This window comes from Hyaena hyaena, unplaced genomic scaffold, assembly GCF_003009895.1.
Source record: "Hyaena hyaena isolate Hyena2069 unplaced genomic scaffold, ASM300989v1 scaffold_307, whole genome shotgun sequence".
In the NCBI taxonomy this organism is placed as follows: Eukaryota; Metazoa; Chordata; class Mammalia; order Carnivora; family Hyaenidae; genus Hyaena; species Hyaena hyaena.
In genome coordinates this window covers 1954838-2026926 of record NW_024080939.1, presented here as the reverse complement: position 1 = coordinate 2026926, position 72089 = coordinate 1954838, and the positions used below count along the sequence as shown (strand labels likewise).

Sequence of the window (72089 nt, the reverse complement as noted above, 5' to 3'; positions counted from 1 at the left end):
TACCATGAGAGAAACTCCAATGGTCTGACCTTGGACCTGCTAGAGCATATGGCCTTTCTGTGGATTTCCTCCCATACATACCTTTTCAGTTGAAGGCTATTCAAATATAGATTAGTAGAATTATTAAATTCTAAGCTTCCCAGAATAAGAGAGAAGACTTTGGAATGCTTCTCATTTCCCACAAGAGGTTAGGGCTAACGATTATAGAGTTTATTGGCTTTGACTGTGGCTTGACCTTCCTACGACAAAGCCTAAATAGCCAAAACCGGCATGGATGAGTGAGCCAAGGTACGTCTTGAGAGCATAAATTTGCAATTAGCAGTGTATTTAAAAGACCCCCATACACAAACATGGCCCCGCATACACACACAGATACACACACACGGTTACCCAGGCTCCTGTAAACAGTTGGTGAGGGTGAACATGGCCAAGTGGACACGCAAAGCAAACAGGAACTCCCGGAGCAGAAATCTCAGGCTGCCTGGGAAGATGATGTGAGGCTGCTTGCAGCTGAAATGGGATTTGGCTGTCATGCCAGCAGCCTGCAGAGTTGATAGGCCTGTTTAAACAGCTTTGCCTGCTCTGCGATCACTTGCCCAAGGGTCTGGGAATGATCTCCTTGACTTGGACTCTGACTGTTCCTTGCTACCTGACCCCACTCACCTTTGGCATCTTCCTCTGTTCTCTGAGAGCCAGTGAACTCTCTGCTTAGGTGGTATCCTCCTGCCCAAGCCCTCTGGCAGACGCCCCAGCTGGTTTCTTCCCTTCTGTTTTGACAATGTCTCCGACCAGAGCTCACGGGGTCCTGCCAACATGAGCCCCCAGACCACGCCACCAGGTCAGTCCTGCTCCTATCTGGTTAGTCTCAGGACTCTGACTCCTCCTTCCCTTCCAGATCCTTCTTTGGAGATCTCCTTCAGAACCCCAGGACCACCTGTGTCCTTGTCATGCTAACTGCATAGAGGTGTCTGCTCAGCAGCAAACAGTAGCTTTCTTTCCCCTATGATACCCAGTTTCTCAAATATTTCCCAATTCCATGTGATCTCATTAAAGCATATCTATCTGCTGTATCTAATCAGTTCGCCTGCACGGATATGATAATCGGAGACAACAGTTTAATGCCTTTCTGTCCTCCAAAGGAACAGATAGGGATTCAAAAGGACCCTTCATCAGATAATGCCTTAACCCCCCAAAAGGACTCAAGTATTAGGAGCCTGAGCTTCCATGGCAGGTGAGTTTCTCAACGTTCGTAAAGTTACCCTGAGTTGGTTGGCCAACGCCTCCGACCCTGCGCGAGGCTAGGTCTAAACCTAATATTTATGTAGGTCAGGGAATTTTTTTTAAATCCCTTCTCATTTCACAAATGCGAATTGCTCTTCTTTTTTGTGTTTAATGTATCAACGCCAGAAAAATGTCCATAACTCTCCGCTCTGCATAGCTTGTTACACAACTCTCAACACAAAATTTGATATGTGAAAATTGGTTCTTTTTAAATTTTTATTTGTATTTTTTTTGGCAGGCTTCTTGAAAGGCCTGTTTTCTGGCACTAAAAGTAGCCAGTCTTGGCGTGAACAGCCCCTGACAATTTCCAGCATATGGTAAGAGAAGACGCTTCTGCCTACCCATCAGGTAAGTGCTATCTTTCTGACTGGAGCAATGATAGATGCCGTGCTTGGAGAGCAATGACTGCCGGGAAAGGTGCCAAGCAGCCAACTGGCCGATACCACCGAGCAGGTCAGAATGTACCAGGCCTCTAAGTGAGGCAGACCTGCTCCTTTGCAACCCTACTGGGGCCATGCTCTGGAAAAATGTACACAGGGAAGTCCTGATTTGGGCTGCAGGGCTGCATATTATTATTTGTTTTGTGAATGTAACTGTAGAATTTAACACGAGAATGGTGGGATTTCAGGTGAAATATCCATGCAGAGAACATTGCTTCAGCAGTTTGGTGAGGACCCTGCAAGTTGTCCCTGTCATGTATGAAATGGACTTAGCCATCTCAAAGAAGGGGGTCCTAAAAATCAGAATTCCTGCCACCTAGCTTATCAAACACTTACTTTCAGCATTGGCTGTAGTGTCAGTCATGTAGTCAATTTGATCATTCTGGAAACTACTCTGTGGTTTCATAAAATATCTATATATAAATATATAGATATTTAATGTAAAAAAGTGCAATGATTTAAAAAATACGGAATACAGAAAGATCATTCCAAATACCCCTACCCAGTAATACTCATACATAATGCTTTGCAAAATAGTCTTATAGAAATCTATTCACATTCACAGTATTTTATGAATGAGCTCATGTCATGCATGCTCACTCGTAACCTGCATTTTCCATTCAATACTATGCCATGAATATTATTTTTTAAATGTGGCATCAGAGACCATTGCATAGGTACACACATATTTACTCAAGCAGTCCCCTAGGGAAGAAATTTACATTGTTTCCAATTCTCTACTCTAGCAATGCTGCTGGGAATGTCTCCTTGTGTTTATGCAATCGTCGCATTAGGAGAAATTTCTAGAAGCTGGACTATTGAGGCAATGGTAGTAACATTTTGACCTTTGGTATGCATTGCTAAACTTTCCAAAATAAATGACAATTTGCTTATTCAGCATATATAGTAAATATTGCATTTTATAAAATGCTGTAATATTTATGAATTAATTTTTATTTGCAGTCTGGCAAAAGATAGCAGATGGTTGGTTTTCAGGTAACTGGAAGAAAAGTGCATGATAAAGAATGGATTAGGGGCCCTTTGGGTGATATTGGTGAGGTCATTGATAAGAAACTGGCAGACTGGGTCACCTGGGTGACTCAGTCGGTTTAGTGTCGAACTTCAGCTCAGGTCATGATCTCACAGTCCGTGGGTTCGAGCCCAACGTCGGGCTCTGTGCTGACAGCTCAGAGCCTGGAGCCTGCTTCAGATTCTGTGTCTCTGTCTCTCTCTGCCCCTCCCCTGCTCTCTCTCTTTCTCAAAATAAAATAAAGATATAAAACAATTTTTTAAAGAAGCTGGCAGAAATCTCTGCTGAGAATTTTAGGAAGTAAAACTATAATGTCTTCAGGATCAGCAATCTCAACCAGAGCTAGTAGGAAATAACCCCACTGTTTTGTCTTGTTCCATGCCCTCCAACTATCCTTAAGACCAATCTCATATTTTTCTCTCTCCTCAGATTTCTCATTCTTGTCTTTCTCTCTTCCATTACTTCTGTGGATGAATTCCTCTTAAAACTTGACCAACACAAAATACAAGCCATCAGAAAAGGACATTTTTTTCCCAACACATTTACACATACAAACAGTGATGGAGCTGTGTGTATAACAGCTTTTTCTTCTTCTATTGCATTAGCTAGGACATCTATGGCAATGGTGAATCACATAAGTCACAATGCAAAGATGTTAATGAGGATAGTGTTAAAATTCCACCTAAGTGTAATAATGATTGCTCTAGGATTCTGGTGGGGACCTTAGTCTCATGATTCTCCCCAGAGGCAATGTTGTCAACCCCACCCAGACATTTGGCAAAAGATGTAAAGAAGACTGCTACTGGAATCTAGTTGGTACACCGTGATAGCTCTGCTAAACATGCCACAAACCCTCCACAGCAATCATATGGGCCCAAAATCTCAACAGTTCCAAGGTTGGGAAATCCTGCCTTTGTCCACGGTGTGGCTCAGTCTTTAAGGGAGTGGACTTGAAAGACTGCCTGCGTTTGAATCCTGGGTCTGCAACTTACATCTAGTGGGGTTTTACCAAGAGAAGTTAAGATATTGGTAAAGTCTGAATCTTGTTTATATGGTCCGTCATTGCTTTTGAAAATCCCACCACATGCTAATGACAGTGTAGTTAGAACATAGCATTTGTAAAAGAAATAATAATTAAGGTGAACCCATTTGTTGTCTATCTTTCTACATTTTGGGAAACACTTTTGGAAGGAATTTGAGATGGGTTTGTTCTACAGGCATAAAACAAAGTCATGTGGAAATAACTGGAGTCAGACATGAAATGGTCAAACTGAACTTGAATGAAGAACTTTTAGGTGCATATACTATTTTTCTCCTCTTGACTTCCAATGTAGAGAATTAATCCTGTGGTCACATTCTTCTTGTCATGCTTCTATCTATTAGCAACTCTGCCTGGATGGTACTTTGAAACGACAAAAATAAGACGCTCATTTTCTTATAAGCCAAGTTGGGTTGGTATCAGATAAGAGCAACTCTCCCAGCTCTGTGCATAGTATGCTCTCCCTATCCTTAAACTCACCTGGGAGGATTAGAATGATTTCTGAAAGAAGTGGGGGAGGGGTGGTGAGAAGAGTGCCATGGCATCTCTCACATTGCTTCATTTTCTCTCATTTTCCTCACATCCTTTGAGATGTGTTCTGGAAGAGTTCCCTTGGTTTTCTGCCCACTGAAAATTTCTCCTCAGCTATGTGCAGTCTGTTTATCCCATCCATTAAACTTCTCATTGATTAGACTTAATTTCTTTATTGTGACAATCATGTTTTTCTTTTTCTTTCTTTTTTTTTTTTTCAGTTCTATTGCGAAATAATCAGCATATGTCACTGTATCTGTTTAAGGTGTATAGGATGGTGGTTTGACTTACATATAAATTGTGAAATGATTACCACAACAGGTTCAGCTAACATCCATCTTCTTATTTGCATACAATAAAAAGAAAAGAAAGAATAAGAGAAAAAAGGTAAAACAATGTTTTTCTTGGGATGAGAGCTCATAGGATTTGCTGTCATTTGCTTTCCTGTATATCATACAACAGTGTTAGCTACAACCATCAGGTTATACATTATATCCCTAGTACTTATTTATCTTGTGACCTGGAAGTTTGTACCTTTTGACCACCTTCATCCAATTCCCTCTTCCCTCAGCTCTGTCTCTGGTAACCACAAGTTTGATTTATTCTCTGTAAATTAGTTTTTTATTTTATTCCAAATATAGGTTAGATTTTTCAGTATTTGTCTTCCCTGTCTGACTTATTTCACTTAGCATATTGCCTTCAAGGTCCTTTCACATTGCCACAAATTGTAGGATTTCCTCATTATTTTATGGCTGGATAATATTCCATTATATATAAATGCATATGTGTATTTATAAATATACATCTATATTTATCCATATGAATGGATATTTAGGATGTTTCCATTTCTTGGCTATTATAAATAATGCTAGTATAAACATGGGGAAGGAGATATCTTTCTGAGTTAGTGTCTTTGTTTCCTTTGGATATATTCCCAGAAATGGATTTCCTGTGTTATATGGTAGTCACATTTTTACTTTTTTTTGATGATCCTCCATATTGTTTTCCATAGTGGCTGTACTAATGTACAATCCCACCAGCCATGCATGGACAAAGGGTCCCTTTTTTTCATGTCCACAGCGCCATTTGTTATTTCTTATGTTTAAACCATGGCCATTCTAATAAGTGTGAAGTGATATCTCACTGTGGTTTTAGTTTGCATTTCCTTAATGACTACTGATCCTGTGCATCTTTTCATGTATCTGTTGCTCTTCGTATATCTTTTTTGCAGAAATGTCTATTCAGGTCTTATTATCACTTATTTATTTTTTATTTTATTGCTTGTGCTCTAGATGCCATAGCCAAATATTCATTGCCAACACCCACGTCAAGTTCCTATATTTTCCACCCCCTCCCCTAGGAGTTTCATTGTTTCAAATATTATATTTAAGTCTTTCATCCATTTTGAGTTAATTTTTGTGAATGATGTAACATATAGGTCCAATTTTATTTTTTTACATGTGAATATCTGATCTTCCCAGGACCACTTATTAAAGAGACTAATTTTTCCCCCATTGAGTATTCCTGGCTTTCTCATCAAATATGAGTTAACTGTATATGTTTGGATTTATTTATGGGCCTTTGATTCTGTTTTATTGGTCTATTTGTCCATTTGTATACTAGTATACTGTTTTGATGACTACAATGTTATAGTAAAGCTCAAAATAAGGAAGTGTGATGCTTCTGCTTTGTTTTTCTTTCTCAGGATTTATTTGGCTATTTTTTAAAAAAAATTTTTAGATTTATTTCTGAGAGAGAGAGACAACGTGAGTAGGAAAGGGTCAGAGAGAGAGGGAGACACAGAATCTGAAGCAGGCTCCAGGCTCTGAGCTAGCTATCAGCACAGAGCACGATGTGGGGCTCTAACCCAAGAACCATGAGATCATGACCTGAGCCGAAATCAGATGCTTAACCAACTGAGTCACCCAGGCACCCCTTATTTGGCTATTTAGGGTCTTTTATGGTTCCACATAAATTTTATGAGTGTTTTTTTCTACTTCATAAAAAATGCCATTGGATTCTTGATAAACATTGCATTGAATATATAAATTGCTTTTGATAGTATTGACATTGTAACAGTATTCTTTTAATCCATGAACATGGGATACCTTTTTACTAACATGTGTCTTTGTTTTCTTTCACCAATGTCGTACAGTTTTCAGAGTAGACAATTTTCAGCTCAACTTGTGTTTCTGGGTATATCTGCTGATAATGTTCTTTAGCAGGTGGAATCTGCTATTATGGCCTATTTGGGGGTTTTGAGTTCTGAGGACAGGGATGGATGTGTATGGCACTTATTAAGAACCATTAGAGAACTGCTGGCTTGGTTCCCTACTGAAATGGGGCTGTAGGATGGGCTCTGTGTTTACCTGGGTTTTCTGGTCAGGCCTACTAGGTGGCTGGAAACAGGTACTATATTCAGTAATAAATGGGGCTTTGAATTATCTTCCCTACATGGTGGGGCAGCAGAACCTGGCCCAGGGCCTATACAACTTGTTTCTTGGGGACACAAATCAATCCAGAGTGTACAATGAATTCCCTGGTAATGTGAGACCACCAGTTTTTCTCTGCAGATGGGGGATGCCATGGGGTGTGTTCATTGTTCAAGTACCAGTGTACATAGGGTTATTGAATGGGAAATGTAACTTATTGTGTGCTCCCTGGTTTGACAGGCTGAAAGCAGTATTCAGGGATGAGCAGGGCTATGAATTGGATTTTCTAATTGAGTGCAGCAGGAGAAGCAGCTCTAAAGCTGGTAAAAGCTCTTTGTTTGTCATCTTAACTCAAGACAACCTGCACTTTAAGTTCCCTGACTAAACTGGCCACTGGCTTTGTTCTTTCTGCAAATTATAGGCTTATGCCTGTTTGCATCCTGGCTCAAATTTCACTGAGTAGCACAGCTTCAAGGAGCTGTCACCAACCCTTCTGGTCAGATGGGACCAAAAGAAGACACTCTCCACAGTGGTTGAGGCTATGTTTCAGTTCTCTTGCCTAGGTGGAAGGGGAAGGGACTGCCTGGGGCTGTTTTCAATTTCCCAAATAGGCTCTCCTGTTGTGGGTGGCTGAAAGCTACCCATAGCCTTGACTATGAATCAATCCTCCAGCCTATCCATAACACAAGAATGCTCTACACTTGGTACTGGCTTTGCCCTGGAGGCTATCAACTCTGCCTGTCTGACTCTCAGCTGAAGCTCCACTGGGCCACATAGCCTTCAGGAATTTACACTAGTCCTTTCGGCTAGATGGGGCTGGAAGACATGCTCTGTGGTGGGTGAGTGATTCATCTCTTTGCCTAAATATGAGCAAACCCAGCTCCAGGGGGAAGAAAATTCATTTCAAGATTTCAAGCATGCAGATCTGCATTCCACCAAGTTCCCTGGTCAGAACAAATTGACTTGGTTCTTTCAATGAGCAAAACCTCTGATTAGGATTATTGCCTCGGCACTGCCGGTATGAAGTCAGTGTCAAGATTGATGTGCAGGTTGTTGTAGGCCCTTCCCCACGTTCAGATTCTCAGCGGTTGAGCCCAGCAGATTCCTCTGTAGTCTTCATGGTATGAGATCAGAGTAGGGGTTCCCACAAAGCAACCCACAATAGTTGGGGTAACTGGATGTACCCCCTGGGTTCTCTTTCCCCAGCAAAGAAACTGGAAGCTCAGGGAAGACCTTTCTTCATGGTGCTGCACTGCCCTGGGAGAGGGGTGATGTGGTCAACCTGTAGCTGCTCCTCTTACCCTTCTGATGCAGGCTGGCTTGGTCTCTGTGGTCTAAGAGGATGGTTCAGCCTCACCTCTGCATGCTAGGATTCACTCAGGGGCATCTTGTTCTTAAATAGTTGTTGTTCTTATGATGGGGAGTGAAGTCAGGAACAGCCTATGTCACCATCTTGATGACATTCATTCCTATTTTTCCATTTCCAGATATGTAATTATAAATAACTATATATAATATATATAACTAGCATTTTCTATAAATATTAAAAATGCAGGGATTAGGAGCAACTGACCCCTTGCACAGTTGGGAAGCCCTCTATAACTTTTGTCTCCCCAACTATTTAACAGTTGGCTGGAAAACTTAGCAATAGCATAGTCAATTAACACGTATTTTGCATATTATATAGTATATGTACTATATATTGTAGTCTTACCATAAAGTAACCTAGAGAAAATAAAATGTTATTTAAAAAGTCATAAGGAGGAGAAAATTTATTCCTGCATTTATTGAGAACAATCTGCATATAAATGGAACTGTAGTTCAAACCTTTGTTGTTCAAGGGTTCACTTTATATTTGCATATTATATATTATACGTATATACAATATGCAATAATTACTATTATATAGAATTACTATTATTATTAACATAGTAATTAAATGTAATAGATATTATATATAATTAAAGATTTTGAAATATATATATCATATTCTTATTTAAAGTATATGATATTCTAAAATATTATTTTTTAGTGTGGATCCACATAGGGGAGGTATGAATATGTACCTGTATTGTGTTGCATATACAGTAAAACCTTGGTTTGCGAGCATAACTTGTTCCAAAAACATACTTGCAATCCAAAGCATTCGTATATCAAAGTGAATTTCAAAATCCATTGGCTCAGTTGTGATCATGTGACATTCAGCATTATGTACTACTTGTATTGCAAGACATCACTCATTTATCAAGTTAAAATTTATTAGAAATGTTTGCTCATCTTGCAGAACACGTGCAGAACAAGTTACTTGCAATCCAAGGTTTTAGTGTACATCCTATACCCTTAGCTTCATCATCTCCTTCCTTGATTATGTCCACGACCTCCTATTTGATTCCCTGTTCTGTCTTTTGTCAATCTTTAATCTCCAAAGAATGGAGATTATTTTTTTTTACGTAAATTGGTTATTTTTTTAAACGTAAATTGGATCATATCACTGAACTACTTTGAATATGTCAGTGACTTCTTGCTGCACATGGGACAAAACCTTTGTTCTTTGTCTGATGAAAACGAGCGCTCTTACTGGTTTTGGCCCCACTTTGGACAGCCCAGCCACCGTGGCGTTTCCTCAGCTTTTTGGACTCCTGAGATCTGTTTTGCTTCAAGGACTTTAAATATTCTGTTCCCTCTCTCCCCCCTTCTCAGTCTGGCTACCTCCTATTTCCTCTTCATGTCTAAGGTGTGAATGTCTCTTCCTGTGAGGAAACTTTCTGGAATCTCTGTTTTACGTCATTCTCTCACTATTATATTATTTGCACTCTCTGTTTTTCCTGCTGACAATTTACAGTAAGTAGAAAACCTCTTATGTTGTGAGTGATTATGTTTACTGTCTATCTTATCCTTGCAGGAAGCTCCATTAAGGTGGGCTGAACTTTATCTTGAGCACCTAGCTTGAGTCTGATGCCTATAAATGCGTGAATAACAAATGGTCACATTGACAGTCCCATCCCAGAATATGGTTGTGAGATTCATCCCATCTCCCCAGAAACGCATTCCTGGAGGCTTTTTCTAACCAGATCTTACAGAATGGTGTTTTTCTATTGTGTAGAGTATGTCCACAGGCATTTTGCTACCAAACTCAACCAAATTAACAAGAAAGGGTTCACTCCTGCTCTCTGCTGTCTTTAGGTGAGGGATCATTTAGGAAACGCTGTGAGGACAGCACACCGCCCTGTAGCTTTTTTTTCTGGAGGAGGCAGCGTACGCAGGGAACCAGACCGCCAAGCTGTCTCCAGGTACTAACACTTACTGCCACCTTGGGGGCCTGTAGTCAGCAGGAGAAAGGAATCTGTTCTTGAAGTCCCCTGCCTGGCTTGGCCTTTCTGCAGATCTCATCAGCAGACCCACCAATTAGTGCTCATTTGGAGGGTGTTTGGGGTTTTTCATTTATTTCGTTTTCCTGATGTGGATACCAGGTTTGGAAAGAGTGGACTGAAAAAGCAGTGTGTTTCAGGAAAGGACACCTTGTGGGGGGGAGACAGCTGCTCTCCAGACACTACGGAGTGAGACTGCTCCACGGTAGTAATGAGGACTTAATGACGACTGGACCCGGCAGACCCTCTCCACAAAGGAAGGGCTGTGAGCAGGTGAGGCTGCAAACTGTCATTGGACCCAGATGTCCTGGTGCACGTTGACTACGAGGAGAATCACCCTGCCACAGACCTTCGTCACTTTATAGGGACTCCAGATTCCACATAGACTATGGCAAGAAGCAGCTGATACCTTATAAAGCTGGGATGGTTGCGAATTGTTAAACTACTTACCCTTTTTGGATATGATAGGATAGGCTGGTCTGAGTGAGTTTCCTGCACTGGGCTCCATCTGCCTTATGGGTGTTTTGGGAAAGTAGATGAGAACAATGAACATTTGTACTTTCTTTAATGCATCCCTGCTTCTTCCATCTGTAGTCTTTTGTAAAATAAGCCCTACTTTTTCATAGATAGTTTCTATGTTGCCTGAAATAACACCATGTGGATGTGGATTAAAAACCAAGGATATCCAAGAACACATAGTTTGGTGTCTGAAGATGTGGGTTCCAGTCCCAGCCATTTCAATTACTAGCTGGGTGACCTTGGGCTAATCACTAACCGATGTGATCCTCAGATTCTCTAAAAGTGGAACCAAGGCAACTATGCCTGTGTTGCTTATACCAGACAACTCTGTTTACTAGCAGCATCTATGCACTGGATGTGTCCCTTCCCCACAATTCATGTATTGAAATCCTAACTCCCAATGTGATGGTATTAGAAGGTGGGGTCTTTGGAGGTGCTTAGGTCATGAATGGCATTAGTGCCCTTATGAACAGGACCTCAGCGCTCTCTTGCACCCTCTGTCTTATAGACACATAGCAAAAGATGGTGGTCTATAAACCAGGAAGTTCTCACCAAATATTGAATCTGCTGGTACCTTGATCGTGGACTTCCCAGTCTCCAGAAGTGTGAGAAGTAAGTTTCTGATTGTTTTCAAGACATTCAGTCTATGGTATTTTGACTACAGCAACCCAGACAGATGAAGAAACAGGGAATTGTAGTGAAATTTCTCTATAAATCTAAGGAAACTATGGATACAAGGCTTGGTAGAAGGGTGGTCAGGTACTTTTCTACCAAAAGCTTTATTTACAAAGGCTCATAGCTGAATGAAGCCACCACGATCTTGATACCAAAACCAAAGCAGTACCAAAGAAAGAGAGAGAGAGAGAGAGAGAGAGAGAGAGAGAGAGAGATGGAGAGACAGAGAAGTACCAACCAATATGCTTCATGAATATAGATGCAAAAGTTCTTAATGACACTTTGGCAAATATGTATACCTTCTAAGGACATAATAACTGAGTTACACTGAAGTGTAAATAACTGATGGCAAATTATGATGCTCGGTGTCATGTACCCAGAAGAGAGGCCCAGAGATACAACAGGTAAGAAGGAAAGGCCGAGTAGTGGAAAATAGCCCTAGAAAAGAAAACATAGCTACAGAACATGGATGGGCAATTGGGTGGTTTTGCCTCTGAGGGGTCCTGATTCTAAGTTTTAACACTCATGTTGGACTTATTATCTCTATTTGAATCGCTGCATTATTTTTTAAATATGTTTTTTGTTGGTTGGTTGGTTTCCATTGACAAAAATGTTTGGGAATCTCTGCTGGGACTTCCCACTTTTCTTTTTTTCCTAGACTGAAATGGCACACAGCATAGTCCACTTCATTATTTTCTTAAAGCCTGGTCTTAGCTCTGTTTCTTTTGAGGTCAGTCTCACCATCCCTCTTTCTTAGAAGATGTCTAACCTCAGTGTAGGCAGCTGAAATAGTCTCCCTTCTGGTTGGCTGAAGACGCATCAGTGAAAACAGATACTTGGCACTACTTAGTATCACAGGGGAAAATGAAGCAAATCGGTCATAGGTGACCCAGGAGATGTAGAAATGTGTACGCCCATGTTCTGACCTCGAAGAGTCTGTGATCTAATAGGGAAGAAAAGCAAAATCACAGAAATGGGTGTCATTCACCAGGGCAGTGAGATTTTACAGTGTGAATTTCAGGGGAAGTAGCTTCCAAACTGCCCTCCAAGGTGGGTCTGATTTGGCGAAATGGGGATGGACCATTAAGCGTTTTCCAGGCAGACGGAATTGCATGAGTAGGAACTTCACGATCTGGCTTCCAAACAGGGATTCGCCTGCGTGTTTTCCCTCCCTTCACCAGGTCTTCTGAGCTCATCTGAGAAAATCTGCCTTCCTGCTGCTTCAAAGGGTCTTCTTCTCCAGGAGCGCCAGGACTTCAACCAAAGGGTAGCTCCTCTGGCCCGTGCTTATGAGAGTAAGGCTGTTCCCCCCGCTTTTCTTTTTTCACTAGTAAGGGGCAACCTAAGCACAGGTGTTTTCACTTCAGGGACTTCAATAGCCACCATACGCTCAGCACTTGGAAGGTAACAAATTTGCCATGTCACAATTGATAATCAACTCTAGTAAAAGAATGTCCAAATCAATTGAGCTTTCGCAAGGGCAAGGCGGCTGGACGCAGGCGGGTTCTAGCTAGAGCTGGCTGGGCTTGATAAATTTGCCCTTATTATGGCTATTGATGTTTAAATTTCTTCAGGGATGTTGTTACATGGGTGCCTGGTGGTGACAGAGGTACGGTGACCTCCTTCGATCCTTAATCTACACCTGTTAGTTGGCTCCCTGGTCGCTTTTGAGTATACTCAGGCTTAAAGGTTAACAAAAGAAAAACAGGCCAAGTTTACGCGATGGCGGCAGTGGATCAATGCAAGTAAATAACCTTCTCTGTCTTATTTCCCCAAGCATTATTGATCCAAGTTCTTTGTTCTTTGTCATGTTTCTGTCTTCTTCTCCCAGGGGACACTCAACGATCAGCTCGTATTGGACATGTTAACTGGCGCATTATGACAGCTACCATTTTGTCACTCAATGTGGTGAGATATATATATATATATATATATATATATATATATATATATAATTATTTTACTTCTGTGTTTTCTAAGCTGGGGACTGGTAAGTGAATCCCTGACATAATTTTCTTTGCTCCAATTTCTTTTCTTTTCCTTCTGTAACAAGCAGCTAAATTCTGTGAGCCTCTATCATAGGAATAGGTTTATTTATTTATTTTAAATACCAATCAAAATGCAGGATGATCTGACGGTTTGAAACTAAAGACACTAATCTGTGGAAGCTGGCGGCATATTCTAGGTGAGTCATGCATGCTGAAGTCTGGTCTGGACCCCCCAGGACTTGGGTTTCTTTAGAAACTGGGTCCCTTTCTTTCATTTCCCTGGTATTTTTTAAAGGCAATTTGTCATCTTCCCTTTGTTATCTCTGTGGAATGCTAAGGGACATTGCAGTGATTGCCATCCTGAACTTTTATCTTTTCTCCAGTAGGATTCTGCAGGTACCTCACTAAGATGTGTGCATCAAGAGGTGAATATTATTTTGAACATACGCAAATCCTTTGGTTTCTATTCATATGTATCTGACGGTTGTATAACAATCGCAAAGTAGAATTTTCCACTTAATTAAAAGAAAAAGTTCTACAGAGGCAGGAGATCTCTTTGCTAAAATCCATTATATCTTAAGACACACGTGTCTAGTTAAAAAGAAAAAAAATCTTTCACTTTCGGTTACAAAATAAATAAAGCTGGGTGAATAATAAAATCATGACAATGTTTTACCCTTTCTGTGGGTCTTCTCAGTTATGATGCAAGGCTTATTTCTGAGGAAATATTTGAAAGAACTTAAGATCTTTTCATGCTTGGCATCTTGGGAAGGAAGCTCACTAGTTTTAATCTAAAAATTAAATAACAGAAAAAAGAAATAATATTTGTAAGTGTTGCCCTTGAACGGAATGTATATTGTGTCAAATGAAACAAAACTAAAACTTGGGGTATGCAGTTGTCTCAATCAGTTAAGCATCTGACTTTGGATTTAGGCTCAGGTCGTGATCTCATGATTCATGAGATCAGACTCCAAAATGGGCTCTGTGCCAACAGTGTGGAGGCTGCTTGGGACTCTCTCTCTCCCTCTCTCTCTCTCTCTCTCTCTCTCTGATGTTCTCCCCCACCCATGCTCTCTCTCTCAAAATAAATAAATAAACTTTAAAAAATACAAGTTATTTTGCAAAGAAAAAAGTAGTCTGTTACTGGCTAGATGTTGCCAATATTTCCTCTATAGGCAGCTTAAAAAAAATTAAACTTATACGATTATCAAAAGTGTTTATGGTCAAATGGCATAAAATCTTGGTTCTTAAAGTTTTTGGCCAAACTTCATTCAGAGCTGTATGTAAATTGTGTGCTTCTCTCTTGCATTTGTCAATCATTAAAATGCCCCATGTATATAATTAATACCATTGTAAACTCCCTTGTCTCCCAGTTTCCAATTTAGTATTCTGTTTCATCCACTGGAGAGTCACCTTTCAAGTGATGTGTTAATACAATATGAAAGCTCATTTCTATCATTTCTCTACATGCAGAAATCACTGCAGGCATTGCTGGAGAATGTGGAATGGGTTATCATTAATGTTTAGAGCTTTTCATCCTTGGTGTGCTTTGCAAACACTAATTAGCAAATCCTCTTTTTTAAATTTTTTTATGTTTATTTATTTTTGAGAGAGAGAGAGAGAGGGACCAAGCAGGGGAGGGGCAGAGAGAGAGGGAGACACAGAATCAGAAGCAGGCTCTGCACTGTCAGCACAGAGTCCGACGTGGGGCTCGAACCCACGAACTGCAAGATAACAACCTAAGCTGAAGTTGGACACTTAACCGACTGAGCCACCAAGGCACCCCTAACAAATATTCTTATGACACTCACACCAAATGGAGTTATTAAGGGTCTGGTCAACAGATCAGAACTCTTGGCCTTTGGCCACTTCGTTAATCTACCTCACGATTTCAGAGACGGTTAACAGGACAAGTAATAAACCCTGGACCCTATGCTCTTGCTTATTTCTTTTTAATGTTTATTTATTTTTAGAGAGACAGAGTGTGAGCAGGGGAGGGGTAGAGAGACACACACACACACACACACACACACAGAATCTGAAGCAGGCTCCAGGCTCTGATCTGTCAGTACAGAGCCCAACGTGGGGCTCAAACCCACAAACCGCGAGATCATGACCAGAGCTGAAGTCAGATGCTCAACTGACTGAGCCACCCAGGTGCCCTTATGATTTTGCTTTGAAAAAAAAAAAAAAGTCTATTTATTTTTGAAAGGGGCAGGTAATGAGCAATGGGAGGGGCAGAGAACGAGAGAGAAAAAGGAATCTTAAGCAGGCTCTATATTGGCCTGCTTAAGGTGCAGAGCCCGATGTGGGGCTCGATCCCATAACCATGAGATGATGACCTGAGGTGTAGTCGGGAGTCAGATGCTTAATTAACTGAGCCATTCAGACTCCCGTGCTCTGGCTGTTTTGTGCGGTATACTGGAATGTTCTCTGAAATGGAAAATGTGTATTCCTCTTAGATGCTTTCATTTTACAGCATCTCCTTGTATCTTATTTTATCACTAAGCGTGCCCTCCTTCTGTTCCATGTAACCATGGCATGAATATTTGATTGCATATGTGATTCAGAAGATTATACCATATAGTCTAGAGATCATTTTGAGATTAGTCCTTATTTTTATTTTTAAGATGTTGTTGGTGTTGTTGTTTTTCCAACCTCTGGCCCTCCCACAAAGGTCAATACAGTTTGAAGAAAATGTGATCCAACTTTGAACAGAAATGAAATCAACTCTAAGTATTTCAACCTTCAGATTTCTGCCATAGAACCTCTCTTTTTCTAATCCCCAACCTGTTGTTGGAAGTGAAAAGAGACAAAGGACTATTTTTGAAGTTTTAAAGTATTCTGTTTTATAGGAAGAGTCTGTTTGGGAATTGTTTCTCCTCCAAAATAAGAATTTTGTCGGTTCACGCCATTCTCTGAAAGACCCAAAAAGTTTCCAAAAACAGCGTTGAAAGACATCTTTAGTGTAAAGAATGCAGACATATTGTCTACTTGCCATTTTACAATGTGCTGCACATTTACATTTTCCTACAAGGCTCCTACTTATTTGTTTTCAATCCCTTTCAAGATATACCTTTCTTATAGGAGTTTGGGTGTTAAAATAAACCTTGTAAAGTGTTTAGATATTCCCAGGGTTTACTCTAGTGAGAAACAGATTCATAGATGCTGGCTTGGTAGATCTTATCAGTGTCAGAAATTATAGACACTTATATAGCATAATGTCATTTATCCAGAGAAATCGGAATATGTTTAATATACAACATGTTTCATTTCCCCAGGATATCTCAGTGCATTTGTTATGTAGTTACATTTGCTGCAATAGAAGGTACATGCTAAATAAATCTTTCAGTGCATATAACACAGGTAGGCACCTCTGAGTTCTCTCTACCAATTTTCTAATGGAAGGCCAGACCAAGGAATCTCATAAAGGCGAGATGTTTTGCTTTAAGCAAGTTAGAGCACCTATAATTATTACAACTGTACTCCCACAGGAAGAAAGTCTACAAAAACGAGAGGGGTCATTGATTAGAAACACATAAGCATGGTACCATAATTCATCTGCATACAGTGCACATTAGATGATAACTATCATGACCATTCACACTGAGCATGTCCTTATTATCTGTGTACATCATTTAGTGCCCTTCTTTTCTGTACAGTAAAGGCCACCGTGAGCCTGCTTACTTACTTGTTTATATCAAGCAGTGTCTCTGAGATAATTGCGAACATCTTGACAACAGAGACTGTGTCTTGATCAGTTTTGTATTTCCCGTGCCTAGCAGTATCTGCACACAGAAAATGGTGCATAAAAGTGTGCGTGAAAACAGATTCTCGTAGCCCCCGGTATTAAATACTTATACTGCTTTATCACTGTTGACAGTTATTACTGATGGTATCTGGAACATCAGGACTCTACTAAGCCACCGGGCCACAAAAGAAAGGGCCTGGAATCGCATACCTGAGCATTTGTGGCAGCTCCAAGCTTAAGGGAAGCCTAAGCCAAATTTATGAGGTCACTGCTCAACATTGCCTCACTCCTTGGTTGGGAGGTGGGGGGAGGATTTCAGACTGAAAACCAGGGCTCAATTTTGCCCCATTTTATCTTGCATTTTGTTATGCAGCTGGGAAACGGATATGACTAAGTAAAACTGAAGGAATGTGGTTATCTCCTAAGATGCTATTTGTTTCTGGATGGTGGTCCTGCAGCTTCATTTAACTCTTGTTCCATAACTGTTGACTTTCACAGCAAACGTGACTAGTCAGAATAGGTGAGCTCACAAAATACCTATGGTTTAAAGAATAACAATGTTTTATTTCTCACTCTTATGCTACATGCCCGATTTAGGCCAGGATGGGAGGGTGAAAGGATTCTGTTTATTACAGTCATCAAGCGACCCTGGTTGCCACGGAGTCGCCATCTTGACTGTTGCTATTTCCATCCCAAAGCCAAAGACAGAACTCTGGACGATCTTTCATTGGCTCTTAGATGTTGTAGCACAGCTGTTTCCTCATCCTATTCCTTGGTCTGAACTAGACACAGGGCCCCCTCCAACCACAATGGGCAAGAACTATAATCCCACCATGTTCCTGGAAGGGAAATGACTAGGAATAGTTGACAAACAGTTTAAATGTCCACAGGACTTACTTTGTCAGACACACATCTGTCTTCTTCCCTGTATTCCCTGAGCTGTCTCTACCAAGGGACTAACCAGTCACTCATTCTGGGAGTAGCATGCTGTCTTCCTCCATCTTGGCAACACAACATCGAAACAGCCATACGCTGTGGCACCAGAAACTTCCTACCACGGTCAGACTTTAAATGCAGGGTGGGGAGTCTGGTATCCCTAAAAGCTGCAGAAGGGCAATGATGATGCCATTCAGAAATGTGTTTGGGGGTTAACCCCCCCCATGGAGTGAATTTTGGCCAATGACAAAGAGAAAAGTTTTCTCTTTCCTATCTCCCAAAAACGATCCCAAGATTTTCCCCTGAAGCATTACAAGCCTGCTGAGTCAACTGCTATATCTCACTGTGGCTCTTCTCGTAGCAGCTGGCATTGTAAAGTATCACTTTGAATCACCTCACATTTTCTCTTGCCTTAAGTTTCCTTTCCTCATCTTCATCATATTGGGTGTGCACCTCCCAAATAAAGGATTAACCTTAATCTGTGCTTTAGACTCTGTTTTCTCAGCTACTTGGGTTGAGACATCTAATAACATTTGCTGTATCGTAATGAAAGCCTGACCAATCAAAATGGATTCCAATAGGGAACTTGATCAGCTCACATTTATTTAGTCGTTGACCTCCAATGGGCCTCAAAATCACCGAACTAATATTTTTGGCCATTTTCATAGTTGACAACTCGAGCAGTGAGCTTATTTAATGATACCAGTAACTAATTCAATAACAATTAATTTTTTTTTTAATTGCCATGAAAAACATTGACATTTTGGAGTGGATAATTCTCTGTTGTGGGCACTGTCCTGTACAGTGTGAAATGTAGCAGCAACCCTGGCCTCTACCCACTAAATACCAGTAGCTCCTCCAGTTAAGATAACCAAAAATGTCTCTAGACATTGTCACATTTTTCCTGAGGGGCAAAAACAGTACTACTAGAGAATTGCACATATAAATATTTTGGTAGCTTAAACATTCCTAGGTAATTACTTTTTAAGCCATGATTTAAAGATATTGAATTGATCTTTCATGTTGTTACACTTAATATGAGAATACTATTCATGTAAATATGAACTAACACATTCTATAGTATATTTTCCCCAGTAAATTGAATAGTAGTAATATGAAAACAAGGAGCAATATCACTCTAAATTAGTGAAGATATGAACTGTAAGAGTAACATAGAGGGGTAGAGGGATGATAGATAGATAGATAGATAGATAGATAGATAGATAGATGATAGATGGATGGAAAAGAAAGAAAAGATGAAAGAAAGAAAGAAAAAAAGAAAGGAAGGAAGGAAGGAAGGAAGGAAGGAAAAAAGAAAGAAAGAAAGAAAGAAAGAAAGAAAGAAAGAAAAGAAAAGTTTATAATAGACTAAGAGTATTTTTAAACAGATGTTATATTGAAAATACTTTGAGTAGATGATATCTCTTAAGTGCATAGTCACTATATTTTTACGCACTTGAATACTGCTAAATTTTGGAAAATTAGTTGTTCTATTCAATTCTTTATACTGTAGCCCTGAGATCCTGTTGGGATAATATTTTCTTTTCCTGTTGGGAAACTGGTTTTTCCCTAGGCAATGAAGAACAGCATACCTTGTTCAAATTGTCATGAAATTCAAATGAAGAAGTCTAAATTAATGAGGTTTTACTCTGCTAGATCACATGCTGGAGACTGATATCAGATCATCTGCAGATTCTGAACCAATAATGATTACGCTTGTACCTTCATTAAAGTACAAGCTGAATTAAAAATTGGTCAACTTTATTAAGAATGCTCCTAACTCACTTCTTAATTAATTTAGAGATACAATCAAATAATGTAGTTCACTGCAGCTTCTAAAATGATAATGTAGAAACACCAGGCTACCTTTTCTTACTTTATTATAAATTCAAGCTTTCTTAAAGTAGAACATGATAATTGCTCAATATAAATTAGATCCAGTGGGAAAAAAACTCACGTTGCAATTTTTTGTTTAAATGTATTGCTAATTCCTTTATCCATAATGATCGTTTCTTTACTGTTAAATTTAATTACACTAATCAATTGCATAGTCTGTGTATTCTACCTAGAGCTCTTCGGTGGTCAGACTGATGGTGTGGATTTCATTAAATTGATTCACTTGTTTGAGTCACTTTTTCCATGTATATTGTCCCTCGCTAAAATAGGTTCAGATAAATCTGAAGACAAAGCATCAGATACATGTATCTGATATATATACATGTATATAAGACAGAAAAGAATGTGTGTATCATGTCTGAAAGGATGTTTCCTACATGATTAATAGTAGCTCTCTCTTTGAGTGGCGGGATTCAATAATTTTTTAAACTTCTTATTTATACTTTATCGTTTGAATTATTTATAATAGCTACCTACTATTTTCCATCCCAGTTTTTTAAATGTTCTTCAAAACATTGTTTCATGATTATCAGAACGTTATCAGTAAATAATTTTTCAAAAAGGCTATTATTTTTCTTTATTTTTATTTTTAATATATATTTTTGAGAGAGAGAGAGCACACGAGTGGGGGTGGGGGAGAGAATCTTAAACAGGCTTCAGGATCAGCATGGATCCCAGCATGGATCCCACAACCCTGAGGTCATGAGCTGAGTCAAAATCAAGAGTTGGACACTTAAATCAACTGAGCCACCCAGACTCCCCTAATATTTTCAACATACATTTAATGTTTTTCAAAATACCCCTTCAGACATAAAAGATGGTGCTCTGTATTTGAAAATAGTATGCATGAGTATAATCATAGAACATTAATTTCTTCTCATGCTTTTATTTAAATTATGCTGGTTGAACCAAAAAAAATAATCTAAGAATTAAAAAAACATAATGCTGCCATTTTCCAACATTTTTGTTTTATTTGGGCATTCTGGTCTTCATCTTTTCATTTTATTACTAGAGTATTTTTCCTTTTGATGAGATTAACTTGGAAAATATACAAATACAAATGCATCCTGTGAACAACAGCAATGATGTCACAAATTCTTTAAGGAAATTTTGTGATTATATATGTATATATATATATAATACTCTTAAAAATGAACGTTATATATATTAAATACATAGCATATAATTATAATGCAAAATACATGCTATATATAAAATAAAAATATATAAAATAAATATACATTATATATTACATAACATTATATATAATGTGTATTATAAAATATATATAAAATACTCATTTCTTTAAAAAGTTAATCTCGATAGTATATAGAACACACATATGGGGATGATAACACATTAAGTAAATCAGTCCTCAGTGGACACAATATTGAATTAAGCCATCATTTTTATGTTATTACTTAAATACATACAAATATAAAACTAAGTACAATATCTTTATCCTTGCAATTTCTTTACAACTAAAAATTCTAAATAATTCTAAGTGCATTAAATGAATGCAAAGCCATAACGCCAGTAAAATTCGATATCATTTTTAATATGGTAGATGATTTTATTTTGCTAAAATTAAAAAGGGAAGGTAAGTAGTAGAAACATGTAGTCTCAGATGCGGTTCTGCATTAAATTTGTGTCTGTATTTCCAACTTAATATTGTCATTACAGATTTCGTATGTCATATAATAATATGTGTACTGCATATAAAGCAATTGCTAGTCTAAGACTATACTTCTGGGATTATTGAAACTCAAACTTTATCAAAACTTTACACATAAGCAATGTGCCAACGTCCAATTGTAATGAATCATTTGCTATATCTGGGAGGCCCTCTTGTTCTCTTAATTATAATGTTGGTGTCACTGCATTACCGATACCTGCATTATGGGCCTCTGATTCAGTTGTTGCCTGAAGCACCGAGAAAAACTTCTCATTGCCTTCTTTGCATCACACTGACTGCTAATGAAATGGAGTGTGTTGTGTCCCATAAAACCATGATCCACTCAATAGATTGGTCTCCAACATAAATGTGGCATTCATCCTTAACACACTTTTGTTTAAACAATAAACTAAACAATTACATATAAACAAATAAATAATAAACGAGTAATAATCTCAGATGCAATTTGCTTTTATTTCAATTCAATGCATCAGAAACAAAAAAGGTGTAAATTACAGCACTGAATTTGAGTGACGGGACTTAGTTTACAGACAGTCCCGTATAGGCTCATGTTGTTTTGTTTATAGAAGCATTAAAAAATTAGAAAATCACCATAGAGGATTAGAGGTCCCCAGAGAATGAATCAGCAGAATGTGTCCCAGGTTACAGAATCTTAGTTTAGTGGGAGACATGAGTTTAAAACTCAACTTTCTGGTCATGGTTTCAGAATTTTTACTGAATGCCTCTTAAGTCCTAAGGAAGTGTTAGGTGCTGGTTGAGAGGAACAGACTTGCTCCAAGCTTTCCCGGAACTTGAAACTGACTGGGAATTGATGTACTGGAAGGAAAGTTAGACTCTTTCACTTACAGTGTGACTTGAACAAGCTATTACTTAAACTCTCCGAGCCTCAGCATAAGTGGCTATACTATCATCATCAGAGGATGATCCTTTAACATTTTTAAGCAGTGGCCAAAAGGAAAACATGACCAATCATGTTTCCTTATGCCAAATAAAATCAAATTCTAGATAACTACTGGTAAAGCCATTTACAAACTAGTTCAGTCTCCATCATAGTGCAGCCATTACACTCAGCAATATTAATAATTTGATAGTTTCTGTTCCCGTTGAGACTAGCCTGTCTGAACTCTGACTCCTGAATAATGGTTCTGATGACATCGGCATGCTTGTTATTGAAATCAGTCATGTCTGGAGTGTGACATGGCAATGGTCTATCGGCTGTCGGAGGCACTCCAGATAGACGGGGATGGTAACAGAGAAGCAAGCTCTTTAGCTGAAATTTCAAGGGAATTTCCAAGAGAGGTAGCACATGGTTTCCTAGCTTGGCGCTAGGAATTAATTAGAATTACCAAGCACCCTGCACCGGAAGAATATAGCATGGGTGCTGTAATGACCCTCCTGACTTTCATCTGAAAGACATCGCCTCTCACGGCCAAGGGTGAAATGCTTGCGTCATAACACAAGAGGAATTAGCAAGGCAGTAAATCACTGCAACACTTAACATAAGAGGGGGTTTGCTCTGTTTTGCTTTTGGTATAGAAAAGAAAGAGTTTGAAGACCTTGAACTGCTAATGCCCTGAGCTTACTTTTGCTTCAAAACAACTTCCCCTACCATTAGCAGATTTGTGCTTAGATAGTACTAACTAATTTTAATATTAGTTTAAGAAAAACATAATGACAAAGGTAAATCTGTTGAGGGGACAATCAAATTATATCTTCTGTGTGTGTGTGTGCGTGCGCGCATGTGTTTAACCAGATACTCCACATGATGACCATTCTTCCAGCACAATGATCAGCACATAGTAGGTTCACAATAAACATTTGATGAATGTGTGAAATAAACTCTTCTTCTGATATTCAAAATACTCGAAAGATGAATGTTAGGGCTACCTACGTCTAAAACTGCATGAAATCAGTTTTTGGATCAAGGCAGTGTTTATACAAATAATTTTAAATTAAATCTATTTTGAAAAATTTTAAAGGCCATTCCACCTTTTTTTTTCAAGTCTTATATATTTATTTTTGGGAGAGAGAGAAAGAGAGAATCCAAAGTGGTTTCTGTGCTGACAGCCCAGAGCTTCACGCGAGGCTTGAACTCACAAACTGTGAGATCATGACCTGAGCCGAAGTCGGAAGCCTGACCGACTGAGCCACCAAGGCACCCCTATCTATTTTGAATTATTATCAATATATATTACTTTTCTGAGTTTGAAAGTAAAACCAGGTTTCACCAGAAAAAAAAAATGAAACATATATAAGAGTCACAGCAGGCTTAGAAACTATCAGTTTCTATCAGCTGACCCACTGATAACACTGTAGGATTAACTCTTGTATGCATTTCCCAATTTTTTTGCATCTGTATAATTTAAATCACACATACCTATGCAGAAGTATTACAATGTTATCATGGATTGACGTAGGCTATTTCGTTGTTGGTTTCTGATGCTACTGAGATTGCAGTCTACTCTTACTGAGAAATATTTTCCACAATAAGTCCAGAAAGAGCCTCAAATATATTAAATTAAATTAAATGTTTAATATAAAAGCACATTAGCATGTTATATCTTTAAGAAAAGTCTACTAAGCCAATTTAGTCTTGGGTCAACACAATTCATCAAGAAAGGGCATACAGGAGTAAAAATGCTATAAAATGGCTTCTCCCCCCTTAGTATAAAATATTGCTCATTTACGTCCTTTTTATTCAATCTCATTCTTCTGGCTTTGCCGCATAAAGCGGAGATGCCTGGAAACCTTATTTAAAAATTTGGGAAAAAGGAATGCAGGAAAGTGTAAAGATATTAATGTGTTTCATTAATTGTGGAGAGTATAACCTCATTTACTCAACTGCCCTGGGGATATTGTTGCTGCTTTAAATGGAGAGCAACTGGTAAATTGGTAACCGTGGGTCTTAATGCTTAAAACAGAGCTTCTAGTTCAGAGACAGAAAGTCATGTTCCAAAGAAAGCAGCATCTCGGTTTTGCCCATTTAAAGCTGAACAAAACGCAGTGCAAGTGAAAAATGCAGGGAACGTGAAACAGCTGTGAAATCCCAAGGGAGGGAGAGAAAGAGTCTGAGTAAAAGTGGAATTTTCGATAACCGCATCAGCATTATCTTTCCCAGTGGTGATTGCCAAAACTGTATTTGTTTATAGTTACTTGACGATAAAGAACTAACTTTGAGCTGAGGGGAAAAAATATTCTTTATTTCCCTGAGAAATAAAAGTGTTCGCGATTCTCTTGCAAAGTCTGGAAATCGTGCCAGACGGGCCTGCCCGTGGGGTATTTCCTGCCTAAGTTTGCAGTCCTGAGGGCTGGTGATGTGCTCCAGAAAAACATCAAATATTAAATTGTGCTGTTAATTTGAGAAAAATGCAGGGGGTGGGGATGACAGACTCAAATGCAGTCTGCCTCATTAAATGTGAACCTGAATGGTGGAGTGTCTTTCTCGGGCTGTGTCTTCAGATCTGCCTTGCGGTTTGGGTGGAGGGGGGAATGTTGATGACCTATGGTTTGTGAGCCTGTAATTCGTTCCCTCATGAGTCATGAAATCTCCACCAGGTTCTGTTATTATTATTATTTTTTTAATAGAGCTCCGAATAAAAACAAAGTCGAACTCTTTCGTATGGTCTCCAAGACCCTCCATGCTCTGGCCTTGGCTCTGAAGACGTTCTTTGTCTTTCTCAGTATCTCTCTCATGAGCCAGTGATTCTGACTGGCTGGTTAACCTCTGGCTCTCACTGTACCATGCTATCGGGATGTGCAGATGGTTTAGAGCTTTGTGATTTCTGCACCTAACACAGATATTTGCACTCGGCAGGCATCAATGCCATGTTTACCAGGCCACCACAGGCAGATGTGAAATGCTCATTGTCAAACACATACACAGCCCCTGTGGATAAAAATGGCCTCCTGCCCCTTTTTGGAAATGTTTCATAGTACCTAATTTGCTTGCACACAGCATATGTATGATAAAAATTTGTCTTGCCTTGTGATTTTCAAAGGAGACAGTCTAGCAATATGGAAAAACACCCAGGATGTGCAGTCAGGCTTCAGATGAAAGAAAGTCAAGGACTTTTTGTGAGCTCCTACTAAAGGCCATGTACAGTGTTTGATAACAATGAGCAGGAAATGATTCCTTCCTTTAAGAAGCTTACAAGAGATGGGAAGATAGACACATCCGCTACAGTTGATTTTTATCACTTAGATTGTGCTAGGTGTTGTTGGAACCTTGAGGAAGCATGATGTGTTCTTACTGGTTCCACACAAACCTGGCAGTGAATTGAGACCTTGAAGAATAGGTAGATTTCGTAGGTGGAGTCAATGTCTGGGGTGTATCAGGAGGAAGAGATCAGGCGAAGATCTAGAAGGGCCAGAGGGCATTTGTGGCTAAGCACCAAGGGAATTGGGGGAAGGGGAACTATTGTGTAGAAACATATTCAAGGAGTAGAGAACGAGCTTTCAATTTTCTAGGAGTATTTTTTTGGGGATATCACAAGAATGAAACAGCTACTGTTGATGCCAAGGAGAAGAAGCTTAAAGAACTCACCGTTCTGTGATGCTGTCAGGTTCAGAAGTGGTAAGGTTGAGGCTGCTACAGAGCAAGAACCCAAGACCACAGAGGTCCGTGGGAGTGTTGGGTAGTCAGAATGTGCCTGGCATCCGCCCTCACATGGGAATGCAGACCAGGTGCCCTGTGATGATGGTACATGATTTAACACACGTCTATGGACAGTTGATTCATCTACAGGATGATTGGGTGCCATAGAAGGAGGAAGACAAAGTATACAAGAAATGTGCAAATTAATGAACTTACATTCTAGGCAGGGGAGATGTAAGACCTTCATACCTAACAGTTTGTTTCCTCAGCGCTGAGCTAATGAGCCTTTCCTGAGAACAGCTACTGGGCCAGGAAGTAGAAACTCAAAGGTCAATATAGCACTTGCCTTTAAGGATCTCTAGGCCCACCAGGGAAATGTGTGTATAGAAACAAATTGTGATTTAATAGGCCAGGGATTTTCAAGGACTTTGCACCCTTAAAAATTATTGAGGATCCTTAAAGACAATTTGTGTGCATGGATTATATCTGTCAATATTTCTTATATTAGGAATTTGGAGGAAAAAACGTTGAAAATATTTATTTACAGGGGATCCTGGATGGCTCAGTCAGTTAAGCATCTGACTCTTGATTTCGGCTCAGGTCATGATATCATGGTTCGTATGATCGACTCTCACAATGGGCTCTCGGCTAACAACACAGATGCCACTTGGGATTCTCACTCTCTCTCTCCACATTCCCTGCTTGTGCTCTCTCTTTCAAAAATAAAGAAATGAAAATAATAAATAAATAAATAAACATTTAACATATTCATTTACAAAACAATTTTAAATGATAATTATAAACCCATCACATGTTACAACAGAGTGGTGGTATCATTCCCATCTCATGCAGCATCTGGAAAACTCCACTGTACACTTGTGAAAAACCACAGTAAAAAAGGTAAACCACATTTTAGTATTTTTATGCAAATTGTATTGACCTCACAGATGTGCAAAAGGATGTGGGGAACTCTGACTGCTTCCTGGACCACAGTTTGAGAATCATTATAATAGGATAAGAGTTCTAATAGGAATTAAAAAATTGGCACCCCGCTGCGGGAACCCATATTATGGACCCATTTATACAGTTTGTAATACACAGATTAATAAGAAATGTTACAGGTTTCACCCCCGTTATCATGTAATTAATAGTCAGACAACCATATCAAGCCTACTTCAATACCTGCATTTTTTAGATGGGAAGTCTCTGAAGGTTATACATATATTGGTCACAGTTAAAAGAAAGTTAGTGGCTGATCTGAAATGCAAGCCAGGCCCCTCTTACCCCAAAGGCACAACAATGATTCTATCCAACAGTATAATTAAATACTAGCATCCAATTCTTAGTTAGTCCTTACAATTTGCAAGTCATTGGACTAAGTTTTTTCATCCACTATTTGTCCTGTTTAATTCTTACAACATTAGAAGGTAAATCCTATTATTATCTTCGTTTTATATATGTGTAATGCTGTGATAGAGGTCAGGTAACTGGTCCGAAGTAATACATTTTCAGAGTAGTAGACATACCATAAACATCCAGATCTTTCTGATGACAAAACCAAGTTCTTGAACTATAACTCTGCCTCCTCGAAGAGTGACTATCTTAATAAAATAATAATAAAAGAATCACTAAGGTGCATCAGGTGCAAAACCCTTTCTATATAAAACAAAACAAAACAAAACTATTTAGTTCTAAAACACACAAACACACACACACCAGAAAAACAGCACTTTCATATATTTATTCCTACTTTGTAGATGTGTCTTTGGTGCAGATTCAAAATGCTAGAGGATCAAAGGAGTAAGACGCCCGAATGGTACATAAGAACTGAAAGGGGAAAAAAAGGAAAAAAAAAAAAAAGACAGAAGCCAAGAGCCTGGAAAAGACCATATGTAGGCCAGGTATCAGGTACCGGTTGCATTGGAAATGGGACACACAGGACTCTGATTTCCCTACTGGAGAAAGCAGTTAGCTCATGGTTTGAAAAGAACTGTGACCCTCATATTTTAAAAATCAATACTCTTTGTGTCATTCAAAAGGAGACCAGTCCAATTTCTGCCCGCCCCATTCTCTCCTTTCTTCTGCACTCAATTTGACTACAAAGTGGATTTCTCCGCCCATAGCTCTAACCAAGGAGGATGCCTCAGGTTCTGCTCCCCGTGGCGAAATGTCACCATGGTCGGCTATCTGCAATGCAAATCACCAGGGTTTGGCATCCAAGATTGATGTCCCCGTAAGAATGTACTTAGATGCTGGGCTGGAGCTGAGTGGAAGTGACACAGCTCTCTTCCCAGCCTCGAGTGCTTGTCAGAGGTAACAAAGCAGGGCTGGGGGAGATATGAGCCATGTACCTTTTTGACACCATCCATTAACAGCGTGTGGTATCAATGCATCTAAATCTGGTTGGGGCCATCAAGTCTGGGCTGAGGGCAGATGGCATACCCGAGCTGGGGCGGAGGGCAAGGAGGCTTTCCACAAACTATTCTGGACGACCAGTGAGAAGACACAGAGCCCTGTGAGGCAGAGCACCTGTCCGGGCCAGACTCCCATGTACATTCCCAGCGTTTCCAAGCAGCTCCCAGTGGTGTCCGGTGGTCTTCAGGCAAGGACCAGAGATCTCTGGGAAGCCCATCCTGACTGCTGAGATCTGTCCATGTGCTCTCAGTGCAGGGTAGGCGGGGAGCTTGAAATCGGGCCAGGCCCTTTAGGTGCAAGAAATTCACAAGAGAGCCTGGAAATAATCTAGCAAAAAAAAAAAAATCCATCTGAAACCCGTCTCTTCCTTTGTATGGTAGTTGTTGCAATTTGGGGGAAAAAAAGCAATGATTTCATTCAATCCATCACCATCTGTGGAGCATTGGATTTGCTGGCAGTGATGTGGGAGGAGGAAAGTCTCTTGCCTGGGCCCTGGAGATCACAGTTGTGCAACTGTGTCTTAGTTCATTTTCTAGTGAATCTTTCCTTAGAGGAATGTTTGGAAGTACCCCAAGAGAAAGACAAAGGACACCAGTGTGAAATAAAGTATAAGCATGTATTTCCTTTGGTAATCATAAATTATAGGATCAATACAGAAAACAAAATATCAGTAGAAAGAAGACATAACATCTTTGGGAAGTGACCAAATATCTATTTATCTAAAAGTAATGGCTGTGCACATTTTGTGCATGGCTTTCTAAATACCCACACATATGCATGGAGTTTATACTATAGCATGGACACGTTATAATTGCAAAAACAGCAGGAAATAACAATTTTCTATCAGTGCTTTTATCAGGGCTGAGCATTTGATAGTACACATGATCAGGCTTACAGCTGCCCAGAGCTGTGCACTTAGATTTGCTTTGCTATTAAAACACACACACACACACACACATACACACAGACAATAAGTATTATTGTGCTTTCATCTTTAGGCATTTCTCTGGTTAAATATACAATTTTGGGGGGGTAATTTTTGACTCTTATTTTGTATGGATCTTTCTTATTTGTCCTCATGAATCCCAGACCCCTAAAGTAAAATTATTGTGTTTTCTTAGTCAACTTAAAGTTGGCAACATTTCTACCAACATTCCACCTTGGGTAACCTTGGGAACATGCAGCAGAGAAAGGATGATGTAAATAATAAGATCCTGGTGGGGCGCTTGGGTGGCTTAGTCGGTTAAACGTTGGTCTCTTGTCTTTGGCTCAGGTCGTGATCTCACTGTCCACATTACTGATGTGGAGACTGCTTCAGATTCTCTCTCTCTCTCTCTCTCTCTCTCTCTCTCTCTCTCTCCCCCCCCTCTCTCAAAATAAATAAACTTTAAAATAATAATAATAATGGTACATTGAGTTTCCACATCTATTAGTGCATGTACCATGTGCAAATGTGTTATCCCAAAACTCATTTATAAATTGGCTACTTGGAAGTGGAAAAGAGTTTTTTTCTATATTTTATATATATATAATATAGAAAAAATATATATATATATAAAAGTATCCCTCAAGAGAGTGAAACAAAGCATACGGAATGCTTGCAATAATGATATTTAACATTATTCAGCACTTTCTATTTGCCAAGCAGTATATACATCAGTTCTTATCTGAATGGGCCCATATATGTGTGTGTGTGTATATATATATACACACATATATATGTTTTATTTTATCATTATAAGTATAGTTAATCAATTTAATGATGTATTAGAGGTTATAAAATATTTTGAAATTTGCTGTTCTGCTTTCTCCATTCTTTTATTCCCCGACAACACTACAAATAAGAGGTAGTGAGATTATATGGGAAATAGTTTCATTTACCAAGAGAAGTAAAGAGGGGAATTTGAATGGGAAGTGATTCTGTGAAGATTCTAAAGAGGCCTCCCTGAAATAGTTTCAAGGATGTACCTAGGATCTAAGACCAAGTATAACCCAATCCTTCACTATGTCAAATTTTCCTTTACAATGTATGAAACTTTATTTCTTGATTGAAGAATTAACATATGTGTACTCCTAACCATGTGTGATAGTAGGCATTCAAAGACACATGGATTAAAGGCAGACTGTCTTCTTTTAATCAAGAAAAATATTCTCATCTAATAAGACGATATACAGTGGCACCTCATATAGAGTAAATTCTCATTAAATGTTTCAGATTTTTGTGTTTATCCTTAATTAACAGTGGCTCTTGTTCTCTTGACTTTATTTTTGTTTCTCAGTGTTCCACCGCACCTTCTTCTTTTCCTCCTTTCTTTGGTTTCATGGCCTCAAGTGCCTCCACCAGGCCTCCTCACTCTCAGAGAGCATGAGTGGGAAAGAGGGAGAGAGAGAGAGAGAGAGAGACCCTTAAACAAGCTCCATGCTCAGCATGGAACCCAACATGGGCTCAATCCCAAGAACTTGGGATCATGACCTGAGCCAAAATCAGAAATTAAGAGTCAGAGTTGGACACTCAACTGAGTCAACTGAGTGAGCCACCCAGGCACTGTCCCCACAACACTTTTTTTTTTGTCTTCCTCACTCTCTTCTCTGATGTGACTTTTTGGCTCAGTGGGAGAGCAGAGGAGAGAAGACAGGAGGATACTTCTTAATGGGAGCCTAAGACCATACTCTAGAATGCTCCAGAACTTCTAAATGACTTTTAAACTTTGTAGAAGCCTCTTCTCTGACTACAGGGTTAGTATTTTTTAAATTAATTTAAAACAATAATGATAAAAATATGCATACCTACTTAAAACATTTTATTTTGTCTTCAACCATGGGAACTATCCAATGAATGAAGGACATAACCACTATCTAAATACATTATCAATGATTTTTAGTTTCACATTCTTTAAAATGGTGCAATAACATACAGAGCTTGCCAAGCATAAGTGGAATCTTGTCTTTGTTTTTACTGTTACTTTCCATTAGTGTCATCACCCATACTTGATCCCCAAGAAATATTTGTTTAAGTTTATTTATTTTGAGAAAGAGAAATAACAAGGGGGGGGGGTGCAGAGAGAGAGAAGAGAGAGAATGCCAAGCAACATGAGGCTCGAACTCACAAAACGTTGAGATCATGATCTGAGCCGAAATCCAGAGTTGGCTACTTAGCTGACTGAGCCACTCAGGCGCTCCCAAGAAATATTTTTGATAATTATTATAAACTGCATGTTTGTGCCCAGCCCCATGCATATGTTGAACCCCTAATGGGATGGTATGTGGAGGTGAGATCTTTGGGAGATGAATAGGTTTAGATGACATCATGAAAGTCCAACTTTCATGATGAGATGAATGTCCTTATAAGAAGAGGAAAGGCACAGAAAAAATTAGCAAGAGGGCTCTCATCTGGAACTGAATTTATCTGTGCCTCGACCTTGGACTTCTCAGCCTCTGAAACTCCAAGGAATAGATACTTGTTGTTTAAGCCTCCTAATTTGTAGTGCTTTGGCCTGAGCAACCTGAGCTAACATAGACAGTGATTTTCCTCTATATTGTTTCCCCTCAAGCTATCAACTTTTTTTCATAGTAGCAACAACCCATACTCCTAGTTCATCCATTTGTACATTCATTAAAGTATGTGTTTGCAATGCTGATAAACCTGGAACACACAGATTTCGAGCAAACACACTTGACTTTTGGTCAGCATAGTATTCAAGATACTCTTCCAAATTTTGCTGTTAAGCAGAAGTATGCCGGCCCACTAAGAAGTCTCCTCTGCATAGAAACACAGGTGCCTAAGGGGAAGTGTCTGATTTCCTGCAACTCACCTGGGAGTTTATTTCATATTTTCCACTCCTCCTATGCCTTTGGAGGTGCCAGAGAAGGGAAGGTTCTGTTCTCAAAGGAGGACAATCAAGAAAAGGAATTACTAAATCTATCCTATGAGGTAACGATATTCTCCACCTATTGTCTGTAGAAGTAGGTGTGTTTCCAACAGGAGATGAAAAAGCCTACAAAGGATCCATAAGACAGGAGCATGGAGAGACCAAGAATGAAAGGTGGATGCTTCAACCTCCAATGGCTGTCCAGGTGGAAGATAACCCTTTGGGAAAGGGGGATAAGAAGAATCACTGATGGAAGGCGGTGTTGACAAGTAATCCTCACAAGGAATGGGTTGGGTGGAGCCAGCCCTTCCATGATGGACGTTAGAGAATTCCTGTAATGAAAGCTTTACCACAAAGTGAGTGTTGAACTCAAGTGGGTCTAGAAAATGCCCAACAACCAGAGGAGAATGAGGGAAGAGAAAAAAAAGACTGGGAAGCTGACTTCGTAAGGCCGCATAATGAATGATTGTGATGAGTTAGTTTGGGTATCCTGATTTTGGAGCCCATGTGGACCATTATTTTCCTTTAATACTCAATAATAATGTAATAATATTCAAATTGATTAGTACTTGTCAGTTAGGATTCTTTAAGTCAAGATGCTACTTAATTTTAGTACTTCTATGAAGGATATGCCGTTAGCATTCTTGTTATTAACTGATGGATCTGAGGCTTACAGAGTTTTAATAACCCAACACAGATAGCCTGAAATACCAACCAAGGTCCCTGACTCTAGACCTCTTGCTAGGAACCGCTGTTGTACTTGGTACTGTCCATACTAATATGCACCTTGAGGGTTCTGGGTTTTGTTCTTAACTCTTAATTTAGGGGGAATAGAGGTATCTAGAGGACAGAAAAATTGAGAGAAATGCCCCTGGTTATTCGTTGGTATATAGCCAAAAGTTATTCCCCTTCTGCCTGGCAGAGAGAATGGATTCTAAATTCCTCTCCATTCTCTCTGTGGTCTCTATTAGAAGTTCCGACAGTTACTAGATAAAGTTAAAGACTCATGTAGTGATCTTCACACTAATTGGACTGTAATGTATAGCCTCGGTCAAGCACATCTTTCCCAGCACTTCTCTCCGCAGACGGCAATCAAGCCATTTACAGAAGATGCATTGGCTGCCAAGACCTTAGAGCAACCTTAAGCCGCACTGGCCTTTTAGTGGAAAACACAATTAATTTTTATACTGAAGGGCAATTAAGAGCGGGGTTAAAATAAAACTCTCTTGGAACATAGAATGTCAAAGATTAGATAGGAGACGTTTTTCCCACCTATATTTCAGAAGCCCGCGAGCATACCAACTTCTGGTTATTCCAAGTCAAGTTGCCAAATGTCCATTTCATTTCAGTAAATGTGAATGGAAATAAATAGCTGTGTTAGCCGCGTTGCTATTCTGAAAGGAGATCACTTACATCAACTCTTTTACCAGCAGTAGCTCTGAAAAACACATGTGTGCCCGGACACCTGTTACATTCATACGTTTGTAGAAACAACTACACAGATTTTTTAAACACATGCACACATCCATGGATAACACACCATGTGTTACAAGTTGCTTTAGCTTATTTCAGCTCAGAGAGAACATCTTCCTAGGGGGAAAAATGTTTTTGTTTAAATAAAAGGACACACCAAAAGCAGAGGGAAGGCACTTCTTTTACACATCATTTAGAGAAGCAGAGATTAGCAACTGCATGATTAATTGGAAGAAAAGAAAATGTGGTAGTTGAGAAAACCTGGGGGCAGATTTTGGAAGATGTACATTAAATCTATACTGGGTCACTTATTTGCAGGTTGTCTAACTATTAGTCAGTCACTTGGCCTCCCTGACTCTACTGGTCTTGCAGATTTCCTTTTCAGTGAATTTTCTGCTCACACCTATTTTCCCAATTTTTGAAATAGATATATATTTTTCTTAACAACTTATAGAAGGTTTTAGAAGATGTATATTTTGGACCTAAATTTTTTTGTTGAATGCATACATGGTAAATACTTTTTCCTAGGCTGGCTGGCTGATTACATCAATATATGATTAGGATATGGGTAATATTGGTAGAAATGCACCTCGGTCCTATCCATTTGAGCTGGGTATTTCCTATGCTATAATGCAGAAATGTTACGAGGTTCACATGAAAGTGTTCCCTATAGCATCGTTTTTAATAAGAGCTAATTCTTGCCAAGGACTTATGATTTCCCAAGAACGCTTTTAAGCTTTTCATTTGTATTATGTAATTTAATCTTCAAAATGACTCTGTGTGTATGTACTATTGTTAGACCCATATAAGTAAACCAAGGCATAGCAGTAAAACCATTTCCCCCAAATAACAAAGAAAATAGAAGTAACCTAATACAGATTATAGCCCAGAAATTCTGGCTTCAGGGCCCACATTCACAGCCTCTATGCCAAACTGTTATCAGTATAGGACTGAATACATAGATTGCAGTTGATTATTAAATGAAATATCATTCTTTTAAACAGAAGATTTACATATATCAGCATAGGTAAATGTCAAAAGGATAATGCCAAAGTGAAGGAAAACTAGCTCCAAAAAGAAATATATAAAAGTAAAATGTCCAAAGAAGATACAAAACTATTATGTAGATATAGATATACACACATACCTGTTTTATTTATGTAGTCATATGCAAACATACACAAATATGGCTAGCATTAGCATGTCAACCACAACAGAGGGGTAATTTCTTTAGAAGGGGAAATTGAGGGTGTCTGGGTAGCTCAGTTGGTTAAGCATCTGACTTCAGCTCAGGTCATGACCTCATAGCTCGTGAGTTCGAGCCCCATGTCAGGCTTTGTGCAGACAGCTCAGAGCCTGGAGCCTGTTTCTGATTTTGTGTCTCCCTCTCTTTCTGCCCCTCCTCCTGCTCTCTCTCTCTTTCTCACTCATTCTCTCTCTCTTTATCAAAAATAAATAAATATTTTAAAAAGGGGAAAAATAAAGACAATAAGTGTATTTCTTTCCTTAAAAATAATAAATCTGAAGCAAATATGGCAGAATATTACATCTGTTAAATCTGGGAAGTGGGTACAAATATAGCCAATATATTGTTTTCTCTACTTTCGTGTTTAAAATGTTTCATAAATCAAAAATTTAAAGGACACAAAATGGGTGAGGGTCTTTTGTAAAAGCTAGCATGATATACAAATGGAATATATTTATGTAATGATCATTAAAGGTGAAACAGAAGGGCTTGATTTCCAAATGGCCGAGTAAAGATTTCTGAAAAGTCTCTTCCCTGTAAAAGCAATATGAATTGTAGAAATTAAAGGCTTGCAACAATTCAAGAGATTTTCATTCAAGAAAAATAGCTGAATTTTAATAAAACCAGTGAGCCTTATAGTACTTGAACTTCCCATTATCTCATCACTGTCCCCCCCAGAGACAAGGTAACTTCAAAAAGTAATTGTCTCACAACTGTGGTAGCTGTGAATCAAGTAATGTATCAGGCACTGGAGAAGCCAAAGCAGTTTGGAACTCCCTAAAAGCTCTAGAGAATTGTTTGAAAGTCTACTTTCAGTGCTTGACTCAAAACCCAGTCTCTGTGAACAGCGCTAACCCGCAGAGTTGCAGTAAAGATGGTTTAATACCGCAGTTGCCTGAGGGTATGATGCTAGTCAGAGGTAAAATCTTAAGGCCTCCCCAGGCTCTTCACAATCAGGAAGTGAAGGCTAAGGGAGACTGCCTCTCAGGCCATTGAAGACAGACCTAGCAGAGCCTCTCACCAAAAACTGGAAGACTCCCTAGTTCAAAGCATTGAAAGAGATCTCCGTCTAATCATTAGCTTTCCACTAAGCTAAATGAGCAGATATCAGTTACTACACATGATAACGAATACAAACTTTAAAGAAATGGTCAAGAACATCACTTAAAAAACAACAATAAGACAAACATCTGGGAACCTGGGTGGCTTAGTTGGTTAAAACGTTTGACTCTTAATTTTGGCTCAGGTCACCATCTCACAGCTTGTGGGCTCAGGCCCTTCGTCAGGCTCTGTGCTGACAGCTCAGAGCCGGGAGCCTGCTTCAGATTCTGTGTCTCCCTCTCTCACTGCCCCTCCCCCACTTTCTCTCTCTCCTGTCTAGTTCTCTCACTATGTCCACCACATTTGCAGTTCCTTAGAACAATGAGATCTTGCTCTTCAAACCACAATCAACTTCTTACAAACTCCTGTTCGTGTCAATTTTCTGACCCCCTTCCTAGGAATCACTAATGTTCATACTGGCACCTAGAATGGTGAATCTTTTCCAGAAGATTTTCAATTAACTTGCCCAGATCCATCAGAGGAAACTCTATCTATGACAAGTATAGCCTTACAAAATGTATTTTTCAATAATAATGCTCGAAAGTCAAAATTACTATTTGATCCATGGGCTACAGAATGGGTGCTATGTTAGTATCCAGGAAAATGACATAAATCTCATTGCATATTTTCATCAGAGTTCTTGGTTTGTCAATAAGCAGACATATTTAAAAAAGAATCTTTGTTCTTGAGCAGCAAATCTCACCAGTGGGCTTAAAATATTCAGTAAACCATGTTGTAAACAGGTGTGCTTTTCATTTACGCATTGCTGTTCCATTGACAGAGCACAGGCAGAGTAGATTTAGCATGTATATTTTTAAAAAATTTTTAATGTTTAGTTTTGAGAGAAAGAGACAGAGAGAGACAGAGACAGAGACAGAATGTGAGCAGAGGAGGAGCAGACAGAGGGAGACACAGAATCCAGAACGGGATTCTGTCAGCACAGAGCCCAATGCGGGTTTCAAAACCAAGCACTGTGAGATCTTGACATGAGCCACAGTCGGACACTCAACCAACTGAGTCACTCAGGTGCCCTGATTTAGCATAATTTTTAAAGGCTCTAAAACTTTCAGAATACTAATGAACTTTGGCTTCAACTTACATTGAGTAGAGAGGCCTGAGGAAAGAGAGAGAGCTAGGATACATAAAGAAGGTATGCTTCTATTTCACTTTAAATGAGAAGCTAGAAATGAGTAAGCTTAGTGAGAAGGCACTTTGAAAGCCAAGATAGGCTGACAGCTAGGCCTCTTGCCCCAGACAGCTGACTTTTCTTTTCAAGAAAAGTCTTGAAGGAGATTAAAAGTGCTACTCCACTGAACACACCAATTATAAGAAAGTGAAATAGCCTTATCACAGATATGGAGAAAGTTTTACTGGCCTGGATAGAAGATCAAACAGACACAGGAAGCCCCGAAGCCAAAGCCTAGCCCAGAGTGAGGCCCTCACTTTCCTCAGTTCTCTAAAGCCTCAGTACAAGTGAGGGAGCTGCAGAAGAGAAATTTGAGGCTAGCAGAGGTTGGTTCACAAGGTTGAAAGAAAGAAGCCTTCAGGTGCAAGGTGATGTCACGTGCAAGAGCATCAAGTGCAAGATGAAGGACCAAGTGCTGCTATAGAAACTGCAGCAAGTTATTCAAAACTAACTCACAAAGATGGTCCCACTAAACCACAGATACAGATGAAGCCATCTATGATCAGAAGAAGATGCATCCAGGACTTTCATAGCTACAGAGGAGAAGTCAGTGCCTGCTTTAAAGCTTCCAAGGACAGGCTGACTCTCTTCTTAGGGGCTAATGCAGCCGCTGACTTCAAGTTGAAGGCAATGCATGTTTAACATTCTGACCATCCTTAAGGCTCTTAAAAATCATGCTAAATCTGCTCTGCATGGGCTCTCTAAATAAAACCACAAATCAGCTCATCTGTTTACAACGTGATTCATTGACGATTCTAAGCCCACTGTTGAGGTCTATTGCTCAGAAACAAGGATTCTTTTCAAAACATTACTGTTCATTGACAATGCACCTGATCACCCAGAAGCTCTGGTGGGGACGTACGATGAGATAACTTTTGTTTTGTTTTGTTTTGTTTTGCCTGCTGACAGAACATCTATTCTGCAGCTAATGGATCAAGGAGTAATTCAGACTTTCAGGTTTTATTATTCAAGAAATGCATTTTGTAGTGATTCCTCTGATGGATCTGGGCCTATAAATTAAAAAGCTGGAAAGCAATCACCATGATAGGTGCCATTGAGAGCACTGTGATTTACGGGAAGAGGACTTTAAATTTTGCAGCCAATTTTTTTTTTATGATTTTGTTATTTTCTCAAACTTTTAAATTTTGTGTAAGACATTGTTATTTGGCATTTCTAAGTTGTATATGGTTAAAAGAAAAGTTTTCCCTTGATGGCAAACACACACACACACACACACACACACACACACAATGAAGATACATGACACTTTTTCTTGGTATGTCAGTAACAGAGGAAAATATAAAAATAAAGCTGAAAACTTCTTAAAAAACATTGTTAACAAGAAAATTCTTGCTCACACAATGTGTATATACACAAGCCAGTTAACTTATATACATACAAAAAAGAGTTGCCTGATGTTTTAAACTTGATACCAAATAGGATTAATCTAAGAATTTAGGGTTAATCTAATAAAAACATCATGAAGTTGGAATGAGGTGTTGTTGTTTTTTAAAACATTTTCCCAATTGTTTTTTAAAATAGTCAACATTTATTCAAGTAACATTAAATTACTTTTGCAGGCTTCTAATACATGCTCATGTGTTTCAAAATGGCATACAAAAATAATATATAAAAATGGTCATTATGATTTTAAATGTATCCATGCCAAATTTCAATGGTTAAAGTAATAGTGGACCTTTTATTTATTTTTTTAATTTTTTAAAACATGTTTATTTAATTTTGAGAGACAGATACAGAGTGTGAGCAGGGAAGGCTCAGAGACAGAGACACACACACACACACACAGAATCCAAAGCAGGCTCTAGGCTCTAAGCTGTCAGCACAGAGCAGACATGGGGCTCGAGCTCACAAACTATGAGATCATGACCTGAGCCAAAGTCGGACGCTCAAATGACAGAGCCACCCAGGCACTCCTATTTTTTTTAATGTTTACCTATTTTTCAGAGAGAGAGACAGAGCATGAGTGGAGGAGGGGCAGAGAGATGGAGACAAAGAATTTGAAAGCAGGCTTGGGGCTCTGAGCTGTCAGCACAGAGCCCAAAGCAGGGCTCGAACCCACAAACCGTGAGATCATGACCTGAGTCAAAGTGCAATACTTAACCAACTGAGTCACACAGGTGCCCTTGGACCTCTTATTTAAATCAAAATACAATATTTATATTATCTAATTCTAGAGGGCTGATGATGTGGAAATAGTATATTTGTAAGAATTACATTTGCTTATTAGGAAAATGCTACATGAAAATTGTAATGCTACCTCTACTTGAATAAGAGCAATTTTAGCATTAGTTAAATACAATATCTAAATCAAAAAGAGATCAATCAAAATTACTTTATAAAGACAGAAAACACATGCAGAGGTTGTACGGTGGTTGTGAGAGTTCAGGCCCTGGCTGCCTTGAGCTCAGTCAAATCTGCAGGTATCGCCGGATGCCTGGGTCCTCATGGCCTGACTCTTTTCCTTCCTAGGGGTGCTGATGATCCAGTGGGCCCCCCGAAGACACTTCTGGGCATCTGTGGGCTGCCAGTGGTGCAGTAGGAGGCCAAGGGCCACTTGGGAAAGACTGGAAGTTGGACTTTGTGTTGGCTAGGATTTGCCTGTTGTGATCATTTTCCTTCCTAAGCTCCTGGAGGTGACTCTCTGTCAGCAGAGCAGCCATCCAGCTTCCCTGCACTATTTTCTCGTGGAAGAGGATCCTTTCCAACAGCAGGAGGTGTTTCTCTCCAGTTCTCTCCCATGTATTCGGTCATTGTCTTGTATACGTTTCGAATCTGACACATGGAGTTCATGTTTCTACACGTGGTGGAAAGTTCCTTTTCGATTTCAAAGCAGCACGTTTCCTCCTCAGACAATTTTCTCTGAAGTTGTGTGATGTTTCCTTGATATAATTCAGGCAGAATTTGATGCTTCCAACTCAGCTGCTGAATCTCACGTTCAAGCTGTGAATTTTCATGCTGCAAAGAGGCTTCTTCAGCTTGAAGACTGATTCTTTGTCTTGTAAGCTCTTCATTCATTTGCTTTTCTTCCCACAGTTGTCTGGCTATTTCCTGATTTTTCTCTTCAGTACTTTGAAGGGACCCATTGAAATCAACATCATCAGTGTCACCCTTGGGATCAACCTCTGACTGATAGATGGAATGATCACCATTTTCCACTTCCCTCTTTTGCTTGACTTCCCAGTTGACATAACCCAAATGATCTCCAAGGAGGTCAGGTCAGGGAATGGTCTTCAGCAGGTTTTTGGTCATTGATGCTAACTGGCTAAGTTTAGCTTTCAGGGCCTGCTCTAGCCGTGTTCTCCACTGCCCCAGCCTCTTCGTCCTGCCTCCACCTCGCAATTTCTTGGGCAAGCAGTTCTGGTGTTTCTGGAACATGAGCGTTCACATTCAAATCATCCCTTATTTTCCTCTGAAGTTGTTCTCCATCCGTCGCTGATGCTCTAAACATGGGTGTGTCACCAGACCCTTGGGAAAGCTGCCTCTTCTGAGCCTTTTCCAGAAAGTCAACAGTGTCCTGAAGTGACAGCCTACTGTGGTTTGTATTTGTTGCCGATAAGCACAAGGTTTGTAATGGGAGAGGATAAGCCTCCACCCCAGGCGGCCCTAGGGCTTCATCAGCTTGTATCCTTGGTCCCATGGTCTCACGACATATTCCACAGACTTTAGTGTGGGCAGAACATCTTTTGCCCAGTGCCTTGACACTTCTAAAAATGTGTCGCCCTTTTACTATCAAAACCAATACCACGGTATATATCAGGATCTCCCAGGGAAACTCACAGGGACCTGGAATGTGCCTCCAGCCTTCAGAAATCCCCAGCAGAGCAGCCCACAGCTGATCCAGGACCTGCTGGGAAGCAGGTCTGAAGGCAGGTAGCAGGCCCGCCATGGCCATGTAGGGCTCCATAGCTCTGCCTCTGAGGGCCAGTGTCCTGTGGGTCTCAACAGGCAGCTTATAACCCTGGGGAGTGTTCCATCTCTAAGGTAAACAGGTGCCTGACAACCAGAGCAGATCAGTTGGGCTGGGGGAGGTAGAGGCCAGCCAGCTTCTAGAAGACAGTTTCCCTTAACTTTGCTCTGAAATAGAAAGTGATCTCACTGATACAGTCCAGTGGAAAGGGTTGATTGAAGCCTGGAGGATGGCCTCACTAGATCCCCGTGGCCCTATGGCAAGCCTCAGGGGGTCAAAGCAAGGCTGGGCCATGACCCTTTCTACGTACAAGATCAAATCAGAGCAGTGGTCAGGGCCCCATCCCTGAGTGAGATTCATTCTCCTGATTTAAAGTTTCCTTTTGCTGCAGGGAAGCCTGACTCTGCCCACAAAAGTCCCAGGGACTCTCCTCTGCTCCCTCTCCATTGTGTGTGGTCACCTCCAGCAGGCAGGAGCCCAAGAGTAAAGGGTCCCCCCAAAGGTATTAACTAAGAGGCTTGGTTCCAATCCCATTAAGTCAGGAAAAATCAGTTATAACTGGCAGAGGTTTATAATTTTATGGATTTTCTGGGGAGCCAACATGTCCCTGTTCAAGCCAAGTGAGCAGAATGATTCCGCTCCAGAGGTGACAGTGACTCGGGCTCCTTTCCTCATGTGGTCTTCCATCTTCAGCCCATGTCCCTAAGGTGGCCCTCAGAATGTCTCCAGCCCATGAAGTTGTCTTCAGAAGTGGGCCATGGGGCAGGGGGCCTGGAATTTCTTTGGGCTCCTCCTGCCAGTTTTCAGTTCATTAAACCATGTCTGACTCTCCTGGTTTCTCTCTGGCAGACCAAGCCCATAACCTCCTTGTCCACCCTGGAGACTCCTTCATGAGCAACTTGTCCTCTGTCCCTTTGCTAAGAGAGAAACAGTTCTCTTAACTGTCAGCTGAGGCCAGTCTGGGCATCCTAAGGGCTTCCAGGGCTCAGACTACAAAAGCTCTATGGATGGAGAAGACAGGGGCTCTGCCCAGGCCTGATGGTGTGGGGAGGAGGCAGCAAAATCTCACAGAGAGAGTTGTTTCCTTTCCTCTTTTTTTTTAAACAGATGATTTTTGAAAAAGCAATTTTGGGTTTAAAGAAAAAAATTGAGCAGAAACCGTAGAGTACATATACAAACATACTATGTTTTCTCATGCTTCACTTTATTGAGCTTTGCTGATAATGTTTTACAGATTGAAGTTGTGTGGCACCCCTTTTTGGAGCAACTGTATAGGTACTAGTTTTCCAACAGCATTTGGAAACAGTATGTGTCTCTGCCACATTTTGGTGATTCTTGCAATATTTAAAACATGTTCATTATTACTTATTATGGTGCTCTGTGGTCAGTGATCTTTGATGTCACTATTGTCATTGATTTGGGGTGCCACTAGCACACCCATAGAAGACGGGGAGCTCAGTCATAAATGTTGTGAGTGTTCTGACTGCTCCACTAACCCGTTGTTCCCTATTTCTCTCCCTCTCCTCAGGCCTCCTGATTCCCTGAGACGCAATATTGAAATTAAGCAAGTTAAGAACTCTACCGTGGCCTCTAAGCATTCTAGGGAAAGGAAGTGTCATGTATCTCTCACTTTAAATCAAAAGCTAGAAATTATTAAGCCTAGTGAGGAAGTCATGTCAAAAGCCAAGATGAGCCCAAAGCTAGGCCTCTTGTACCAAACAGCTGGCCAAGTTGCAAATACAAAGGACAAATTCTCGAAGGAAATTCAAAGTGCTACTCTAGTGAACACACCAATAATAAGAAAGGGAAGCAGCCTTATTGCAGACATGGAGGAAGTGTTACTGGTCTGGATAGTAGATCAAACCAGCCACAATGTTCCCTTAAGCCAAAGCCTAATCCAGAGCCAGACCCTCACTCTCTTCAGTTCTGTGAAGGCTGAGAGAGGGGCGGAAGCTGCAGAAGGAAAGTGTGAAGCTAGCAGAGGTTGGTTCATGGGGTGAGGAAGGAAGCCGTCTCCATAACATTAGAGTGCAAGGTGAAGCACCGAGTGCTGGTGCAGAAGTTGTCACAGATCATCTAGAAGATCTAGCTGAGATCATTAACGAAGGTGGCTCCAGTAAATGTCAGATTTTCTCTGTAGATAAAACAGCCTTATATTGGAAGAAGATGCCATCTAAGACTTTCATAGATAGAAAGGAGAAGTCAGTGCCTGGTTTCAAAGCTTCAAAGGACAGGCTGACTCTTGTTAGGGGCCGATGCAGCTGCTGACTTGAGGTTGAAGCCAGTGCTCATTTGCCACTCTGAAAGTCTTTAAGGCCTTTAAAGATTATGCTAAATCTACTCTGCCTGTGCTTTATCAATGGGTCAGCAAAGCCTGGAGGACAGCACATCTGTTTGCAACACAGTTTACTGAATATTTTAAGACCATTGTCAAGATCTATTGCCTAGGGGAGAAAAAAAATCCTTTCAAAATAGTACTGCTCATTGACAATGCACCGGGTAACCCTAGTGCTCAGACGGAGACGTACAATGACATCCATGTTGTTTTCATGCCTGCTGACCCAACATTCATTCTACAGCCCATGGATCAAGGAGTCATTTTGACTTTCGAAGAAAGAAATGTGTTTCATAATGCTATGGCTGTCACAGAATGTGATTCCTCTGATGGATCTGGGCAAGTAAATTGAAAATTTTCTGGAAAGGATTCACCTCTCTAAGATGCCAGTAAGAACATTGGTGATTTCTGGGAAGAGGTCAGAATATCAACATGAATGGGAGTTTGGAAGAAGTTGATTCCACCCCTCATGGATTGAGTGGTTCAAGCCTTCAGAGGACTAAGTCACTGCAGATGTGATAGAAACAGCAAGAAAACCAGAATCAAAACCAAGAGAAACAGAAATCAGAAATGGCACCTGAAAATGGAACAGAATTGCTGCAATCTTATGATAAAATTTTAATAATTTTTTAACGAAATTTGCTTCTTGTGGACAAAGAAAGTGGTTTCGTGAGATGAAATCTACTCCTTGTGAAGGTGCTGTGAAGATGATTGAAATGACAACAAAGGATTTCGAATATTCCACAAGTTTCACTGATCAACCAGTGGCAAGTTTGGAAGGATTGGCTACAGTTTTGACAGAAGCCTGCCGCAGAGAAATCAGCTGTGAAACACAGGGTCAATCAATGTGGCAAATTTTACTGTTGTCTTCTTTTAAGAAGTTGCCAAAGCCACTCCAGCCCTCAGCAACCACCACCCTGACCCATCAACAGCCATCTACAGGGAGGCAAGACCCTCTACCAGCAAAAAGATCACGGCTCACTAAAAGCTTAGATGAGGGGTGGCGTTTCTTAGCAATAAAGTATGTTTAAATTGAGGTACATGCATTGTGTTTTTACACATAATGCCATTACATGCTCAGTAGACTGTAGTATAAATGTAACTTTCATATGCACTGGGAAACAAAAAATTCATTTGACTGGCTTTATTGCATTATTCACTTCATCGAAGTAGTCTGGAATGAAACCCACAATACCTCTGAGGTATGCCTGTGTATGTATAAAGGAATGTTACTCAGTCATAAAAAGGAATAAGGTTCTGATATTTGTACAATATAAGTGAACCTTGAAAATACCGTGCAACGTGAAAGAAGCCAGACAAAAAAGGTCACATATTATGCGATTCCATATAAATGAAAAGTGGCAAATCCATAGTGACAGAAGCTATATTAATGGTTGCCCAGAGCTGGGAACAGGAAGGATAAGGACTGATTGCCAATATTTATAGAATTTCTATTAGGGATGAAAAAATTTTCTGAAATTAGATGGTGGCGATCCATGCACAACTTTGTGAATATATTAAACTTGTGAATATACTAAAAACCACGGTATAGTGTGCACTAAACTATAAACTGGATGATATGGAATTATATGTCAATAGACCTGTTATTTTTTTTAAAAATGTGAAGCTGGGGGCACCTAGATGGTTCAGGAAGTTAAGCCTCTGACTTTTGATTTCAGCTCAGGTCATGATCTAATGGTTCGTGAGACTGAGCCCTGTGGCGGGCTTTGCACTGAGTGTGGAGCCTGCTTCATCTCTCTTCCTCTCTCTCTGCCCCTCCTCTTCTCACACCATAAATAAATAAATAAATAAATAAATAAATAAATAAATAAACTTTATTTTTAAATGTGAAGCCCAGTACTCTCAAGTTGAGACCGGGTATCTGTTTGCTCTGTTGGTAACAATCAGATTAACTGGACAATCACCAGCTTTCAGCAAATTCGCACCATGAAGTCATGGCTCCAGACACCTCCTGTTTAGCCACAGATTCATGCTACTTTGCAGTGCTTTCCAGGGCATGTATATATGAGGCAAATGTCATCAAGACCCATGCTGTCCAACATTCTGGGGAAGTTGTATTTAAGAGCAATGAGTCGGGGATAGAAGACTACGGTCAGTGCTAAGGTGGAATGGAAACAATACATGTCTGAAGCCCCAGGCTTGCACAGAGCACTGATTAAATTCCTGTTGCCAGGGTAAAACAACAGAGAGACAGAGAGACCCAAGCTCTTCTCTTACATGCTACATAAAGTCTGCATCTTCGGTTGTGCGTCAACAGAAAGTTGTTAAGATTCCTCACTTAGCGGTAGCTATGAAAATCTTGTTCTTATCATCTGATGGCCATCTCTCTCCAATGTTGTTTGATGTTAGAATTGTTGTCTGAATAGCTATTAGAACAGAGAGATATATGGACTCCTGTCTCTAAGTTTGCCTTTTTCATGTTGAAACTGGATCCCCATAGTAATCCTCTATCCTGACTGGCTTACAAGATAAAATTAATATATCTTTATCAAGATAATTGGAAGCCATTTTCACTAAAAATGTTCTGTGTGAAGTCCTCAGTCTTTAGGGTACAGAGCAGCTGTTTCTTGGTATCTTAAATCGTTGACATTAGGAGGCACAGACAGGGAGAAAATATCACTAATCCAGATAGTTTATGAAATTGTGCTTCAATATGATGCATGAGTGAGGAACAGACATCATTACTGTATTTCATCATGGCTTCTCCCAGTGTCCTGTCTGCCCCAGCATACAGTAGTTCATGCTAAAGCCCATGACAGAGTACATGTGGGCACAGTATTCTGGACAATTCTGACCAGTCTTTTTTTTTTTTTAATGAACAAAGACAGCATCTTTACGATTTCCAGCCACCATTTGGGATCTCAGGAGGGAAGCCAATGTTACTTCACTGATATCATTCTCTTCCAGCCAAAAGCAGAAGAGCTTGACATTTCGGTTGTCCTGTACCTCTTGTCTCTGGGTAAAGGGAGAATTTCAGTCATGCTCTCTCAAATACAGGAAATAGTTCCTGGACTCTTCTTGCTTCCTTCTCAAACCTTTGTGGATTATTAAATTGAGGTGCACCTGGGTGGCTCAGTCAGTTAAGTGTCTGACTTCAGCTCAGGTCACGATCTCACGGTTCGTGGGGTAGAGCCCCGCATTGGACTCTGTGCTGACAGCTAGCTCAGAGCCTGGACCCTGGTTCAGATTCTGTATCTCCCTCTCTCTCTGGCCCTCCCCTGCTCGCACTGTCTCTCTCTCTCTCAGAAATAAATAAAAAATTTAAAAAAAGAGGTACATGCATTGTTTTTAGGTTTTAGATTTCTGTAGGTCAGAAATTGCTTTTGAGGTGGAAAGAAGAAAAGCCTTCCATTCTACTCCCAACCATGAGCGAAAATTTCTAGCTTGATAATGATGTAAAGTATGGGAAATTCATTCTAAAATTATAACCCATACCCCAGTATACAATACAATCATGAGTAGGGCAAGGTCTAGAGCATGAATGGTGGTGTTTATTGCCACATGATGTAAAGAGGGTAAATGCTTATCCCATCAATCCTGCTTTTAAAAAAATGTTTAATATTTATTTATTTTGGGAGAGAGAGACAGGGTATGAGCAGGGGAGGGACAGAGAGAGAGGGAGACACAGATTTGAAACAGGCTCTCCAGGCTGTGAGATCTCAGCACAGAGCCCGATGTGGGGCTCGAACCCACAAACAGCCAGATCATGACCTGAGCCAAAGTCAGATGCTCAAACAACTGAGCCACCCAGGCACCACCCCCCTTTTAAAAATAAATACTTAATGTTTATTTATTTTTGAGAGAGAGGGAGAGAACAATCTTGCTTTTTAAAAGCAAAACTGAAATTCATAGAATTATGAAATCTTAGATGAAAATTTTTGGATGAATGAGTTTAAATGATGGCCCCAAAAAGGTATGTCTAAATTCTGGGGACCTGTGAATGTCACCTTATTTGGAAGAAGGGTATGTTCAGATGTAATTAAGCTACGGACCTGGAGATGAACTCATTCTGGATTTAGGTGGGCCCTACATCCAGTGACAAGACTCCTAGTAAGAGACACACCAAGGATTCAGAAAGAAAATGAGAAGACTGTATGAATAGAAATAGAAAGCAAAATAGAAGCAAAGATTAGGGTTTTTCAGTCCCAAGCCAAGGAACGCCTGGTGCCATTTAAAGCTAAATGAGGCAAAGAAAGAGTGTCTTCTCGAACCTTCAATAGGAGGACAGCTTAACCAACACCAGGATTTGGGAGTTTTTGACTCCTGAATTCGAGATATACATCTCTGTTGCTTTAAGTCATCATTTTTTTGTGGTAATTTGTGCCCATAGCCACAGGAAACTAATACACTTGCCTCAACACTTAATAAATAGGTTTTTTACACACAGGTTCTTTCCAATTCTGTGGTAATGTAATCAATACTGAGATAACCTTGTATTGTCTGGTAACCCAGGATGACATCTTTTCAAGATCTCCTGTGAAGTTGCTAGGGCATTGGCTCCACATCCTAGTTTAGACATGCTTCCTTTTCAGAAGTCTGTGTATGGCCAATTAGCCCTTAATGAGAGTCCTTGAAACAAAAATAATGACCTTAACCATCCCTCACTTAAACAAGAAGGTATTATTGCTTTTAATCATGATACTTGCTATGGCGACGATAGTACCATGTTGTATCAAGATTTGAGTTCTTACTATTAGGCCTTGGGCCTGTAACATAATCTCCCTGAGCCTCTGTTTACTCATCTGTAAAATGGGTGAATTAAATGGAACATAATTGGTATTCACAGTGTAAACTTCATGCAGTTCCCTAGCACAGTTCTCAAAACTGAAAGCCTTCATTCTCAATATCATTACCATGAATTAATTAAAGGAAAAAAAAGAACTGGAACAAATTCATTTTGACTTGAGTTCTCCTGGGGCCTCTCTCAGCCCGTATATAATGGCTCCACCTAGACGTTAGTTTTAAAGAGTCAAAAGTAGATTAAAGTTACAAATGTTACTCCATTACAGAACCAAATATAGTAAAACCTTGGTTCACAAACCTAATTCATTCCAGAAACGTGCTTGTAATCCAAAGCACTTGTATATCAAAGCGAATTTCGAGAACGAATGGCTCAGTTGTGATCATGTGAAGTTCAGCATCACACACTACTTGTATTGAAGAGGTCGCTCATTTATCAAGTTAACTTTTATTTATGACGTTTGCTCATCTTGCAGAATACTCACAGGACATGTTACTTGCAATTCAAGGTTTTACTGTATAAGCAACCCCTACTATCAATTTCACTGCTTCCTAATAATTACCTCTGGTTCTAATCTGGCCACCACTTTTCACATTTAAGATACAATTTTGGTCATGTTTACCCCACCCTCACCTCAAAACTTTCCATGTTTCTCCCTACCTGTAGGAAGAAGTACAAGCCATGGAAGATGCTAAGTCTTTATGTCTTTGTCCATGTTGTTCATTCTACTGGGAATTTGTGTGCTTTTCCTCTTTTCTAGTGAATCTTGCTTATGTTTGGTCATTTGTGGGGTTTTTTGTTGTTTGCTTTTTTTTTTTGCAATTAACACTCCAGTATCTGCTCCTTATTTATTTGTATTTTATTTATTTTTTGTTAAGTTTATTTCTTTTGAGAGACACAGAGAGTGAGTGAAGAGGGGGCTGAGAGAGAGGGAGAGAGAGAATCTCAAGCAGGCTCTGCTCTGTCAGCATGGAGCCTGATGCTGGGCTTGAACTCACAAACCATGAGATCATGATCTGAGCCAAGACCAAGAGTCAGACACTTAACTGACTGAGCCACCCAGGCACTCCTCTTTATTTGTTTTTAAATAGACTATATTTTTAGAAAACTATATTTACAGACAAATTAGGCAGGTAGCACAGAGTGCTTCAATATATCCTACACCTAATGTCCCCTATCACTAAGATCTTATAATACTAATTAGTATGGTACATTTGTCACAATTAATGAACCAATATTGGTACATTATTATTAACTAAAGCTCACAGTTTATTCAGAGTTCTTCAGTTTTTTGTTTGTTTGTTTGTTTGTTTGTTTGTTTTATAATGTTCCTTTCCTCTCCTGGGATCTCATTCTTGACTCCACATTACACTTAGTTGTTATATCTTCCTAGGCTTCTTTTCAGAGTGACAATTTCTCAGACTTTTCTTGGTTTTGATGACTTTGATACTTTGAGGAGTACTGGTCAGATATTTTACAAGACATTCCTATGCTGGAATTTATCTGTGGTTTTTCCATGATAAGATCCAGGTTCTGAGTTACTGGGAGGGAAAACAGAGATAAAACACTATTTCATCTTATCATGCCAAAAATATGCATTATCGATATGATTTATGGCTCTTGATGTTAAACTTGATCACCTGGTTGAGCAGTGTCTGTCAGGTGTCTCCAATATATGCCGACTTTTAAATTTTTTTTACATTTATTATTTTTTTTAATGTTTTATTTAATTTTTGAGAGAGAGACAGAGTACCAGTGGGGGTAGGGCAAAGAGTAAGGGAGACACAGAATCCTAAGCAGACTCCAGGCTCTGAGCTGTCAGCACAGAACCCAATGCAGGGCTCGAACCCACAAACCTTGAAATCATGACCTGGACTGAAATTGGACACTTAACCAACTGAGCCACCCAAGCACCCCTCAATGCATCCATTTATTTATTTATTTATTTATTTATTTAATGTTTTATTTATTTCTGACAGAGAGAGAGAGAGCTTGAACAGGGGAGGGTCAGAGAGAGAGGGAGATACAGAATCTGAAACAGGTTCCAGGCTCTGAGCTGTCAGCAGAGAGCCTGACGCGGGGCTTGATCTCATGACCTGTGAGATCATGACCTAAGTTGAAGTCAGATGCTTATGGACTTCATCCAGTGGTTAAGCCATTCAGGTGTCCATGAATTGATTTTTTTTTTAAGAGTATTGTCTGCTCAAATTTAGTAAACATTTACACATTGATCACCTCTAGTTTATGTAGTGCTATATTAGAAATTTCAGAAACGAAGTAAATTTAAAATACAGAGCTTAAAAAGCAAAGGTTTCCAAATAGGACATCCAGATGGCCAACAGACACATGAAACGATGCTCAGCATCCCTCCTCATCAGGGAAATACAAATCAAAACCACACTGAGATACCACCTCATTCCAGTCAGAGTGTCTTAAATGAGCAAATCAGAGAACTCTAGATGCTGGCGAGGATGTGGAGAAACGGGCACCCTCCTACACTGTTGGTGGGAATGTAAACTGGTACAGCCCCTCTGGAAAACAGTGTGGAGGTTCCTCAGGAAACTAACACTAGAACTCCCCTATGACCCAGCAATAGCACTGCTAGGAATTTACCCAAGGGATACAGAAATGCTGATGCATAGGAGCACATGGACCCCAATGTTCATAGCAGCACTCTCCACAATAGCTAAAACATGGAAAGAGCCTAAGTGTCCATCAACAGATGAATGGATCAAGAAGATGTGGTTTATCTATACCATGGAATACTACATGGCAATGAGAAACAATGAAATCTGGCCATGTGTAGCAACATGGATGGACCTTGAGGGTGTTATGCTGAGCGAAATAAGTCAGGCAGAGAAGGACAAATACCATATGTTTGCACGTATAGGAGGATTAGGAGGAACTTGACGGAGGACCAAGGGGGAGAAGAAGGGCGGAAATGGTGGGGGAAAGGGAGAGAGGCAAACCATGAGAGACTCTTGAATGCTGACAAAATTTTTGTTTTTTTGTTTGTGGGGGGAGGGGGGATGGGCATGGAGGAGGACACTTGTGGGGATGAGCACTGAGTGTTATGTGGAAACTAATTTGACAATAAACTATTTGTAAAAAAAAAAAAAAAAAAAGCAAAGGTTTAAAAATATATACCCCACAGGGCAAAATCTTTGCGCTTCCTGTTTTTGTAAATAAAGTTTTGTAGGAACACAGCCATGCCATTCATTTACATATTGTCTGTGGGCTGCTTTTGCCTTAGAGCAGCAACTGAGTACTTACCCATAGGGCTTGTATAACCTACAGAGTTTCAAATTTACTAGCTGGCCCTTTACACAAGAAGTTTGCTCATTTCTATTCTAAAGCATTTCCTTGATCATGGAGCATAACATTTGTTAGGTACAGACAGTCCTCAGCTTACATTGGTTTAATTTATGATTTTGATTTTGACTTTACGATGGTGTGAAAGCAATGCGCTTTCAGTTAGAAACAGTACTTCCAATTTTGAACTTCGATCTTTTCCTGAGTGAGCAATATACTGTGTGATCCTTCCTTGTGATGCCACGCAGTCGCTGAGAGTCACAGCCCTCAGTCAGCCATGCTGTCATGAGGATAAACACCCAATGCACTTACAACCATCCTGTACCTATGGAGTTGTTTTGTTTTTCACTTTCAGTGCAGAGTACAATAAACCAAGAGATATTTAACACTTTATTATAAATAGGTTTTGTGGTAAATGATTATGCCCAACTGTAGGCTAATGTAAATGTCCTAAACAGGTTTAAGACAGGCTCATCTAAATTATCATGCTCAGTTGGTTAGGTCTGCCAAGTACATTTTCAACTTACAATGATATTTTCAACTTACAATGGGTATATTGGTATGTAACTGCACCATACATCGAGGAAGATCTGTACTTATAAAAAAAAAAAGAGTTAACTCTAAATGGGAGAGATAATATAAGAGCCTTCCTATATTTTGTAAGCAGTCTTTGGTTTACCTGTAAATCCAAAATGAGAATTGATCACTGTGAATAAGAGTCAATAAACACATATTTATTAAGGGTATGTTATGAGCCAGCACAGAGCTGAGAGCAAGAGATTTATTGATGAAAAAGATAGACCTCTGTCACAAAAGAGTGTAAATTTTAATGGGAAAGGGCTGTCCTACCCAGTATGGTAGCCACTAGCCAAATGTGTCTGGTGAGTACTTGAAATGACTAGTTAGTTGAGATGTACTGAAATTGTAAAATAGCCAAAAGATGTCCAAAGACTCCGCATCAAAAAAAAAAGTTAATTGTATCATTAATGAAATTTTAATGTTAATCGCTTGTTTATTTTATTTTACAGGGTCATGTGATGATGTAAGAAAGTATATCATTACAATAACGTTTATCCACATCTCTCTCCCTCGACTTTTTAAATGTGTCTACTAGAAAATTTGAAAATATATACGTGACTCATATTTCTATTGGACTGTGTGTGTCTAAACTTTAGAAGTGTTCTGTGAGGGTCACCTGGGTGGTTCAGTTGGTTGAGTGACCGACTCTTGATTTCAGCTTAGGTCATGAGCCAGAGTCATGGGATCTAGCCCCATGCTCATGCTCTGTGCTGAGCATGGACCCTGCTTGAGATTCTTTCTTCTCTCCCTCTGCTTCCTCTCCCCAACTTGTGCTCTCTCTCTCTCTCTAAAATAAATTTTAAAAAATGAATATTCTGCCGATGCAGTAGCTATTAATGTTGCCATTAAATGAAATATATTATATTTATATTATATCATATATAATATATATAATTATATTATATATATGAAATATATTATAATTATAAATTCAGCCCCTCAGTCACACAAGCCACATCTCAAGGACTCAGCAGCCATATGTGACTGATGGCTACCATCTTGGTCAGCACAGATATAAAATGTTTCCATCTCTGTAGCAAGTTCTGACAGCTAGGGTTGTCCTCGAAAAATATGAGAAGGCTGCCTGATTTGTTTCATTGATAATGATAAGCATTCTGTTAAGAAACTAAAGAACTAAACATAAAATGGGAAACTGTCATCAGGCAAATATATCTATGTTTTTGAAGTGAATTTCTTTAAAGTGCAGGTCTTTGCCTAGGCACATTGGTTTGCTTGCAGAGGGGGGAAAACATCATCATGAACAGCCAATAGATGAATACTTAGGAAGAAAGAGAAGTAACCTCAGAACAAGAAAACAAAGACAAAATACTGCTACACATTTAGCTCTAACGTACTGTAGAGAAAAGTATGACATCCGAACTATTTTATTTTAAAAATATGCATTTTGGAGTATTTTGACTCGAGGACCTATGTAACTGCATTGTGCATTAACTGGATGAAACATCTTTCCCTGGATACAGAGAAAAGTCATTCTAATGGCAAGAAGCTGTATTTCTTTACAACTGCTGTTAGTTTCACTGGCAGATATAATATCAAGCCGATGGCCTCACAAAATACACCAGAATTAGAGCATCCCTGGGTGTAGAAAGAAGGGAAATATATGCTCTAAAGGCATGAAACTAACAGCAGGAAGGAGAACTATATCTGGGCACCAGAGCTTGTTCCCTGGTGACAAGACTATGAGTTTTGGAGTTTAGAGAACTGAGTGTAAATCTTATCTCAGTGACTCACGGGTACTGAGATCAAGATTCAGCCCTGGGCAAGCTCTTACTTTATACCAGGCACTTTCGATGTATTATCTCACTGAATACTCCCCAGTATCAGAACAGTATTCTGTTCTATCAGAAACCTATTTTGTGGAAGAAGAAAATGATGCATTGCAAGATTAAAGGTTCTATTTTTTTAAGTTTATTTATTTATTTTGAAAGAGAGAGAGTGCAAATGCAGAAGGGCAGACAGAGAGAGAGAGAGAGAGAGAGAAAGAAAGAGGAAGAGAGAGAATCCCAAGCAGGCTCAATATAAGCCATGTGGATCCCAATGTGCGGTTCAAATCCACAAACTGTGAGATCATGACCTGAACCAAAATCAAGATTTGGACCCTTAATGGACTGAGTCACCCCCAAAAAGTTTTATTCTAATGAGTGGCATGGACAGACTTTGACAAAATACTCAAGATTTTACTCCTCTCCATGACATTTATGTCTCTTGTATAACCTTAGACTCATTTTCTTCACCCATAAAATAATAATAATCCTATTTACCTTGGAGTCAGTATTCCAGCAGAAATCCAAGCCTTTAATTGGTGTGATCATATGGTGTAAATATTAGCGATTTCCTGTATTCATTGGAATAAGACAAAGTTGCTGAAATGTTTTAAAAAAATGAAGTATCTTAGAAAACAGAGTGATACATTTTTCTTGCTCATGACAGACCTAGGTGAGCATTTCAGCTGCCAGCCCACTGCTCCTTAAGGTCATTCTGCGACCCCTTCCCTTGTGGTTCTAACCTGCCTAGCTTTCAACCTGGGGGAAAAGAAAGTGGGGAGAAGTCACATCCTCAATCATAAGGCTTACACCTAGAGACACACACATTCTATATACTCACACTTCACTGGGGAGAGATCACATTTTGACTCCCACCCCGGAAAGGGTGGTTGGAAAATGGGGTCTTGTCACGTGCCCCGTATAAATTCAAGTATTGTAGAAGGAAGAAGAGATCTTGGTGGCTAACTTGTGGATTGTATATTTGCATCTCCTCAGAATTCATACATTGAAACCATAGCCCTAATGTGATGGCACTAGGAGGTGAGATCTTAAGGAGGTATTTGGTCACAAAGATGAAACCTCCATATTAGCATTGCTGTAGAAGAGAAGAGCTCATTCTTTCTCTTTGCTCTCTGCCATGTGAAGATACAATGTGAAGATGGCCATTTGCTAACCAGGAAGTTGACTCTCACCAGCACATTGATTTCAAACTTCCAGCCACCACAACTGAGAGAAATAAAGGTTTGCTGTTTAATCCACCCAGTTTATGGTCATTTGTTACAGCAACCTGAATAGAATAAGGCGGGACCAAAGTTCAACTGTCAACAAGCCATCCTCTCTCTTCAGTGTGCCCTGGTCACTTCATTTAGTGTCTCACTCTCCACTCATCTCTACTCTCTTCCCTGCTGGCTTCCAGACCTGCCCATTTTGGACAGGATTCCCTGTGAGGTGTCCTTTACCCCACTCCAGATAAATAATCCACTGGTTTGCTAACACTTATGAAATACTCTCATGCACCTTCTTGTACTTCTTCACTCTTCTTTGGCAATGGACTTTTCTGGATCCATAAGTGCCTTCCACTGTTATTTCCATGTCACTGGAAACAACAAAATGTAGAGCTTGCCAATACCACTTCCAACTTCTGGTGATATTGGCCAAGTTATTTCATTTCTGAGCTGAATTTTCTGCCTCTATATAAGTGGAATAAGGTGTTTTTTTTTTTTTTTCAGGGGATTTTTCTATGGGAAAATGAGACGAAGAATGAGAAAGTGTTTTGCAACTCATAGCACACAACACATTGATAGAATCTGTTTTTAAATTACTGTGAAGTACCAGATAAAATAATTATTTGTTCTTTTTTTTGCTGAGTAGTAAGGTAGATTCTAATTTTCCCAATGTAAAATATATTATGTAAAGACTACATTGTAAATAAGTGACATAAAGTGTCTTTGTGTTTATCTTATCTTTTTGGTGGGAGATAACAATATACTAGCGTATTTCTAAATCAAATAATACGAACACTTCTAAGTTTTTCTCAGTATATTGGTAGCTTGCTTTCCAAAGTACTGATATTAAGTTTAAACCAATTTAAACCAATGAGTAAGGGTTCTGATTTAACTTCTCTGTTACTCGGGTGGAAATGATCATTAATTTTTAATATACTTATTTTCACTTAATATGTATAAAATGGTCCAATATCATTACATTGCTTTGCATCCATTTGAAAATATTTCAGCACATTTCCTTATTATTTGTTTTTTTCTCCTTTGCATTTCTTTATATCTTTCTTACTTGCTTTCTATATACCTACAGTTTTGTTTGTTTCTTAAAATCCTGAAAACTGAGATCCCTAATTCTATCAAATTAGAATCTTGCCACGTGGTCTGATATCTCTCTAGCAGTGGAAAGAGGAAGCCAAGGAAGAATTGGAACCCCAGTATTCTTGTCTCCAGCAGACCTGGGTTTCCTGACTGATTGCTCAGGGCCGTGTTTCCCTCAGCAGGTCTCTTTAAGGGACAGTCAGTGCTTTCTCTTCATAGAATTGTGCAATGCTCCTACAAGTTGTAGGAAAACCACTAAGCGATGTTATATTTGCACAGTGGGTAGTTTTTATAAATGTTTCTCTTAAAAAGCAATGTCCCGGGGATATCCCTGTGAGGCACATACAGCATAAGCTTCACTAGCAGCTGCCAGAATGAGCTGGAGGTTCCCAGGGTTTGAATCTATTGCTCCCAGGGATTGATTCAATTTTTGTTCTGTCAGCAAGCTTAACTGCAGGCTGTGGTGTTGTGCTCCATGATTTCATAAACAAAAGGGATATGGCAAGAACAGAAGGCAGGATCCCAGAGAAAACGTGAGCCAGTGCAACCTCATGCAATTGCAACACATTGCTTGACCCCAAAATCTGGTGTGTGGGCTACTAAACAGACAAAAGGAAGCATGGCTTGAGGCTAATATCTGCATGTTAGAGTGAAAATGTTACTGGTCTCAAATATTCAGAGCTGAAGCAAAATGGAGGCAATTTGCTTTCGCCGATAAAACAGAAAATTATTTGTTTGCCTCAGTTCCCATTGAATTTTTATTTCATGCAGATTGAGTGCTGGGCAAAGGGGAGAGCTGGTAATAAGATTGGCAGAGCCCTTGGTTGGGACTTTAAGCTCGAGGTCACTGCCAGCCCAGCTACTAACCAGCTATGTGGACTAGGTCCATTCCTCTACTTTTGATCTTCCTTTACCTTAGGAGAAACTAAGGTATTACACCAAGCAATCTTTGGTGAACCTTCTAGTCACTCTTTTAGGGACATTTTGGCCACCAGCTTCTTCTTCTTCTTCCTTTTTTTTTTTTTTTAACATTATATTAGTCTTTTGCTAAATAAGAATTGTAAAGGATCATGAGACGTTCCTGTTTAATCTTGTAGGTATGCCAAATAGGTGCATTGACACCAAAGCTGGAATTGTATTATATTGAAACTGGTAACAACAACGAACCCTACCATCGAGGCTGATGGGTTGAAAAGACACTGCTATAGCACTTCTGAGAAGTCATTCAAGACATGTATGAAAGAAGCCTACATACGGGTTGTTATTTTTATTTTTGCTTTCTAACTCACAAAAGGTCAACAGATTCTAGGAGGAAAACTAGAAACCAGAGGGGCTCCTAAAGATTTCCAGAAGTTCCAAAAACACCAGTGGGGGGTCTTGGAGGTATGGAAACATTTTAAAGAGACACACAGAAACCATGTCTTCATCTCTGTAAAATTACAAAACTGTTAAGATGACCTGCTTTTGATACGGATGATATAGACTCAGCACATCTGATCTTTTGTCATCCTGACCTTAAGCTCTAGTAGGCAGCTTTACAAGCTTTTGGCTAAGTGAGAAGGACAACTGTAGAAATAGGTTGCTATGTGAAATAATTCAAAGATGGGACAATTCAGTTTGGTGCCTACTACTAGGAAGGGCAGGAAGAAAGAGATATGAAAGATGACGTCAGTACAACAATGGTATGTATTCCAATTGCCATTTACCTCTGTTGGTCACAAAGGACAAGTCTTATTGCCTGGTGTGCTCCTTCAGCTGAATCACAAAAGGCAATGGAAGAGTTACAAAGAAATTGGTAAAGAACTTCCCAGGAACACAAGATCATCTCAATTAAGTGCAAGAGATGTTATAGACTTTGATGCATTTGGGGAGCTCCAAGCATGAAATTTGAGGAGGTGTTGGTAACAGATGAATCTAAAGAGTCGGGATGGGTGCACTGTAACTTATAATGTGTTACACCAGAAGGATTAAGCATCTTTGTGTGGACAACGGGGTACCATTGCAAGGTTTTAGATGAGAGTTTGACAAGTTTGATTTTATATGGTCCCTGTTGGGGAAAGTAGAAAGCATCCTTGGAGTTGAAAAATTTAGAAACAACTGCCCTAAGTACTTAGGCAATTTTCCCTATGTTTATTATTTCCTAGCACATCATCTTCCACTCTGTGATAGCTGTCCAATATGGCCTGCCCTGGTAAGCAACCGCAGGTTAAGCTACAGTAAGGAATTATATGTTGTTATAATTCAAACTCCCTCTCCTCTTCCCAAAATCTTCCTAAAATTTCCCTAGGTCCCAAAGATATCTCACTTTTAAAAGATTGGTGTATCCATTGTCTCTTGCTGTGTAACAAAAAATACTGAAATGTAGCAGCTTATAATCTCATAACGTCCATGCATTGAGAATCTGGGCATGGTTTACCCAGGTGCCTCTGATTCAGGGCCCTTCACAAGATTGAAATCAAGTTGTTGGCCCAGATTATACCATCACAAGGCTCAACGGGGGACAATCGGCTTCCAAGCTCATTCAAGAGTCTTAGCAATCCTCACATCTTCACTGACTCTTCGTGATATCAGCTTCTTGCCATATGAGCATCTTCAGGAAGCTACATACAACATGGCCCCTGGATTCTTCCAGAGCAAAGCTTTGAGAGAGAGAGAGTTAGAGAGAATGAAAAAGACAGAAGTCATAGTGCTGCTTTAACCTAACTCAGAAATGACAGCCCATCATTTTTACTGTATTCTACTCGTAAGAAGAGTAAGTAGAATCAACCTCTACTCATAGGGAAAGAGTTACACAAGAGCATGAATGATGGGAGACAGAAACAATGGAAGTTATCCTAAAGTCCTTCTATCACAGGGGTGACTCAAAAGTCTCTGTTTCCCCAGCATTATTGAAAACAGTTGCAGTCACAGATATACAGACTGTCTTTCCATGTTGGTCTAATTCCTCAATCTTGAATGTCACTACAGAACTCCACTCAAACAATCCCAACTGTTTTACTTAAGCTCTCGTCTGCGTAAGACTGTATTTTGAGAATATTCACATTTTATGCCCTCATCTACAAAATGGGAATAATGATTGCTTCCTCATAGGTCAGAAAGGATGAGTGAAAGAAGCTAAATATTAAATGAGAGATAGAGATACATTGTAAACAGGGGAGATGCTTGTGGATTTCAATGCTCATCTCCCAGTTCAGCGACATTTCTTCCTCTGCCTAAAACCCTAAGAGTGAGAAAAGTTGAGCACTCTACCAGTTCTCAAAACTGGGAATGCCTAATCTAGTCCTCAGATATTCACTCATGATTATTAGATCCACCTCTGTAAGCCTCTTTGCAACCAAGGTTTTTCATTGACTAGAGCCTGCCTTCCTCTCTGGACCCACATTCTTGACTTCTCAAAGCTCACCTTAGAGTCCGTGTACCTGGAACACATGGACCTGTGTAACAGAGAACATGGCTGGCCTAGAAAACCCACTTTCACCTCCCTCAACTGTGTTGCTATGGGAAATTACAGTATCAAACAATACTATGTTCAGAAAGGCCTTCATTTGCCACTTGCATTTGCATTCTCTTATATTTTTCTTACACCTAACACTGAACTCCTCAATTATATTGCAGCATCCTTAAGGTATGTGCCGAGTTTTATAAGTTTTGCATATCTCCCTAATCTCTTGTGGGGATGCAAAATATATTGCTGGTATTCATTCAGCCACATACACTGGGAATTTGCAGTTGAAATCCAAATAACGGCACATTTTGTCCCAGGAAGGAAGCTGATTTTACTATATTCACAAAAGGTCAGACAGCAACTGACTGTGCCTTTGAATTACTTTGATTTTGGGAGACCCCTTTTTGGAAGTTCTTTTTGAGTACAGATTACTGATTATTTGGGGCTGAAACCTGTTCCCTTTCCTTGACTGGAATAAATACAGAAAAGTGATAATATGTACAGCTCTAACAGTGTCACATTGCTTTCTAAATGGCACAACATACTTTCAGATACTTGACAATGATATTGGTACCTCCTCTGTATTCATCTATCTTTCTGGTTAAATAGCCCCAATTCCTCATATAGGAATTAATCAATTCAATTAAAGATTTTGTCCGTATTCAATAGAGTTATTCGGAATGGTCTTGTCACCACAAACAGAAATGACAAGTATATTCACTCTACTTTATAGTGGGTGTACTCGCTCAGCTACAGAGCCACAGGGATCCTGAGGAAGGAAAATCAATAAAGTAATTATAGAAGCCAAAATCCTTGCCCTCTTCAGGCTTATAATTGAAGATACAGACTCTGGTAAACTAAAATAAGAAGGCAATGCAATGCAATAAAATAAAATATAAGCTAAATAAAATAAAATAAATAAAAATTAAAAAGTAACTAAAAATTGAAATCCTTTTGCAAATTTCTATAATGTTTTATTTAGAATACACTTCGTCTTCCTGACAATCAGCCTGTTTGTATATAAATTTTCTACTGTAACCAATGTTGCCATTTTTTATTTGTTCAACATATATTTGTTGATCCCTACTATGTGGAAGGCACTGATTCAAGACTGGGCTTGGGAAACTAAGTCCAGGCTCTCTCCTGAAAGCCCTTCTAAATGGAGTGAATGCAAGAAACAAAGAAATGAATAAAAAAACTCCTGAGGGTGAGATCCTTTCTCAATTCTGTTCACCCAGGTGATAGATGATTTCTGATAAGAACATGGGGAAGATCAGAGAGTAGGTTTTATGAGGGACCTAGAAACCTATCAGATGGGTTTGTAGGAATTAAAGGTCTGGTTGAGTTTGGGATGAAACCTCCATCATCTCTATAGTTGCCTGGAGGCTTTGAGGTAGATATCATCAATCCTTCCCGTTTGGAAGACTGGAAAGTTCAGGTTACTAGTGTCCCAAACCGAACAGGAATGTGGAAGTCATGGTTAAGTCATGTCTTGCCACTGGATCATAAGATAGGAAAACAAGTGATATTAGAGCCCAGAGGGACTGTCGGTGTGTTTCAAGTCCCATACCTGCTAAGACGGTGGCTTTATGCTCCGAAAAGGGATCGCCCACTACCTAGGTTTTGACACAACCCAGGTAGCTTCCCTCACCCTCTTTTCACCAAACTTCCCTGGTTTGTCCAGCTCTTACTTCTTCCCACCCTTTCCATTTTTCCTAAGTACTTCCCTTTTTCTGAATCAACTTTTGTTGTCTGTCTTTCTATAAAATGCTTTCTTCAAATAATAAAACCCAGTAGAAACATCGTCTTTAACAAAAGATCAAAAATTTAGGATGAGGCACATTTTCCCAAGCCCATAATTATTTTGTTAGCATCTTTTCCCTCCTTGATTCATAAGAATCCAAGCAGCGTATAAAACGGGGGAAAATCCACCTAAGTATAAAATTTAAGTATAAAATAAATGTCAACGTGTTTGGCATGTTCTATGCTCTGCTCCGTGGTTGTTGGGGCTTTATTCGTTTTTTGCTCAATAATATCTACTATCTTTCCTGTTTAACATACAATTACTCTGGATTCACATTTCTGAGTTGAGGTTTATCTTGCAACTAACTTCTGAGAATGGCTATCTTACCTAGTCTATCAGGCCAGGCCTCATTATAGCAGGCACAGAGGTAAGGGAATTATTATTATTATTATTATTATTATTATTATTACTATTATTATTTTGATCAGAGAGAGAAAAAAAGAGGATTTGTCATTTCTTCACTGAAATCTGGATAATTTAAAAGATTTTAAGAAGCTGGTAGCTTTATTTATAATGTAACTCTTGAAAAGGAAAAAGAGAGCTGAGGTTTTGAATGTGAATAGCCATTCAAAGATAGAGTCCAGTCAAAGGAATAGAAGTTAGTAAGCTCTTTAGTATAGTTTCAGAACCTGGGTCCTTTATTTCTATTTTATTTTCTGATTATTTAAACTTTCTTTCTTTCTTTCTTTCTTTCCTTCCTTCTTTCTTTCTCAGAGAGAGAATAAGGGAAAGGGGGAGAGACAAAGAGAGAGAGAGAGAAAATCTCAAGCCAGCTCCATCCCATGACCCTGGGATCATGACCTAAGCTGAAATCAAGAGTCAGATGCTCAACTAACTGAGCCACCCAGCACCCCAGTAGGTCTTTTATTTCTGGTATTTACTTACTCATGCTTAAACGACAGAGACATTTAAAACCTGGAGAAATGAAAAACCCTGACCTTGTACATTCAAAGTGATTCTAATCATCATATAACCATTTTCCTCAAATTCACTCTCCCCCTAGGTTTAGTAACAGACGTCAGATTATAGAGAGAATTAAGTGGTGTTGAACCAGTTCAGTGAAAATTTCAAAAATCCAGTGGGTGAAATTTTAAATAGAATATTTACCTCCACACCTGAAATTTAGGTTTTTAGGTAAGGAGGGCCATTTTAGAAAGGTAGAGAAAGATGTAAAGTGATTAGTAATAAATTTTTAATTTTAATAAAAATGTAATTTTAATAAATAAAAAAATAAAACTTATTTAATTACAGATTCAAGTGAATCAAGAAAAAACAATGAACAGAACCTAAAGAAAGAAGATAAAGGTGAAAGCAGAAATTAATGAGGTAGAAGATCAGTAAAAAGTGGTTATTCTGAAATAGATCTTTTGAAAGATCAGTAAATCCTAAGAACAGTTTCTTGAAAAGATAATCTGTGAATGAGAAGAACTATGGACAATCTACATGGAAATAAGGAGTCATGACCATGATAGAAACCAATAGACTGTTTATAAGAAAATATCTCAACTCAATTGTTACAAATTTGAACATTTTGATAAACTATTTTCTACAAGGAAATTAAGGTGCATAAATTGATTTGAGAATTGATAGAAAAATTTTTTACCAACAGCTCCAGAAAGAATTTTTAAATTTGTCAAAATACAGCTTCCAATGTCCAACAAAAGACATAAAGATGTTACATGTAATTCTTTTACACCTCAAAAAATACATACTTCTTATGCTGTTTCCAGAGATTAGCAAAATATAGGAAGTCTTACAATTTTTATCATGAGATTACAATCTCCATTACCAGAACAAAGTGTGTATAGATGGAAATCAATGTGATATACTTAAAGAATACCAAAAGCATATTAATGGTATCCCATATCTCATGATAGAGTTTGTTCTATGAACATGAAGATCATTCAATGTCAGGAAATAAATTAATATGCTATATCATGAATACATCAAGGTAGAAATACATCTATTCATACCCCATCAGAAGCATCTGACAGAGCTCAACATATATTTGGCATACACATTCAAAGATATGTTAATTGAATAAGTTCAATTGCTTTATTAATAAAACGTTAAATGGAAGCTACATAAAAAAATGTGTCTGTGTGTAAGTACATATATATGATGTTCATTGGCATATACACTGATGTGTTTGTAGGTATATATGTATATATACACATATATGATTGTAGGCTATTTATTGGTAACAATGGACCTTGACATGACTTTTGAAAGGCATCTTGTATACTCATTGGCTCAGCATTTCTCTCTCCAGGAGTTTGTCTAAGGAAATAATCATGGACATTCATAATGTCATAGATAGAATTATATCCACCCTAGGTTGTTCATAACTAACCAAAATTAGAAAAAAAGTGTAATGTTTCAAATATGTGTGAACTTTTGATAAATCATGATACAATCATTGAATTACAGATTATACAAACATCAAAACCAAAGTGTAAGAATATTTAACAAAACAGATTTTTCTCATAAGGAAAAATTAAAGGAATAAGTATAAGTAAGGGCACTAACAGAAGGCCATTTTGGGGGACTTGTTCTTGATCCAAATTACTTAAAAGCACCCCCATCTGCTGAAAAACACAAAATCCATGATTTAAGGAACACTACTACAGTTAACAAGGACTTTAAGAGATCTCTTCATAAACCATTTTTTTTTCCTCACTGGAAGTTCCAAACTTACCCTCAGTTGGGTACTTGAAGCTCACTGTTCTTGGGCTGTGTATGTTTGCCTTCTAAACAATGTCAGGAAAATGGGATCTGAGCTAAAAAGTCAACGTGGGACGTGGTGTGAGTAAAAGATTTGAGGAAGATATCAGGGTAGAAACCCAAACCAAACTGACAAAATGTATTGATTGGGCAGTGGATGGTGTTGAAGTTCACCTCTTAGGTTTCTTAAAATGGTATACACATTCAAAAAGCACAGACCTCCCACGAAGCCCTTCTCCAGGCTTCATAGCTCAAAACCAGCCCTCTTCCTGCCTCTGGAAACCTTAAATTAACTAGTCTGGCAGATACATATCTTAGTGTCTGAACTTGGGAAACTCAACCACTGTGTCTGGTGAGCAGGTGAGCAGGTGAGCTTTGAGGAAGCAGAAACTGGGTCCTACTTGGGATTTCAAATCCATGTCCTTGTATTATATTTTTTTATTCATATTTAGTTTGTGAGAACAATTGGGAAGCATTTCTGTTACAAAATGTTATGTGCCACATCAGCTTTTTCAGACTTAATGCTACCGTTGTGTGAGATGCACTCAATTCCTAGGCACTGACTGACATAACTATGTGAGTTGGGGTTTATTTGCTCTGGACTGTTTAACAGTATAAGGGCATGCTGTTTAAATAGGGGAAAGAGTTCCAAATTTCTATTCATTCTGGGTTTTAAAAAAATTTTTTAGGGTTTACTTATTTTTGAGAGAGAGAGAGAGCGAGCATGAGTGGAGGAGGAGTAGAGAGAAAAGGAGACAGAGATTCTGAAGCAGGCTCCAGGCTCTGAGCTGTGCACAGAGCCCGAACCAGGGCTCGAACCCATAAGGCATGAGATCATGATAGGAGATGATGTTGGTCACTTAACTGAGCCACCCAGGGTCCCCCATCTGTTTATATACCAAGAAAATAAAATTGTCAAGTCCGCAATGTGGAAAGTAATTTATTAATATGAATTTACACCTTAAAAATCTACCTAAGTGTTAATCAAAGTAATTTTATTCTAAGTAGGGGAAGATCTAAAATATCATAAAACTTGATAAACCAATTTGTTCTTTTCAGTATTATTAATGAATGTATATATATATATGTATGTATATATATATATATATATATATGTCCAATAATTGAGGATTACTAACATCAACTATGAGATTGAGTCCCACATTGGGCTCTGCACTGAGAGCAAGGAGCCTGCTTGTCATTCTCTCTCTCCCTCTCCCACTGCTCCTCCCTGCTTTCAAAATAAATAAATAAACACTTAAAAAATAAAGTAAACTATGCAGTATCCCATACTGGAGTATTATGCAGCTACCACAAATACTTGAGTGTTCGCAAACAGGAAGGCTTATGCTGCAATACCTTGCATGACAATATGAGAAACCATACATGGATTGTGATCTCAATTTTGAGACGTATCTCTGGGGAAAATACTGGCACCGTTCAGAGAAATGTGTATTTTCTTTCGGTTCTGGGTGGTGTATCAAATCTCAGCCCTGCTACCGATAACTCGCTATTCTGTGTGTGAAGCTGAACCCCCCATCTGGCAGGTAATGTTCCCCGACACTTGCAGAGCACTGCCCTATCAGCCTGTGACTCACACGTTTGATCCCCTCCAGCAATCTCACAGTGTAGGGACTCTTAATAACACCCTTTTGTAATGGAGACAGTGAGGCAGGAATGAATTCAGTCTTCCGGTGGAGACCCCCCAGGGGGAGAGGCAGAGCTGGGATTAGGCATGATTCTCTCCAAATCCAGCCCCTGATTCTTCCCATTCACCCCACACACCACTCAAATACCCCCAAAGTATGGGTATATGGGCCCCTCCAGGTGGGTTTAGGTTTTTATTCTTTTTTTTTTATTAAATAGTTTATTATCAAATTGGTTTCCATATAACACCCGTTCTCATCCCAACAAGTGCCCTCCCCTATGCCCATCACCCCCCTTCCCCTCTCTCCCACACCCATCAGCCCTCAGTTTGTTCTCAGCATTCAAGAATCTCTCATGGTTTGTCTTCCTCCCTCTCCTCAACTATTTTTCACCTTCTCCTTCCCCATGGTCCTCCCTTAACTTCCTCCTAATCCACCCATACATGCAAATATATGGTATCTGTCTTTCTCTGCCTGACTTATTTTGCTCAGCATAACACGCTCAAGGTCCATCCATGTTGCTACACATGGCCAGATTTCATTCTTTCTCATTGCCATGTAGTATTCCATTGTATAGATAAACCACATCTTCTTAATCCATTTGTCAGTTGATGGACACTTAGGCTCTTTTCATGTTTTGGCTATTGTTGAGAGTGCACATGTATCCCAATGTTCATAGGTTTTTATTCTTGATAAGCTGGTACATTTTCCAATTTTCTAACATGAGTATGTGTTGCCTATAAGTTAAGAAGGAAAGATTTGTTTAGGTTTTTTTTTTTTAATTTTTTTTTAAATTTATTTCTAGGAGAGAGAGAGAGAGAGAGACAGTGTGAGCAGGGGAGGGTCAGAGAGAGAAGGAGTCACAGACTGAAACAGGCTCCAGGCTCTGAGCTGGCTGTCATCACAGAGCCCGACGCGGGGCTCAAACCCATGAACCGCAAGATCATGACCTAAGCGAAAGTCGGACGCTTAACCGACTAAGCCACCCAGGCGCCCCCAGACTTGTTTAGGTTTTGGTTTTGGTTTCTTAATAAGAAAACCAGTGAAGGGTGTAACAAAAAACAGGGTCAGGGCCACAGATAGTGATGTTGCTTATCATAAACTCTCAGCTACTTGTACAATTTAGCTTTGGGGAGCAAGGTAGTCTTCATTTCAGGTATAGACACACACTTTAAAAATGTTTCTCTTTCAGGAATGCTCAGTTGGTTAAGCATTCAACTTCTTGATTTGGGCTCAAGTCAGGATATACTGGTCGGTAAGTTCAAGCCCTGCATTGAGTTCTGTGCTGACAGCATGACGCCTGTGTCAGATTCTCTCTCCCTTTCTCTCCCCCTCCCAGCCTTCATGTTTGCTCACTCTTTCTCTCTCTTTCCAAATCAATAAATAAACTCTAAATATTCTCTTTCAGTTCTTTTGAGGGCCCCAGGCTGGATCAGTTTGTGTTTTGTGATATTCTTTGCCTTGAACATATGCCTTTAGGCAATGATCTGGTTAATATGTCTGAAGTGTCCCCCCACCCATACCCCCTGCCCAGTTGTTTTGATTAAGGCTGCAGAAAAGGTTTGCATGCCTTATTTCATTTTGTTTTATTTGGATGCCTAGTGGGCCTTCTGTGGTCTGGGGCATGGTCTCGGCTCAGGAGAAGGACACCCTGGGCTTGACCAGGAGCCAGAAGGACTGGAGGCCCCACTAGTGGCCCCCTCAACCTCTAGCCGTTTCATTATTTCCGTCTATAAAATATATCCACTCTGTGCCCTTGAACTGGGCGACAAAGAAGACAACTTTGTACATTTAAAATAAACGTGAAAGCTATTACTTCTCTATGTCCACACTGACTTCTCCATTTGCCTGATTTGCTCCTTTTCTTCTGTTTTCTTTTTTTTTTTTTTTTTTCTTTTCTTATCATCTCCGGCCCCACGCTTGGGCTTGCCCACAGGACTGCTCAGAGTGATGAATTGCTTCTGCTGACCCATTGCAGGTGCTGGGGTCCTTATGACACCTCTTCTCGGTGTCTAATTTCTTTCTCTCCCCTACGCTGCCCTCCCTCCTTAAGGCAAATACTACTTCCGATGTGTTCTTCCATTAGTCCTGGCACTTAAGGAGTGATCGTAATAAATCAAAGGCATTTGTGTGTTCATTTATCGGCTCCCGCGCTTTCCAAAGCATCTTCCCAATTGTTTAGGAAAGCTCCAGGTCGCTGGCTCGGCTGCTGCGCTAAACATGCCTTGTCCCCAAATCTTGCCAAGCATCCTGCTCCTGAATCCTGAGTCCCATTCAGAGCAGGGGTCCCGCCTGCTATGTGACTCTGAGGCCTCATTTGTAATCACCATAAACCGGAAGGAAGAGCCACAGGGCTACCATCAGGCCTGCAGAGACGGTGGAGCAGAGGAGTCTAATTACGGAAATTAAGGTCTGGAAGAGACACGGTTTGCAAGTGCAAGATCTGTCAGCACCTTGAGAGCCATCGTCCAAGTGTCTGTGGGTCGGGAGAACGGAAATACACTTACATTAATTAGCCTGCTGCACCAGAAGAGAATAATTTAAATGCAAAAGATAATCTCGCCGCCCTTTTGATGGGGAAAAGTTGTCCTAGATTAAAAGTTTGATTTCCGTGTGGGTGGCACGTGTGATGATACTGTCACAGCAGCACAGGAGACTGGAAAGAGCAAGGAGGGACAGACATTTTGAATGGTCGCTCTGCCGCTTGCTCCGTGATGATCTTAGGCAGCTGATCATACCTCCCTAAGTCTCAGGTTTCAATTTTCTCCCTTGGAAAATCGTGAAAATAGTACTCCGTTGGTAAGATACTGTAAGGATTAAATATACTAAAGTTGGTACTGTTTATGATGGATGAGAAAAGTCACGGGCACATTAGATCCTCCAGAAACAGCTGGGTATTTGCTATGTATATGTCCAGGCATCTGCGCACCTCTAATTTTTTACCAGCTCCTTTTCATCTTGGTATTGCCATTTAGTCCATTCTGCTAGCTGTTATTAAAAGGCTTCCCAACACAATAGCAAGGGATGGTCAACAAAGGAAAGCACACAGCCCGGGTGAAAGCTATTGAGAAACGTACATTCACCCTCCCCGCACCCTTGACCTCCAGAATCAGATCAGTAACTTCTCTCCTCCTCATTTCCCCTTCCTGTGTCCACAGTGAAGGGAAGTTGGTCACAACCTTTTGCAGATAATGTGACACCGGGCACACAAGAGCGGAAGGGAGAAAGGCATTTCAACAAAAGGCTGGAACTTCAGTTTAGGTAAATTCAGGAAGGAGAGTGATAGGAAATGGCAGCAACCTTGCCAGGAATTAAAAGAAAAGGAATCTGGCTTCAGCCCCTGAGCAAAATGTTAGGTCATCTATAATAAGGGCTGGGTGAAAAACCTTCAACTCAAAATGAAAGATACAATGACACAAAGAAACTTATCAAGGCAACTTTGAAAGTGGTTAAGAAGCCAATTCTTTTTTTCTAAAGAAAGTCCTCAGATGTGAGTTTCGCTGATCAGGGTGTGCTGAGTTCTGTGCAGGATAAACTCTTCTCAATCCCAGGAGCCAAATGTTTGAGGCAAATTCTTCTTAGTTATGAGGAAAAGGAAAGTAAACAGAAACTTACAAACAAAACAGAATAGATTAAGCTCACTTTTTTCCTCAATGAAATCTCTTTAATAGGGAGTTTCTATTTCTGACCAAATTTCTTGTCATTGAAATTGTCACAATTATTATAAATGGCGCTGACAGAAAACAGTTGGTAGTGACTGTGAGCCAGTTAAAAATCAGAAGAAGTGTGTCCCTATCCCATAAATTACAGTCCGTTAAAAACTTGAAGACGAGAAAGAGCAAGAGACACAGAGAGAGTAAGAGAAAGAGAGAGGAAAAGGACAGGGACAGAGAGAAGAGACAGGGAAATAGACAGAGGTGTTCAGGCAGAGGAAAACATTTTTCTAGAACAGTACACATTCTTCTCCTTCTGATACTAAAAATGCTGAACTTCTGGGAGAGATGTTTGTCATAAGACCAGAGCTGAATCATGGTGGAAGACGACAGCCTAATTTCAAACATTTCAGGTCTGAGATGATTGACTTTCTTTGCCCCTAAAAGTTCACTCCAGTCGGGGCGCCTGGGTGGCTTAGTCGGTTAAGCGTCCGACTTTCGCTTAGGTCATGATCTCGCGGTTCGTGGGTTCGAGCCCCGCGTCGGGCTCTGTGCTGACTGCCAGCTCAGAGCCTGGAGCCTGTTTCAGCCTGTGACTCCCTCTCTCTCTGACCCTCCCCTGCTCACGCTGTCTCTCTCTCTCTCTCTCTCCTAGAAATAAATAAAACATTAAAAAAAAAAAAAGTTCACTCCAGTCAAACATGAATAGACTCACAATTCTACATGAATTTCAGATTGTTTTCCAATCAATCAATTACAACGGGACCAGTCATTGCACAAATGTTTTCCAGACCTAATGCCTTAGAAGAAACCTCTACTTGGTAGGAATAGTGTTCTGATTTCCACCCTAGCTGCTTAAGTTTATCATCTCAGCAAGTCAAATTGTTTTTGTGACGGGGTCAGAAAGTAGGATATTATAGGGGCCCCTAGGCAGCTCAGTCGGTTACAGGTCTGAGTTCGCCTTAGGTCATGATCTCGCAGTTCATGAGTTCGAGCCCAGCGTTGGGCTCCGTGCTGACAGCTCAGACCCCAGAGCCTGCTTCGGATTCTATGTCTCCCTCTCTCTCTGCTCCTCTCCCCACTCATGCTCTGTCTGTCTGCCTCACTCTCTCTCTCACAAATAAATCAACATTTAAAAACATTTTTAAAAAGTAAGATGTTACAAATCTACAGTGGGAAAGTTCTGGGGTTAACATGCCAGAAGAGAGAGGAAAAAAAAACACACACACTTCCCAGATTTGTGGTAGGGTAAATGGAAAAGTTCTGTACTTGGTTGTGCTCAATCACTACCTATCCACCATCCCCTGGGGTTGATAAGGTTAATCATTAACCATCAGTAAGATTGCTAACTTTCCTGGAACACAGCACATACTGGATGGAAAGTCACTTGAACACACACTGGAGCCTTCTCTTTGGGCCACAGGCCATACTGACTGAGAGTTTGAAACTCACATCTGAAACCACGGGCTGCCTTCATTTTTTCCTTGGGCTTTTTGAAGCCCCTCAAATGTGAATTTCATCCATGCTGCTTGGGCTCCATTTGAAGACCTACTTCATTTAGTGCAGTAGAAATCCACCTCGCCATTTTTCCATGATGCAGCAAAAGACACATTTTCTTAAAATGTTTTATTTACATAGACAATGATAGCTATCACCTACCATGCACAATCATCTACATGGTTTTTCACTATGGCTTTCCATAGAAACTGCTGGGTAGGCATTATTATCTTCATTTTATTGACGAGAAACATTTCGACTCAGGAGAATTTAAGATACTTGCCCAACTTTTTCATACCAGTTACAGTTGAAACTTGAACATACAGTTTTCTGTTTCCAGAGGCTGTATTTTTCTGTCTTTACATTCCTCAGCCTTGCATTTTATAAACTTTCCTTTGATTATAAAAGTCGTTTCCCTTAAAGCATTCAAATATGCATTGTTAAGCATAACGACTACCTCAACAATCAAAGAGTTTCTTTTCCATGATTTGTTTTCAAATTTGTTTCAAACAGGATTGACACACTTCGTGCCTCTTCAGGGACAAAGCAAGCATCCTACCTGCTGGTCAGCCCCCAGCCCCCTCTATCACTATTCCAGAACCCACGCCCACTTCTCTTCTTTTCATATTTGAGTCCCCTGATTCTTGCTAAACATGCTACTCATAACAGTAACCAGCTAAGTGCTCCCTGGCAAAGTCTTAAACTCTAGAAATTTAAATTAAAAAAGGACATTGCGTGGGCATTTTGGTTTTTTCTTTCTGTCACTGAAAACACTATCAGTAGACAACTAAAAAGAAAAACAGGAGTCCACAAAGGCTCGAGACATAAGTGAC

At 39.6% G+C, this 72089-nt stretch overlaps 1 pseudogene; it reads left to right on the top strand.

Moving 5' to 3' along the window:
- The first annotated feature begins 41371 nt into the window (after positions 1-41371).
- On the top strand, positions 41372-44760 carry LOC120242452 (annotated as a pseudogene).
- The last annotated feature ends 27329 nt before the right edge of the window (positions 44761-72089 follow it).